Genomic DNA, 64,345 nt, shown 5'->3' on the forward strand with positions numbered 1-64,345 from the left:
AAAAGTACATGGAAGTTACCTCAAATTTCTCTTTCATCATATTAACCAGACCAGCTTCATAGTCACGGCTGGTGTATAGCCGGTTCAGATAGCCGGAATGGAGATCTTGGGCGTTCAAAGCGGCATAAGTTGTCAGGTCGGCATTCCATTTTCCCTTGCCAATGGCAGCAAATTCTTCCTTGCCAGTGTGTCTAGATAAAGCAACGGGATTGCCTGGCTCTGTGTGACCAATGCCAGTAATGACAACCTCATCATCCTTGGCATCGCCGGTTTGCGCTGGGGCCATTGGCTTATCAGTAGGCTTTGTTGGATTGGTGGATTTCTCAATCCGGATGGGGCTTGCGGGCTGGTTGACAGGACTTGAGGTATCAATAGGCCTCTCTTCAGCAATAAGATCATCATCTCGCTGCGGTGGATCATTGGGTATATTTTCAGGAATAGCCGCTTCAAGATCTGGTGTTTTGCCCGGTTCAGGGACGGCATCCTCCTTGGCCGCTTTATCTAGGCGAGCCTTCTTGCTCGGCCTAGGCTTGGCCCTGAAAGGAATAACAAAGTCAAATACAGCATATGTTCCAAGGTGATGTACCAGAAATATTATGATAAGTATAGCTTACCCAAGCACCATTTTGAGCGGTGGCAGCTGAGTAGCCTATGACTCGCCAGAGGATGAATGGGAAGTAACCTGATAATCGGAGTCAGATGGGTTAAGAGGTTGACAAAAACAGCCCGCTTTAGGACAAGCACTGACAAGCAAATTAGAGACCTCTGAACGGCGTTTCCGAACCGGACTGTTCGGTAAACCAGCGGAGGTAACTACCTGGCCGCTGTGCCGGGTTGTGTGGCGAGCTTCGTGTTGTTGGGTCTTCATAAGAAATTTGGGATCCAAGTAAGCAAGAGGATGAGAAAAATTAACCTTCCGGTTTGCCCGACGGATTTTTAGTGAAGGCAAAGGGTCTGAATCGGAAGAGAGAATAATTACCTCTGCAGCATCAGCATGGCTGGCTTCGGCATCATCCTGACAAATATCATCATCAATAAGACGCATGAAAAATAAGCCAAGTGAGTCAAGCTCTACCTCAAGGTCCGGATTATCCACATCATCATCGTCAGGGGCCGGATCAGAAGATGCAGTGGTTTTCTTCTTGTGAGCAGGCCGTTTCACGACTTTAGTCTTTGGCCGGGTTGGTCGTTCCGGTTTGTCTGGTTTTTCTGGCTTCTCCTGTGGAAGTTTCTTGCTCCAAAACGGATCATTACCCTGTTTAAACAGACATTGATATTAAACAATGACCAGATATATCAATAATAGGTTCAGTAAAAAGAAAAAATCAAATTCTTACAGCTGGCGGTTTGTTGGTGGCACAGAAGGGAAGCAGGCCGGTTCGAGCACAGACGTGTTCCGGTTCATTCAGCATTTTATTCACAGCCTTTGTGATTTCTTCGTCGGTGAGCTGGATGTTAGCATATCGCAGTGGGTCGTCAACACTGCAACTATACTCGCACATTAAACCGGAGCGCTGACTAAGGGGCAGTATGCTCCACGATATCCAACAGCGAGCAAGATCAACTCCTGTTAAACCATTGGCCATGAAGGCTCTGAGCTTGGACAGTTGTGGAGCGTATTTGCTTCTCTCCTTGGCAGTCAACCTTTGCGGAAAGGGGTGTGTATTGCTAAGCCGCTCCGGACGAAAGCCAGGCAAAGGATTTTCACCAGCAGGGGAGGTGTCTTTGCAATAGAACCATGTTTGATTCCACTCTTTGGGGTGGCTGTGCAGTTTGGCGTGAGGGTATGTGACCTCTTTCCTTTTCTGAATCGCCACACCGCCCAATTCCGTATTGGAACCGTCAGAAAACTCAGTACGGCGGTTTAGATGGAAACAATCTCTGAACAATTCCACTGTGAGCTCCTCCTGAAAGAACACCTCACAGAGCACTTGGAAGTGACACATGTTTGTAACAGAGTTGGGGCCAGTGTCTTGTGGATGGAGTTGAAAATCGGCTAAAACATCCCGGTAAAATTTAGAACCGGGCGGCTTAAAGCCCCGGACTAAGTGATCTACGAAAAAGCCGACCTCTCCTTCTTGAGGTGTGGGAGGACATTCTTTGCCAGGGGCTCTCCAATGGATGGTGTTTTTGCTGCCTAAAGCACCGATCAGGACTAAATTGTTCAGTTGAGTCTCTATGACGCGAGAAGGAACCCAGCTGCACTCATATACTTGCTTGGCCATGATGAAATCTACAAGATAGGTAATTCTGGTTCAAGAATGAATTGATTAAAGTGCACTGGTATGTATAATGTTAAACCAGAGACAGTTCTATCTAAACCGGAGTTTTATGAAGCAACAGCATCCGGCGGTTCGACAAGGGGACTAATGGTATATACCGGTTTGGAACTACAAAGTTAAACCGCCGGATCTAAGCATTGAAACAGTTGAGATTGCGGATGGATAAGTGTACAGAAACAGATTTCACAAGATTTCTCTACAACGACGGATCTGAAGCAAGTTCAGAAAACAAAGAAAATATTCAAGGTTCAAAAAACAACAGTACCGAATCAATGGGTAGATATATAGGTAGATCTATGGTCTTGAAGCATATAAGTAAAGGCGGATGCTAAGAACTACCGCTACACAGAGCAAAGGTTCACAGGTTCATCTAAGATCTATCATATGAGTACGAAGCAGACGATGAACACTGGAGAACTTGGAAACCCTAGAACGGATCTATGGGGGAAAAGGTGAAGAACTCACCGGAGCTGAGGAAGAAACAGAAGGTCACCGCGATGCTCTGGTATAATCAGGGTGATGCAGCGGCCAAGGTTGGAGCAGAGGTCGTCGATGGAGGCGGAGCTCCGAAGCTGGATGACGCGGGGAAGACGAAACAGAAGGGCACGAAGGGGAAAAGGAAATGACCCTTCGGTCCTATTTATAAGGCAAGGGACAGGTGTCAGGCGCGAAAATCAAGGGACCGTGGGTTTGGAAACGAAGTTGTCGCCTTAATTGTCGCAGACCTATTAAATAAAATAAAAAGGGGGGTATCATGGTTAAGGTTCTTTATAACAGGTGACGTCACGCCGGTTTACAACGACCAGAGAAGATGACATCACAGCGGTTCAACAAACTACAAGAAGATATTGAAGATGAAGATTTTTGCTAAGGATTGACATGAACCTATTCAAATCAATCTGGGGCCTAATGTTGGGGATATCACTACTGGGCGTAAACCGGCCTATCTGGGCCGGGTTAACTTCGTCAATAGTTAAGTAATGTTAAAGCCCAAGAAGACAGATGAGGGCTCAAGGCCCATAGTCGGTTCAAGGCCTGTAGCCATAAACCGGCGCTGGTATTTAACTTGTATTGTAAGTTAGGAATAAGTAGGGACCAAACCGGACACATCTATGAGCCGGTATTGGGACTCTGTGAACCGATGGGCGTCACCCGTGTATATAAGGGGACGACCCGGCGGCGGTTCAAGGACAACAGACAACAACTCGAGACTTAGGTGAAGCTTGTTTGCTCCCTAGTCATCGAAACCCCATCAATTCCATCACAACTAGACGTAGGCTTTTACCTTCATCGAAGGGGCCGAACTAGTATAAACTCTCTTGCGTCCCTGTGTCCGCTTTAACCCCTTCAAGCTAACTCGTCACGATGGCTCCACGACTAAGTCCTTTCTCTAGGACATCTGCCGTGACAAAACCATGACAAGCGCATAAGAATCGAAGATGATCCAAGTAGAACACTTTAAGTGGATCCATAACAATAGATTTTTAGCAAGCAAAGATGCAAACAAATAGAAGGCACATGGAAACACAAAGAAAGATACACATAGGAAGAAGGCGAACGGAAAAGGAGGGGGAATAAAACGGCAAGGGTGAAGTGAGGGAGAGGAAAACGAGAGGCAAATGGAAAATAATGTAATGCGAGGGATAAGAGTTTGCGATGGGTACTTGGTATGTCTTGACTTGTGCATAGACTCCCCGGCAACGGCGCCAGAAATCCTTCTTGCTACCTCTTGAGCACTGCGTTGGTTTTCCCTTGATGAGGAAAGGATGATGCAACAAAGTAGCGTAAGTATTTCCCTCAGTTTTTGAGAACCAAGGTATCAATCCAGTAGGAGGCCACATGCAAGTCCCTCGTACCTACACAAACAAACAAGAACCTCGCAACCAACGCGATAAAGGGGTTGTCAATCCCTTCACGGTCACTTACGAGAGTGAGATCTGATAGAGATAAAAATAAAAAGATAAATACTTTTGGTATTTTTATAATATAGATTGAAAGTAAATAGATTGGAAACTTATATGATAAAAGATAGACCCGGGGGCCATAGGTTTCACTAGTGGCTTCTCTCAAGATAGCATAATTATTACGGTGGGTGAACAAATTACTGTCGGGTAATTGATAGAAAAGCGAATAATTATGAGAATATCTAGGCATTATCATGTATATAGGCATCACGTCCGTGACAAGTAGACCAACTCCTGCCTGCATCTACTACTATTACTCCACACATCGACCGCTATCCAGCATGCATCTAGAGTATTAAGTTCATAAGAACAGAGTAACGCATTAGGTAAGATGACATGATGTAGAGAGATAAACTCAAGAAGTATGATATAAACCCCATCTTTTTATCCTCGATGGCAACAATACAATACGTGTCGTTTCCCTTTCTCTCATTGGGATTGAGCACCACAAGATTGAACCCACAGCTAAGCACTTCTCCCATAGCAAGAAAGAACAATCTAGTAGGCCAAACCAAACTGATAATTCGAAGAGACTTGCAAAGATAACCAATCATACATAAAAGATTTCAGAGAAGAATCAAATATTGTTCATAGATTGACTTGATCATAAACCCACAATTCATCAGATCTCGACAAACACACCACAAAAAGAGTTACATCGAATAGATCTCCAAGAAGATCGAGGAGAACTTTGTATTGATATCCAAAGAAAGAGAAGAAGCCATCTAGCTAATAACTGTGGACCCGAAGGTCTGAAGTAAACTACTCACACATCACCGGAGAGGCCATGGAGTTGATGTAGAGGCCCTCCGTGATCAATGCCCCCTCCAGCGGAGCTCCAGAAAAGGCCCCAAGATGGGATCTCTTGGGTATAGAAGGTTCCAGCGGTGGAAATAGGGTTTCGTGGTGCTCCTGGTTGTTTTCAGGGTATATGAGTATATATAGGAGGAAGAAATAGGTCGGTTGAGCCATGAGGGGCCCATGAGGGGGGAGGGCACGCCCAGGGGGGTAGGCGCGCTCCCTGCCTCGTGGACTCCTCGTTTGTTTCTTGACGTCCACTCCAAGTCCTCTGGATCACGTTTGTTCCAAAAATAACTCTCCCGAAGGTTTCATTCCGTTTGGATTCCGTTTGATATTCCTTTTTTGCGAAACACTGAAATAGGCAAAAAAAACAGCAATTTGCACTGGGCCTTGGGTTAGTAGGTTAGTCCCAAAAATAATATATAAGTGTGAAATAAATCCCATTAACATCCAAAACAGATAATATAATAGCATGGAACAATCAAAAATTATAGATACGTTGGAGACGTATCAACCCCCAGATCTTGGAGGAGCACCTCGCCATCGAGGCCACCGTTGACACCTCGCGCGCCGATGCCACGACGCGGTTGGCTACTTTAAACGACAGTTTGTGGCATTTTCTCGAGGCCACTGTCGGTGCCTTCGATGAAGACTACGGGGTGCTTTCTCAGTGTGCACGTGCTTACCTCATCTCGAGAGCCAGCAGGTTGGTGCCCGGAGCGGCTCAGGCAACTCACCACTACAATGAGGGCACCCATGATGCAGAGGCCTCGTCCCCTTCCATGTCCAAGGAGCCAATCGTTATCGATATCTCCGACAATGAGGAGTAGCTTGTCTTATTAGCTCACTATGAGGACCCATGTTCAGTTTGCTAGCTACTGCCTTTCCTTAACAAATTCTAGTGAATTGTGCAATCTACTTTTACCATGTAATCTTCTGCTATAGTGTATATGTTCTATATGTCATGCAATGTGGTGTTAAATTAACTGCTTGGTTCAAATCTGCAAATGTGACGTTCAATTCTTTAGGGTGCAATATTTCCAAGTTGTTAAACATGCTTAGTTTGGTTAACTGTCTGATCTTTTATTAGGAGTATGTTATATTGTTCTATTGGTGTTTAGTTAACTGCTTGGTTCATTTATTGTGGCTTGGTTCACTTGTTGTGGTGTTTAGTTAACTGCTTGGTTCAATTCTGCAATGCGATGTTCAATTGTTGTGGTTGCATTCTGTTATTGTATACCATGTGAGAAATAAATCGAATTTGGCTGTACTAAATACATGAGAAACAAATACAATTGCAATATTTCCAAGTTGTTAAGCATGCTTTGTTTGGTTAACTGTCTGATCTTCTATTAGGAGCATGTTATATTGTGCAATGTGGTGCTCAGTTAATGTTTGGTTCATTTGTTGTGGTGTTTAGTTAACTGTTTGGTTCAATTCTGCAATGCGATGTTCAATTGTTGTGGTTGCATTCTCTTATTGTATACTATGTGAGGAATAAATCGAATTTGGCTGCACTTAATACATGAGAAACATATACAAGTGCTATATTTCCTAATTCTTAATCATGCTTGGTTTGGATAAATGGGTTTTCCATGTGGCTTGAATTAATCTGATGAATCTGCAATGTGCTTATTTTTTATCAACATATTTTACTGATAGCATGTGAGCCCTTACTCAACCTGATGACTAACTACCTTATATGTGTTGCAGGGAAACAATGGGAAGCACTGAGGTTTACAAGATGGTACTAACTATTATACCTTGCCTTTTTGTATTCCTTTGCCCCATTTCCAATATAGAGAAGATGTTTATGCACATCCTTGTTTTCAGGCTTCACTGATGATTACCTCTCAAACCACCTCTGTGGTCAGGAGGCGAGGAAAGTTTTCATACAACACCCACTGTTCAATATTGAAGTGCTCCTGAAGAGGTCGAAGGATGGACGGTCAATCATCCACAGGCACTGGCCTAAAGTTGCAAAGACCTTCAACATGAATGAAGGCTCAATATTCGGCTTCCGCTTCAGCAGTTTTCCAGATGAGATGCATCTCTCTATGTACCGTCTATGATGTTAATTTCGAAAGGTTCTAGATGTTGCATGTGAAACTTGCTGCTGGTGCAGTTGTGTAATGGGGTGGCTGAGTGCTGAAGCTATATCATGTTGTAATACGATGTATTTCAATTATGAAATCATGCTTCCTTAATATGGAAATGGAATATATTATGTGCTTAATATGAATGTCAATTAGATTAGTAAATGGATTATTAATAATAGGTTATTAGCCTGCTAATTGGCCAATTAGCTTGCTAATTGGGTTTTCCTATTACAAACGGTTAATGAGAAAACACCGTGGGCGATGACCTCAGGCAATGCACATAGTTTCTAGGAATAAACCATGTTGGATCAATGAACAATCACACACGACATTCTCTTGAAAACTGTTTGCGTTACGCCACCTTGCGCAAACGTTTTCCTTGGAGTGACTGTGTGGGATGTATATACGAACATAAACGTTTAGCGGTGACTGACTGTGTGGGATGTACTTATAACCGGAAATGATTTCGCCTGTATAATTGTATTTTTAGCACTATTGTACGTATTTCTGTATTTGAGTGCTCGCCGATCGCACACGGCCTCATTTTGCCGAGTGTGTGTGCCAGTACGGCATATCCCCAACGGTTTTGGGTCGTGTGGGAAGGACCCCCCTATCGCCCACACTCACTTGGCGATGGTTCCGAATGCCGTCACGGAAAGGGGTTAAAAACTGTTTGTTAGGACCGACGTGTACCCGTGCAGTGATGTGCATTACCGAGAGGGCCCAGAGATACCTCTCCGATACACGGAGTGACAAATCCTAATCTCGATCTATGCCAACTCAACAAACACCATCGGAGACACCTGTAGAGCATCTTTATAATCACCCAGTTACGTTGTGACATTTGATAGCACACAAGGTGTTCCTCCGGTATTCGGCAGTTGCATAATCTCATAGTCATAGGAACATGTATAAGTCATGAAGAAAGCAATAGCAATAAAGTAAACGATCATAGTGCTAAGCTAACAGATGGGTCTAGTCCATCACATCATTCTCTAATGATGTGATCCCGTTCATCAGATGACAACACATGTCTATGGCTAGGAAACTTAACCATCTTTGATTAACGAGCTAGTCAAGTAGAGGCATACTAGGGACACTCTGTTTTTCTATGTATTCACACATGTACTAAGTTTCTAGTTAATACGATTCTAGCATGAATAATAAACATTTATCATGATATAAGGAAATATAAATAACAACTTTATTATTGCCTCTAGGGCATATTTCCTTCAAACCTGGATTAAACAATGGCGTGATGAGTGTAAAAACACACTTATCAACCGCCCCAAACTTAAACCTTGATCGTCCTTGAGCAACAAAGAGTGAAACCCAAACCGTAAGGAACTTGGTTGCTTAAACCAAAATAACGAGAAGGTTTTGGTTCACTTGTGATCGATACGTCTAGATAGCCCTGCGCTTCTTTACCGAAAACTTAGTATAGTTGTAGCGGTAGCTGTTGGGTTACGTAGTAATTTCAAAAAATTTCCTACGCACATGCAAGATCATGGTGATGCATAGCAACGAGGGGAGAGTGTGATCTATGTACCCTTGGTAGATCGACAATGGAAGCGTTTGGTTGATGTAGTCGTACGTCTTCACGGCCCGACCGATCAAGCACCGAAACTATGGCACCTCCGAGTTTTAGCACACGTTCAGCTCGATGACGATCCCCGGACTCCGATCCAGCAAAGTGTCGGGGAAGAGTTCCGTCAGCACGACGGCGTGGTGACGATCTTGATGTACTACTGCCGCAGGGCTTCGCCTAAGCACCGCTACAATATTATCGAGGACTATGGTGGCTGGGGGCGCCGCACACGGCTAAGAATAAGATCACGTGGATCAACTTGTGTCTCTCTGGGGTGCCCCTGCCTCCGTATATAAAGGACCAAGAGGGGGAGGCCGGCCGGCCACATAGGGCACGCCAGGAGGAGTCCTACTCCCTCCGGGAGTAGGACTTCTCCCCCAATCCTAGTTGGAATAGGACTCGCGAGGTGGGAAAAGAGAGAGAGAGAAGGAAGGGGGCGCCGGCCCCCTCTCTCCTTGTCCTATTCGGACTAGGGGGGAGGGGCGCGCGGCCTAGCCCTGGCCGCCTCTCCTCTTCTTCCACTAAGGCCCATGTACCTCCCGCGGGGTTCCTGTAACCTCCCGGTACTCCGGTAAAATCCCGATTTCACCCGGAACACTTCCGATATCCAAATATAGGCTTCCAATATATCAATATTTATGTCTCGACCATTTCGAGACTCCTCGTCATGTTCGTGATCACATCCGGGACTCCGAACAAACTTCGGTACATCAAAATGCATAAACTCATAATATAACTGTCATCGTAACCTTAAGCGTGCGGACCCTACGGGTTCGAGAACAATGTAGACATGACAGAGACATGTCTCCGGTCAATAACCAATAGCAGAACCTGGATGCTCATATTGGCTCCTACATATTCTACGAAGATCTTTATCGGTCAGACCGCATAACAACATACGTTGTTCCCTTTGTCATCGGTATGTTACTTGCCCGAGATTCGATCGTCGGTATTCCAATACCTAGTTCAATCTCGTTACCGGCAAGTCTCTTTACTCGTTCTGTAATACATCATCCCGCAACTAACTCATTAGTTGCAGTGCTTGCAAGGCTTAAGTGATGTGCATTACCGAGAGGGCCCAGAGATACCTCTCCGACAATCGGAGTGACAAATCCTAATCTCGAAATACGCCAACCCAACATGTACCTTTGGAGACACCTGTAGAGCTCCTTTATAATCACCCAGTTACGGTGTGACGTTTGGTAGCACACGAAGTGTTCCTCTGGTAAATGGGACTTGCATAATCTCATAGTCATAGGAACATGTATAAGTCATGAAGAAAGCAACAGCAACATACTAAACGATCGGGTGCTAAGCTAATGGAATGGGTCATGTCAATCAGATCATTCACTTAATGGACCCCATTGATCAAATAACAACTCCTTGTTCATGGTTAGGAAACATAACCATCTTTGATTAACGAGCTAGTCAAGTAGAGGCATACTAGTGACACTTTGTTTGTCTATGTATTCACACATGTATTATGTTTCCGGTTAATACAATTCTAGCATGAATAATAAACATTTATCATGATATAAGGAAATAAATAATAACTTTATTATTGCCTCTAGGGCATATTTCCTTCAGTCTCCCACTTGCACTAGAGTCAATAATCTAGATTACACAGTAATGATTCTAACACCCATGGAGCCTTGGTGCTGATCATGTTTTGCTCGTGGAAGAGGCTTAGTCAACGGGTCTGCAACATTCAGATCTGTATGTATCTTGCAAATCTCTATGTCTCCCACCTAGACCAGATCCCGGATGGAATTGAAGCGTCTCTTGATGTGCTTGGTTCTCTTGTGAAATCTGGATTCCTTTGCCAAGGCAATTGCACCAGTATTGTCACAAAAGTTTTTCATTGGACCCGATGCACTAGGTATGACACCTAGATCGGATATGAACTCCTTCATCCAGACTCCTTCATTTGATGCTTCTGAAGCAGCTATGTACTCCGCTTCACATGTAGATCCCGCTACAACGCTTTGTTTAGAACTGCACCAACTGACAGCTCCACCGTTTAATGTAAACACGTATCCGGTTTGCGATTTAGAATCGTCCGGATCAGTGTCAAAGCTTGCATCAACGTAACCTTTTACGATGAGCTCTTTGTCACCTCCATATATGAGAAACATATCCTTAGTCCTTTTCAGGTATTTCAGGATGTTCTTGACCGCTGTCCAGTGATCCACTCCTGGATTACTTTGGTACCTCCCTGCTAGACTTATAGCAAGGCACACACCAGGTCTGGTACACAGCATTGCATACATGATAGAGCCTATGGCTGAAGCATAGGGAACATCTTTCATATTCTCTCTATCTTCTGCAGTGGTCGGGCATTGAGTCTTACTCAACTTCACACCTTGTAACACAGGCAAGAACCCTTTCTTTGCTTGATCCATTTTGAACTTCTTCAAAACTTTGTCAAGGTATGTGGTTTGTGAAAGTCCAATTAAGCGTCTTGATCTATCTCTATAGATCTTAATGCCTAATATGTAAGCAGCTTCACCGAGGTCTTTCATTGAAAAACTCTTATTCAAGTATCCCTTTATGCTATTCAGAAATTCTACATCATTTCCAATTAGTAATATGTCATCCACATATAATATCAGAAATGCTACAGAGCTCCCACTCACTTTCTTGTAAATACAGGCTTCTCCAAAAGTCTGTATAAAACCAAATGCTTTGATCACACTATCAAAACGTTTATTCCAACTCCGAGAGGCTTGCACCAGTCCATAAATGGATCGCTGGAGCTTGCACACTTTGTTAGCTCCCTTTGGATCGACAAAACCTTCTGGTTGCATCATATACAACTCTTCTTCCAGAAATCCATTCAGGAATGTAGTTTTGACATCCATCTACCAAATTTCATAATCATAAAATGCGGCAATTGCTAACATGATTCGGACAGACTTAAGCATCGCTACGGGTGAGAAGGTCTCATCGTAGTCAATCCCTTGAACTTGCCGAAAACCTTTTGCGACAAGTCGAGCTTTGTAGACAGTAATATTACCGTCAGCGTCAGTCTTCTTCTTGAAGATCCATTTATTCTCAATTGCTCGCCGATCATCGGGCAAGTCAACCAAAGTCCATACTTTGTTCTCATACATGGATCCCATCTTAGATTTCATGGCTTCAAGCCACTTTGCGGAATCTGGGCTCACCATCGCGTCTTCATAGTTCGTAGGTTCATCATGATCTAGTAGCATGACTTCCAGAACGGGATTACCGTACCACTCTGGCGCGGATCTTACTCTGGTTGATCTACGAGGTTCAGTAGTATCTTGTTCTGAAGTTTCATGATCATCATCATTAGCTTCCTCACTAACTGGTGTAGGTGTCACAGAAATAGTTTTCTGTGATGTACTACTTTCCAATAAGGGAGCAGGTACAGTTACCTCGTCAAGTTCTACTTTCCTCCCACTCACTTCTTTCGAGAGAAACTCCTTCTCTAGAAAGTTTCCGAACTTAGCAACAAAAGTCTTGCCTTCGGATCTGTGATAGAAGGTGTATCCAATAGTCTCCTTTGGATATCCTATGAAGACACATTTCTCCGATTTGGGTTCGAGCTTATCAGGTTGAAGCTTTTTCACATAAGCATCGCAGCCCCAAACTTTCAGAAATGACAACTTTGGTTTCTTGCCAAACCATAGTTCATAAGGCGTCGTCTCAACGGATTTTGATGGTGCCCTATTTAACGTGAATGCGGCCGTCTCTAGAGCGTATCCCCAAAACGATAGCGGTAAATCAGTAAGAGACATCATAGATCGCACCATATCTAGTAAAGTACGATTACGACGTCCGGACACACCATTACGCTGTGGTGTTCCGGGTGGCGTGAGTTGCGAAACTATTCCACAATTTTTCAAATGTACACCAAACTCGTAACTCAAATATTCTCCTCCATGATCAGATCGTAGGAATTTTATTTTCTTGTTACGATGATTTTCTACTTCACTCTGAAATTCTTTGAACTTTTCAAATGTTTCAGACTTGTGTTTCATTAAGTAGATATACCCATATCTGCTTAAGTCATCTGTGAAGGTGAGAAAATAATGATATCCGCCACGAGCCTCAATATTCATCGGACCACATACATCTGTATGTATGATTTCCAACAAATCTGTTGCTCTCTCCATAGTACCGGAGAACGGTGTTTTGGTCATCTTGCCCATGAGGCACGGTTCGCAAGTACCAAGTGATTCATAATCAAGTGGTTCCAAAAGTCCATCAGTATGGAGTTTCTTCATGCGCTTTACACCGATATAACCTAAACGGCAGTGCCACAAATATGTTGCACTATCATTATCAACTCTGCATCTTTTGGCTTCAACATTATGAATATGTGTGTTACTACTATCGAGATTCAACAAGAATAGACCACTCTTCAAGGGTGCATGACCATAAAAGATATTACTCATATAAATAGAACAACCATTATTCTCTGATTTAAATGAATAACCGTCTCGCATCAAACAAGATCCAGATATAATGTTCATGCTTAACGCTGGCACCAAATAACAATTATTTAGGTCTAATATTAATCCCGAAGGTAGATGTAGAGGTAGCGTGCCGACTGCGATCACATCGACTTTGGAACCGTTTCCCACGCGCATCGTCACCTCGTCCTTAGCCAATCTTCGCTTAATCCGTAGTCCCTGTTTCGAGTTGCAAATATTAGCAACAGAACCAGTATCAAATACCCAGGTGCTACTGCGAGCATTAGTAAGGTACACATCAATAACATGTATATCACATATACCTTTGTTCACCTTGCCATCCTTCTTATCCGCCAAATACTTGGGGCAGTTCCGCTTCCAGTGACCAGTCTGCTTGCAATAGAAGCACTCAGTTTCAGGCTTAGGTCCAGGTTTGGGTTTCTTCTCTTGAGTAGCAACTTGCTTGCCGTTCTTTTTGAAGTTCCCCTTCTTCTTCCCTTTGCCCTTTTTCTTGAAACTAGTGGTCTTGTTTGACCATCAACACTTGATGCTCCTTCTTGATTTCTACCTCCGCAGCTTTCAGCATCGCGAAGAGCTCGGGAATAGTCTTATTCATCCCTTGCATATTATAGTTCATCACGAAGCTCTTGTAGCTTGGTGGCAGTGATTGGAGAATTCTGTCTATGACGCAATCATCTGGAAGATTAACTCCCAATTGAATCAAGTGATTATTATACCCAGACATTTTGAGTATATGCTCACTGACAGAACTGTTCTCCTCCATCTTGCAGCTATAGAACTTATTAGAGACTTCATATCTCTCAATCCGGGCATTTGCTTGAAATATTAACTTCAACTCCTGGAACATCTCATATGCTCCATGACGTTCAAAACGTCGTTGAAGTCCCGATTCTAAGCCGTAAAGCATGGCACACTGAACTATTGAGTAGTCATCAGCTTTGCTCTGCCAGACGTTCACAACATCTGGCGTTGCTCCTGCAGCAGGCCTGGCACCCAGCGGTGCTTCCAGGACGTAATTCTTCTGTGCAGCAATGAGGATAATCCTCAAGTTACGGACCCGGTCCGTATAATTGCTACCATCATCTTTCAACTTTGCTTTCTCAAGGAACGCATTAAAATTCAACGGAACAACAGCACGAGCCATCTATCTACAAACAAGCATAAACAAGCAAGATACTTATCAGGTACTAAGTTTCATGATAAATTTAAGTTCAGTTAATTTACTTAAAGAACTCCCACTTAGATAGACATCCCTCTAATCCTCTAAGTGATTATGTGATCCAAATCAACTAAACCATGTCCGATCATCATGTGAGATGGAGTAGTTTCATTGGTGAACATCACTATGTTGATCATATCTACTATATGATTCACGCTCGACCTTTCGGTCTCCGTGTTCCGAGGCCATATCTGTATATGCTTGGCTCGTCAAGTTTAACCTGAGTATTCCGCGTGTGCAACTGTTTTGCACCCGTTGTATTTGAACGTAGAGCCTATCACACTCGATCATCACGTGGTGTCTCAGCATGAAGAACTTTCGCAACGGTGCATACTCAGGGAGAACACTTCTTGATAATTAGTGAGAGATCATCTTATAATGCTACCGTCAATCAAAGCAAGATAAGATGCATAAAAGATAAACATCACATGTAATCAATATAAGTGATATGATATGGCCATCATCATCTTGTGCTTGTGATCTCCATCTCCGAAGCACCGTCGTGATCACCATCGTCACCGGCGCGACACCTTGATCTCCATCGTAGCATCGTTGTCGTCTCGCCAAGCTTGTGCTTCAACGACTATCGCTACCGTTTAGTGATAAAGTAAAGCATTACAGCGCGATTGCATTGCATACAATAAAGCGACAACCATATGGCTCCTGCCAGTTGCCGATAACTTGGTTACAAAACATGATCATCTCATACAATAAAATTTAGCATCATGTCTTGACCATACCACATCACAACATCCCCTGCAAAAACAAGTTAGACGTCCTCTACTTTGTTGTTGCAAGTTTTACGTGGCTGCTACGGGCTTAAGCAAGAACCAATCTTACCTACGCATCAAAACCACAATGATAGTTTGTCAAGTTGGTGCTGTTTTAACCTTCGCAAGGACCGGGCGTAGCCACACTCGATTCAACTAAAGTTGGAGAAACTGTCACCCGCAAGCCACCTATGTGCAAAGCACGTCGGGAGAACCGGTCTCGCGTAAGCGTACGCGTAATGTCGGTCCGGGCCGCTTCGTCCAACAATACCGCCGAACCAAAGTATGACATGCTGGTAAGCAGTATGACTTATATCGCCCACAACTCACTTGTGTTCTACTCGTGCATATAACATCAACATATAAAACCTAGGCTCTGATACCACTGTTGGGTTACGTAGTAATTTCAAAAAAATTCCTATGCACACGCAAGATCATGGTGATGCATAGCAACGAGGGGAGAGTGTGATCTACGTAACCTTGGTAGATCGACAACGGAAGAGTTTGGTTGATGTAGTCGTACGTCTTCACGGCCCGACCGATCAAGCACCGAAACTACGGCACCTCCGAGTTTTAGCACACGTTCAGCTCGATGACGATCCCCGGACTCCGATCCGGCAAAGTGTCGGGGAAGAGTTCCATCAGCACGACGGTGTGGTGATGATCTTGATGTACTACTGCCGCAGGGCTTTTCCTAAGCACCGCTACAATATTATCGAGGACTATGGTGGCTGGGGGCGTCGCACACAGCTAAGAATAAGATCATGTGGATCAACTTGTGTCTCTCTGGGGTGCCCCTGCCTCCGTATATAAAGGACCAAGAGGGGGAGGCTGGCCGGCCACATAGGGCGCGCCAGGAGGAGTCCTACTCCCTCCGGGAGTAGGACTTCTCCCCCAATCCTAGTTGGAATAGGACTCGCGAGGTGGGAAAAGAGAGAGAGAGAAGGAAGGGGGCGTCGGCCCCCTCTCTCCTTGTCCTATTCGGACTAGGGGAGAGGGGCGCACGGCCCAGCCCTGGCCGCCTCTCCTCTTCTTCCACTAAGGCCCATTAAGGCCCATGTACCTCCCGGGGGGTTCCGGTAACCTCCCGGTACTCCGGTAAAATCCCGATTTCACCTGGAACACTTCCGATATCCAAATATAGGCTTCCGATATATCAATATTTATGTCTCGACCATTTCGAGACTCCTCGTCATGTCCGTGATCACATCCGGGACTCTGAACAAACTTCGGTACATCAAAATGCATAAACTCATAATATAACTGTCATCGTAACCTTAAGCGTGCGGACCCTACGGGTTCGAGAACAATGTAGACATGACCGAGACATGTCTCCGGTCAATAACCAATAGCGGAACCTGGATGCTCATATTAGCTCCTACATATTCTACAAAGATCTTTATCGGTCAGACCGCATAACAACATACGTTGTTCCCTTTGTCATCGGTATGTTACTTGCCCGAGATTCGACCGTCGGTATTCCAATACCTAGTTCAATCTCATTACCGGCAAGTCTCTTTACTCGTTCTGTAATACATCATCCCTCAACTAACTCATTAGTTGCAGTGCTTGCAAGGCTTAAGTGATGTGCATTACCGAGAGGGCCCAAAGATACCTCTCCGACAATCAGAGTGACAAATCCTAATCTCGAAATACGCCAACCCAACATGTACCTTTGGAGACACCTGTAGAGCTCCTTTATAATCACCCAGTTACGTTGTGACGTTTGGTAGCACGCAAAGTGTTCCTCTGGTAAACGGGAGTTGCATAATCTCATAGTCATAGGAACATGTATAAGTCATGAAGAAAGCAATAGCAACATACTAAACGATCGGGTGCTAAGCTAATGGAATGGGTCATGTCAATCAGATCATTCACTTAATGGACCCCGTTAATCAAATAACAACTCCTTGTTCATGGTTAGGAAACATAATCATCTTTGATTAACGAGCTAGTCAAGTAGAGGCATACTAGTGACACTTTGTTTGTCTATGTATTCACACATGTATTATGTTTCCGGTTAATACAATTCTAGCATGAATAATAAACATTTATCATGATATAAGGAAATAAATAATAACTTTATTATTGCCTCTAGGGCATATTTCCTTCAGTAGCATGGTTATTATGCAAGTGTTGGCGAGGCAAAGATAATCAACACAAAGCTCTTGTTCATCTAGACAAAATAATAGAGTACATTTCATTCTATTTCCTCTAGTTAACACTTGCTTGTCACCGGGAACACACAGAAGAGTATTTTCTTTCTTGATCAATGAAAACATAAATTACGGGAGTGAAAGGTATGTAAAGACAACATGTACTAGAATAATTGATAATTCCCATGAGTGTATCCTTAGCAAGGTCTCACGCATTTATTTCAATCGTTGCTTACCGAAACTTCGTTGTCTAGTGACAGAACCAAAGAAATGATACATGCGTAGAGTTTCGCTATGACTTAAGTTTAAGTACTATGGACCAATGTGTTGTGTTTTTCAAGCTCTTGCGATCAATACTTGTTTATTGCCACTTACACACTCTGCAAGAGAAAGCCCAATAATATTCTTTGTAGTGTTACACTACGAACGTTAACAACTCATAGCCGAAATCCAAGGCGAAACTCAGGTGGATCGTTCATTGCCCAATGGAGTTCTCGGCATAACATCAAAAGAGGTGACGAAATCACATTTACGCACGTGAACACGCATATAGTGACAAGGACATGGCACCAGCGAGAAGTTGAAGCACCATGTATAGAAATGTAAACCAGATTTTTGACATAATCTCGATCACCTTTCAACTATGTTCTTCTAGAAAACTCTATCCATAAGTACTACTAAATCTATCAAAAATTAACACTAAGGGGTTGAGTATCACTAATATCATCTTCTCTACAATTTTTTCTCAACACCTAGTCTTTCTAGAGACTTTCCCATATGCATGTTTATTATTTGTTAACATCACCTTCTTTTTTAAACAAGTCACAACATAAGTCTTGGTAGAGAAAATGTTCTAAATTATTTATCTACCAGAACAAAACCTTTGTTTTAACCATCAAGACCTACTCCCACTTGAATACTTCACACATGCTACTACTACAACCATTCTAAGTCATTTAAGTGACCACTTTGGCCTTCAAAGCAAGGTTGGGCTTCTTCACTCGATGGACACAAGCGAGAGAATTGTTGGCGGTCTTGCCCAAGATTCTCAGGGAGATGAACTCATCCAACACATCATTGGACGACATGGTATGGAAGTACAGTCTTTGGTGAATCACAGAAGAAGTGCTCTTGTTGGAAGTCATGATCGCCTTAAGAAACTTGCGCTTGATCGAACTGTCATCCATGCCCCTGCTCCCATTATCCCTTGGAGAGACTGCAAGATCCGTCAACGTACTATAAAGCTCTTCTAGGGTCTCATCCTTGTTCATGACAAACTCATTGGCTTCATCTTGAATGCCATGAAACTTGGAGCATTGAATGCTTGAGTTGTCATTCAACAAAGTGTTCAGGTGGTCTCAAGCATCCTTTACGGTCACAAAGGGACAGATGTGGGGAAGATGCTCAGATGACAGAGGTTTCTGAATGATGAACAAAATAAACACATTAAGTTTCTTGCCCACTTCTTCTCTTGGAGTAAGTTTCTTGGATTGTAGGGTTTGAACCCTTATTCAATGATTCTCCCAATTTGAGTCGAAGAACTACTAATATGAGACTTCATAAGCAAAACCCAGTAAGTAAAATTAGAAGTATCTAATTGAGGAGGCATGTCGAGGTGAGTGATACGAGGCGAGGGAACCGGGCCACCATACACAATTGGTGGGGAGTAACGCGGAATGAGCACCTGACCCATTTTTCCCTTGTGAAGGTTCATGCGTCAAACCATTATCCCCCTCCTTGGAGGAGTTAGCATCCAATTCCAATGGAATAACATCCACTAATTTTCTCGGAAGCAGTGATGGTTTTAGACATGCCTAATAGGAATTTATCCAACATGTCTTGTACTTTGTCCACCATAGATGTATTAAGTGAAGTCATTGTTTCATTTAGTTCATCTCGAGTGATCGAAGTACTAGCCACGTCAGCAAGGATTTCGCCTTTCCATTCCTCTATGGCAACCATACTCTTTAGGCGATCAAGCCCTTCATAAAGAGAAGAGGATCTGATATCAATTGAAATGATCAAGATGATTGACTAGAGGGGTGGGGTGGGGTGAATATGAGACCAACATTTCTTCCAATTTTAGGGAAACAACAACAAAATAGGTTGTCTAGATAAGCGACTGGGTGAACAACCTACATGACAAGCTCAACTACAACAACAAGTTAGTAAAGATACAAATTAAAGAAAGCTTGTAATGAATAAGTAGAGATAAGAAGTAGCCACAAGTAAGACGTTGACGTAGTTCACAAAGCACCACAATGGCTCACCCTATTCTCCTCGCACCCTCGCATAATGTAAGGTGTCATGATTCCACTATGCGGTGCCTTTGAAAGGCAGCGACCAGAATCTTTACAATCAAGGTTGAGGCAGACTGCACAACTTAATTGGAGGCTCCAACACCAAATGGATTGTGGTTTCGAGATGACCTATTCCATCTAGGGTGCATAAACACCCAACAGTGACAAGATCCATAGGAGAAAGTAGAGGGGTGTCAAATTTCCTTTGTTGGAAGTCTAGAAATAGGTCGTCTCCCTCAAATCCTAGAAAATCAACAAGTTTGAGTTGCTAGAGAGCGAGATCAGGCAAGATTTCGCTTTTGGCAACAATGGAGGAGAGAAAGAGGCAAGAGGTAAGAACAAAGGAGGAAGAAGCTCCTCCTTATATAGCTCTCCCAAATCCAACCATTATGTCAAGTTTTTGAACTAAGTGCTAGTATCAACTAGATAGCTCCACCAAAGGTCCCTTCAAGTTGCAACGCGAAAGCTGAGCGGTACTATTGCTCCAAATTGCAGTAGTACTGGCTATATGAAAATAGCTAGTATTATCATAGCAGTGTCGCCTTGGTGCCAGTGTCTAGACAGTGGGAATTGCCCCCCTAGTTGGACCGACGCTATGCTCCATTGAAAGATCGTGGATGTCGCCTAGAGGGGGGTGAATAGGCGTTTTAAAATAATTACGGTTTAGGCTTGAACAAATGCGGAATAAACCTAGCGGTTAATTTGCCAAGCACAAAACCTAAAACAACTAGGCTCACCTATGTGCACCAACAACTTATGCTAAGAAAGATAAGCAACCATGTGATAGCAAGATATATGACAAGAAACAATATGGCTATCACAAAGTAAAGTGCATAAGTAAAGGGCTCGGGTAAGAGATAACCGAGGCACGAGGAGACGACGATGTATCCCGAAGTTCACACCCTTGCGGATGCTAATCTCCATTTGGAGCGGTGTGGAGGCACAATGCTCCCTAAGAAGCCACTAGGGCCACCGTAATCTCCTCACGCCCTCGCACAATGCAAGATGTCGTGATTCCACTAGGGGACCCTTGAGGGCGGTCACCGAACCCGTACAAATGGCAACCCTTGGGGGCGGTCACCGAACCCATACACTTTGGCAACCCTTGGGGGCGGTCACCGGTACCCGTCAAATTGCTCGGGGCGATCTCCACAATCTAATTGGAGACCCCGACGCTTGCCCGGAGCTTTACACCACAATGATTGAGCTCCGAACAACACCAACCATCTAGGGCGCCAAGGCACCCAAGAGGAACAAGCTCTAGGGTGCCCAAACACCCAAGAGTAATAAGCTTCTCGAACTTCACTTCCACGTATCACCGTGGAGAACTCAAACCGATGCACCAAATGCAATGGCAAGGGCACACGGAGTGCCCAAGTCCTTCTCTCTCAAATCCCGCCGGAGCAACTAATGCTAGGGAGGAAAATGAGAGGAAGAACAGGAAGGAGAACACCAAGAACTCCAAGATCTAGATCCAAGGGGTTCCCCTCACATAGAGGAGAAAGTGATTGGTGGAAATGTGGATCTAGATCTCCTCTCTCTTTTCCCTCAAAAACTAGCAAGAATTCATGGAGGGATTGAGAGTTAGCAAGCTCGAAGAAGGTCAACAATGGGGGAAGAACACGAGCTCAAAGGATAAAGTTCAATGGGGAAGAAGACCCCCTTTTATAGGAGGGGAAAATCCAACCGTTATGTGCTCAGCCCGCACACGAGCGGTACTACCGCTCCTGGTCCCGGTACAACCGGGACTCATAGTATACGTGTAGAACCCTACCAGGCAGTACAACCGGGCGACCAGGCGGTAGCACCGGTTGAGAAGAACAACCGGACCAACCGGGCCACCACCGCCCGAGTACCGCATCAAAACAGAGGCCTGACCGGTACTTGGGCGGTGCCTGGCCGGAACAACCGCCCAAGACTTTGCTGAGCAAGTTGGCGGTACCACCGCCCGGAAGCAGCGGTACAACGGCTGGGAGCTCCAAGAGGTACTACCGCTGGGGCACGCGGTACTACCGCTGGGACCAGACAAAAACCACTCTCAAGAAAACCAGAACTGCCATAACTTCTGCAAATGAGCTCCGAATTGAGCAAACTCAAGCTTGTTGGAAACAAGACGACCGAGAAGTGAAACCTTCAACCGAGAAGAACCGGCAAAACCTCCAACATCGAAAACATCATAGAAGATGCATGCGAACTCCGTTTTTGATGAACTCAAGCTTGTCATCAAGATGACCATAAGCTCTAAGACTCACAAATGGAACCAAACAAGAACCAAGAAAGATGATGCAAGGATGCAATGGTTTGAGCTCTCGACTAATGATACGATCAAGCTACTCTCTAGAGAGCCCCCCTTGATAGTACGGCAATCGATCCTACAACCCGGTCTCCCAACTACCACTATGAGACCGGTAAAATAGAAAACCTATCAAGGGCAAACCTTTGCCTTGCACATGGTCCACTTGAGCTAGATGATGACGATCTTGACTCCCTCAAGTTGGACCACCTTTCTTGATTGTGTTGACTCGATGAAGACTAGTTGATTGCTCCCCCATACTCCACTATGGGTGAGCCACTCTTCCGCACATCTTCACAAGTCCATTATCACCACAAAGGACGGCAAGCTTCAAGCATTTGATCTCTTCGTGATGCTCCACTTGAACTTGCACACCGCAACCTAACCCCACAACGAACTCTCATGAAGACCATGGGTTAGTACACAAAGCGTAATTGACAATTCTTACCATACCATGGGATCACTTGATCCCTCTCGGTACATCTTCTGCGCTTTGTGAGTTGATCAACTTGATTCACTCTTGACTTAGTCTTGATCAACCTTGAACCTTTCCAATTCTCTTCATTTGGATGATGTCTTGAAGGTAGACATGAATGATCACACAATCTTCTTCTTCAAGACATGCTTGCAATAAGCTCAACTCTCACATGACCAATCTTTGGATAATTCCTTGAATAACACCTTGGTCGACACAAACTCTCCTTGAAAGCAACACATGTACTCCAAGAAAAGCCTATGGACAAAACCTTTAAATATAACTCAAGGCAACCATTAGTCCATAGAGATTGTCATCAATTACCAAAACCAAACATGGGGGCACCGCATGTTCTTTCATCCGTAGTGCCGCTCCTACAAAGGGAGCGGTACTTCCATACCAGAGTGCGGTATTATCAACCCACTAGCCTAGTTGTAGCATAATGGACAGAGTAACACTACCTCTCTGGACGCCGATAGTGTTGGCTATTGAAAAATAGTCGATACTACCGTGGTGTTACCGCCTAACAACCGCTGCCAAAACAAGGAGGAATCACCTCTGGGCGGTAGTAGGTCCGATACTTGGAGTGGTAGTGTCGCTCCAACATGGGAGTGGTACCGCCGCTTTAGTACATAGTACTAACGCCCTAGGTGCCAACAGAGTACTACTCCCGCAAGAGGAGCGATACTACCGCAAGGCACAATAGTACTACCGGGTGTACAAAGACAACATCATGGTAGAATCCAAGACTCTCCTCGAAACTGATGGGAAGGTAATGTGGGTGCAATATATGTTGTGTGTTCGTGTTTTATTCCACCCACACCTCTAACGCGGACACCCCCTCTTAATACACATCTCCTACAACCATAGACACAAAAGCGTTGAAACCTGTGTCTTCAATATTTTCTTTCTACAGGGGTACCTAACCGTCTTGTGCCACTATTGAATATGCATGTGTACTTCAAACACACGATTAGTCCTCAAATTGTGTGGTCATCAACACCAAAACCATTTAGGGAGGGAAATGCCCTTTCAAAGGTGACACAGGAGTTGTCCGGTCACATTTACTAATTACACAAATCCAATAAACTAAAACTCATTGCACAACCATCACTACTAGGGAAAACGTTATACACAGAACTTTAGTAGTAACACTTGTTAAAAGAGCTACTGCTAGACAGCAGTAGCGCGTGCAAAATAAGCGCGCTGCAGATGGACATATATCAGTAGCGCGTCTCACCTAAAACTCGCTAATACTAAAATTCCAATCACTTAGCCGATGGGCTACACATAGTAGTTCAGTAGGGTTTAGTTTTTGAATTGAGTTTGTTTAACTAGATGTTAATTAGGGCAGTAGGGTTTAGTTTAGAGTAAAGTTTAGTTCAGTAGTTAACTAAATATAATCTATATTTGGTTTTTGAATTGAGTTTGATAGAGCATGAGATTTGTGTAGATTTTCTTGAAGTGTCAAACGCTAGGACATTCAAATTTGAAGTGGTCAGGATATATGCAAATTCCTCAATTGTGTTTGCCCATGTTTCGATTGTGCCCAAGTGGCCCTTTGTTGTTTCCAGGGAATGAAGCTGAGTGGCCTATGTTTTGCCGGAATGTTGATTCATTTCCGTTCCGGCAAATTTCAGGTTCTCGATTTGTCCACTTTTTAGCAAAGGTCATGCCAAAATTTTCCGTGAATTTCGGCATGGCTTGTGCTACAAACTAGGACATATCGAGTGCCTAGGATTTGCCGCACCAGGAAGGAGTTAACGTTCCTGCAAAACATAGGCCTTTTGTATGTCATTATTCATTTTATTAGGTCTAGAATTAATTTACTAGATTTAATCGTAGGAAACATGGCTAGCAACGATGAAGGACAGGGTTCTGGTGATTGCGACGATGTCTACCTGGCGGCAGACGAATTTTTGAGCCTTGCCGACGATCAACCGATGTTGCTGGGCCCACCGATCGCATCAGGGACTGAGACCGACACGCAGACCGGCGCCGAGACTCAGACCGGCGCTGAGACTGAGACCGGCGCTGCCTCGTGGAGTGGAGCCGGTATAGAACCGAAAGCAAAGATGCGACGGCTTCCTAACAAGCACACCCACGAGCACGCAGTTAGGTATGAACATCAACACCTCGCCCACTCCATTAGTCGCTGGTGACGTCGCCATAGATGAGGATGAGGATGAGGATGACACTCAAGAGTATGTCTATACTGGCGCCTACTTAGGGGTTGAGCGTCATGAGTCGGTGCCTGAATTGCCGCCTCTGGAGTCTGAACGTATTATGGACAACCTTCCGGTAGTAAAGAAGTCTAGGAAGAGACCGAGGAAAGGCAAAAAAATCTGCTTCTGTGATCCAGACACCTCAGTAGCCTCGGGTTCAAGACCGTGTAGATATCCCCTGTGCGGCAAAATGGCATATCCCCGGACAACCAATCCTACCTGAAGCAGCGCTGTGGGCCAGATTTGGCGATTTAAGGAGACTTCATGACGATGTGCTGCGGATAGAGAAATGCCTCATCGCCTCAAAAAATCCAGGATACCCACTCTACGTGGTTAACGTGCCGCGGGGATTGTCATACGTCGACACATTCCCCGCGGAGAAGTTCTTCCTTCGATTCGATTACATCTTCAACATGTTCCGCCTTTATACTTTGCACATGAACTACCTCATCGGGGTTGAGCAGATACCTTATATCTGTGTTGCTGACCCGTACTTCATGCACGAGACCTTCTTGGGAGCCTGCGCAAAGCATTGTGAATACGCGAGGGAATACATCGTCAATTTCTTGCTCACCAATAAGGACAAGGAGGCGATTCTCGTGCCTTATCATCCCATGTAAGTCATCCGCGCGGATATCCTTCCTTTGATTTCAATCATTCATTTGCACGGTGGAGGCTAATTAATTTGAGGTGCACTTATTTTGCGCAGCAGCGGGCGCGCCGTCCTCATCATCCTCTACCCCCGATACTCCCACGCTCTTTACTTGGACTCATCGAAGAACATTAACAAAAAGGATTACACCCACATCAAGTCTGTTCTCGACAGTGCTATGTTTTACTACGACGCGCGGGGTGGAGAGGTCAAGGACAAGAAGAAAAAGGACGACAGGCCCGCCTTCGACCATAAGACCGACTTCTGCTGCATCCAGCAACCGAGTGATTATCTTAATGATGGATTCTATGTCCTACACCAGATGCTGGAGTACAGACGGGATCACCAGAACCTTCGCATGTCACCTACATCCGGCGATGCCCATATTCTGCAATGGGCAAAGAACTTAGGATCATCGATTTTGAGCTGAGTTCTATCACATCCAGCGCGAACTTGCCCAAATCATCATGAAGGAGGTCGTCGAAAAAATAGGGATGTTCTACGAAGAGGGACAAATGTCGCAGGAAGACGTCCGAACACGCGTAGCCACTCAGCGTCTCGACCTGAAGCCTTTCACTAAGCTCGGGGACTATCTCCCTGATTTGGATGGATGGCACGACATGGAGTGATTGTCGATATATGACAATGTGTCCGTTTAGTTCATACTACCTGTATGACGAAACTTTGAATCATGCACGACGAAAATTTATTTGTGATGTAATTAAACCATCCTCCTCGACTAGCGAAGATCACTCTAGTTAGGGCATTTTGGTTATGATGAACTTTGTTATTTATGCTTATGATATGTTGCTTCTATTTTTGCCAAGTCTGTCTCTTTCTGTTGCTCAACTATATATGTTGCATATCATCGACTCATGTGACGATGCAGGTGTATAGATCATCGATGACGAAGAAGTGCTATGCCAGGAGTATACGACGAGTGGCCGGAATGTCAGGCCCAGGTGTACCGGTTTCCGGTTTCCGAGCGACAGCTAGTAGTTAGTTTAGGTTCACGCAAAGTGATAGCTCTTCTCGCGTATATCATTGTTTAGATGGATGAGATGTAGTTGCAAGTAATCAAGATTTGTATCGCTATTTTCGAGATGATGACGAGAGACCACTTTGTGTTGGATGATGATTATGATGATGACATGATTTGATGAGACTATTTGCATGTATATGCTATGATTACATTTGTATGCGTATCATATGCTAAAGATTATTGTATAAAGCCTATTCAAATACAAAACAAATATGCAGAATAAAAACTACTAAAATTAGCAGTAGCGAGTGGAGAAAAGTTAGCAGCAGCGCTACAATAGCAGTAGCGCGTCCAGGCAAAAAGTGCTAGAGCTATTAGCAGTAGCGATCTTCCACGAAGCGCGCTGCTGCTACACTTGTATAGCAGTAGTGCGGGTGCGCACGCGCTACTGCTACGAGTTAGCTGTAGCGCCGGTCCCCGCGCTACTGATATACCTAGAACCCGCGCTGCTGCTAGCCTTTTCCCTAGTAGTGCATAACCACTAGAAAAATAAAAACAAGGTGTAGGGAAGGAAACCTGTTGGTCCTTTATATATGAATCATTTGTGAACTTTTGTGGTAGATGAAACGAGCTACTTCGTCCGTCTAGGTGTATAGGGAGCGCGCGTAGTTTTGGGTCATCGATTTTACTAACTAAATACTATTGGTTATATGTCATCAAAAGTATATCATCAGATTCATATGTGGATGTAGTTTTTAAACATATCTTATCACATATAATACATATCTAATTAGCTAGCTAAATTGTTGACATAGAGCTACGCGCACTACGCGCATGCAATTAGTACTCAAAATCTCTCTACCTCATAATTCTCCCCAAAGAAGACCATATATATAGACATCCATTTTCCAGTCCATAAGAAAACTTGCTTCACTAATTGGATGAAATTTTTTGTTTTTGCCACTCTAGATTTTGCCAATTTTCCTTATGCCACTCTAGATTTTGACATTTTACTTTTGTCACTCTTAGTTTTTGACAATTATCACAATTGTCATTCCCGTGACAATTGTCATTCCCGTGACAAAGGCAAAATTTTCAGTGTGACAATTATGATACATTTCAAAAGCCAAGAGTGGCAAAAATGAAATAATTTTTTTGCCATGAAATGGCAATTGTGATAATTGTAAAAAGCTAAGAGTGGCAAAAGTGAAATGTCAAAATCTAAAATGGCATAAAAAATTGGCAAAATCTAGAGCGGTAAAAACATTTTTTTTTCTTATTTGATTGACTTCTCAATACTTGGCCTTCACGGTACTTTTTGGCTAGGATAGAAGTTTGCTTGCCAAAGGACGCTTGCATGCCAAGCTTGCTCGGTTGAGAGTTTGACCGTTGATCGAGATGTCTACTACCATGAGCCAACACGTTATCCTTCACAAGTTTCTCTAGAGACACGTGGTTTCACAGCAAAGAAAAGTCGGACACCGCTGATATCCTCCTCTCTGACTGAACGGGCCAACCAACTACAACCGGCCGTAGGCCCAGGCGGCAGAGCGAAGCGAGCCCTACAGCAAAGGCCCGGCCCAACTCGCGCGCCAGGGAAACCCTAATCCCCCCGGAGCTATAAGGCGCCGCCAGCGCCGCATTCCCCAAACCCTTGCGCCACAACCAGACGGGAGGAGGAGGAGAGCGGCGGCGAAGATGGTGTCGCTGAAGCTGCAGAAGCGCCTGGCCTCGAGCGTCCTCAAGTGCGGCAAGGGCAAGGTCTGGCTCGACCCCAATGAGGTCAACGAGATCTCCATGGCCAACTCCCGTAAGCGCCTCCCCCTCTCCCTCGCTCGTCGCGCGGCTCGATTAATCTCGCGTGTTTCGTAGATCTGTGGCCGAGGCGGCGACCCGCGAGGTTTAGGTCGTTCGAGGCGGGTAGAGCGCTGCTTGCTTGTGCTGCGCCTTCTCATAGATCGGATGAACGGCCTCGTGTTCTTCGGGTAGCTGAGTATTTAGACGAAACATCATGTGGCTGACCGCTCTATGGGTTTGATTTTGTGCTGAGCTGCCGTGATAGCTATGTGGCTGTGATGTGCCACTTTGACGGCGTTTCAGATAGCGGATGAATCGGCGATTCATGTAGGTGCTTCGTTTAGATTGAGCCTACACGCATGCTCTCAACATATGTTGCGTAGTTTACGCATCTTGCAGTGTATTTAGTTTTAAATTCACTGGCTTGTATGCGTAAATTGCTGAATTTGATAGTATGAATCCATATTGGTACCATGTATATGGGGCAGTGTATGGGGGTGTCTTCTTGTGATGAATAGGTTTCCTCTACGGGGCACTGGTAAACTGCAAAACATGTACCGCAAGAGTTCGAACCAGGTTTTAGAAATCCTGCTTGCACTTGTAAAGCCTACTAACCTATCCATAGAACAAGTTGAATCATCAGGAACATGTTCTCCATTAGCCTAACCTCCTAAAGTTATTCTACTGCTGAAGCTAAGAGAGTTGCTTGTTCTGATGTTCCTTTACCTTCACGTGCAATAACTTCTAACGATGAAGCTGGTTTCAGTGTTCATTTATCTTCATGTGCCTTAACCCAATACACCATTGTTAATTATACTGAAACAGGTTGCTCTGTTAGCCTAAACCATGATAACTCCACTTAAATGTTCTTCCGGTGACAGAGTAGCTGCTTTAGGTGTTCCTTTACCTTTGTAATTCATGTACCAGCAGTCTTGTCTATTAAGGTTTAATTGTTGCTTCATTTTGTGAATGTTAATCTTGTGGACCTAGCTCCTTATGATGTTCCTTGGTTTGTATTAATAAACACGTAGTTCACATGCACTTAATTGTCAGTGTATTGCAATCGCATACATTCTTCTGCTTTATGTTTGTTTATAATAGGCTGTTCTTGTGTTTGTTTTAACTCTTATTTGTGTGTAATTTGTACCTGTACTGTTGTTTCAATCCATTGGAGCTCTTCATTCTGCATTATGATGTTTCTATTGATTCATAACTGAGCATAACTGTGATTTATTGTTGGATTAATACTTGCAGGGCAGAACATCCGGAAGCTGGTGAAGGATGGGTTCATCATCAGGAAGCCTCAGAAGATCCACTCCAGGTCTCGTGCAAGGAGGGCACATGAGGCCAAGCAGAAGGGCCGTCACTCTGGATATGGTTAGTAGCTGCAGCTTTAACTGGCATGATAGTATTTGTTATTGTAGATATTTGTGTTGTAACCTGTGATTCTGCTCTCTGCACAGGTAAGCGTAGGGGTACCAGGGAGGCTAGGCTCCCCACCAAGATCCTGTGGATGCGGAGGATGCGTGTCCTGAGGCGCCTTCTGCGCAAGTACCGTGAGGCCAAGAAGATCGACAAGCACATGTACCATGACATGTACCTGAAGGTCAAGGGTAACATGTTCAAGAACAAGAGGGTCCTCATGGAGAGTATCCACAAGTCCAAGGCTGAGAAGGCAAGAGAGAAGACCCTCTCTGACCAGTTTGAGGCCAAGCGCGCCAAGAGCAAGGCAAGCAGGGAGAGGAAGATTGCCAGGAGGGAGGAGAGATTGGCTCAGGTAAGATGATGTTTTCATTTTGCCTGTGAATGAGGTCCTGCATTGTATTCTGTCTGAAATACAAGATGTTTAATTGTTTACACATCTCACCTGAGACATAAGCGTTTGACTTCAATCTCGTACTCCATCAAAGTGGGCCTTACTATATAGGGGTGGCATTTGCATGTTGATCTCTCTTAACAGACTGTTAAGAGCTGGATGTTGAAGTTAAATATAGTGCTATCATACATGTTTGATTTTGCTACTACTGTTGTACAGCAGTGATTTTGTTGTTAGCACAATTTGGCTGACTTGTACTATCTGGCAAACAGGGCCCGAGAGATCATGCACCAGCACCAGCGGCTGCAGCTCCTGCTCAGGCAGCAGCGTAAGTACCTCCAAAAAATTTCTCCACATAGTTGATGTGTTTTTTCTTCGGTTTATCTTACCTTCTCCGATTTGTATTGTGTTTACAGTGCACCTAAGAAGGCCAAGAAGTGAAGGTCTGATAAGAAGCTTTATCTTTCTGGTAATATCAAGGATTAGCCTAATTTTGGAACATCAGAAGTTCAGAACTGTTTTCTGTGCAATATCTTGTTTGTGTCAGCGTGTCAGATACCTTAAATATCATATCGTGTTTGTTCTGTTGGATGTTTCAATCAGAGATGCTTATGCAGAGTTTGTTAAACCATTTGGGTTCATGGTATTATATTATGCTTTTGAACCTAACATTCTGTGCGTGCAAATTTACGTGCTCTAATGATTAATTCGTTGTGTAATTCTGGACCCACCCGCTTCAAGATCTATCATCTGTAGATTTATAGTTTATTTATCGAGGAAAGCTGATCCTTGTTGCTTCAAGATCTATCATCTTTAGCCATCGGTTGAGGATCTGTCAAATTATGGGTTTAAATAAATGTAGAGCCTCCATAGTCCACTCAATGTTTGGACTGAAAGTGAGTCGTACTCCATGGTTATATGGCATGACTGCACAACATGCTAGTCTTCTCCTCTGGCTCGACCCTGAGCTCCTCGGCGACGGGCCATCCGCTACTCGTCCCTCCATTCCCTCCAGCACGATGGGGACGAGCCCAAGCACGAGCTCCCCTCATCTAGAAGTTCGTACAGGTGTCTATGTCATGGCGTTATATGAATGGTGCCTTAGAAATTAGATCAACGACGTCCACAGGGGCGGCCGTACACCACCACACGGAGAAGGTGTAGGTGGCGTGGCTGGGCTCGCACTAGAGAGCCCAGGGTTTCTGCTACTTTCGTCAAAGATATGTGGAGCTCGAAGACGAGGGCTTTCGTATAACATAGTGTGTACAAAGTTGGTTATGGTAGTAGCTCAAGTCCAATACAATCATTGGAAAGTTGCACAACACGACGATATAATTTGGCTAGATGATGTTTTTGTTTAAGTTGATCTAATTTTTGCTAGTCAATTTTTCTGTTGGCATCCTTAGTAGTTGTAATTGCACATATAGTACTTCCTCCGTTTCGAATTACTTGTCGCAGGTATGGATGTATCAGATATACTCTAGTTCTAGATACGTCCATTTCTGCGACGAGTAATTTGAAACGGAGGGAGTTCTTAATTGGATATGACCATTGGTAAGTTGCACAACACAGTCATACTAAGTTTACCAGATAACGACTCGCACTCACATTGCTTGTATGAAGTTTTTTGATGCCAATTTTGATGCTATATGGTGTAACTTTAGTACTACATTGTGCAATTTTTTTCAAAACCAATTTTATTAAGCTGCATGATTCAACTTCCTATGAGGTTGTAACTTGACAACTTTGATGTGCAACTAGTCTACTGCCTCGGCCGACTACCTAGTAGTCAATGTGCAACCCCCCCCCCCCCCCTCCCTACCCCCCCTTCCCTATCAAGGATATGTGCAACTTAGTCTATTGTTTAAGCCAACTGCCTATTAGTCAATGTGTAAGTCCCTCCCCTCCTTACTTGTGGATGTGTATTTTTAGTTGGCGGGGGTCACAAACAAAGTTGCACATAGTCTGCTAAGTAGTTGTCCAGGGCAGCATACGAAGTTGCAAATCTCACAAGGAAGGATAATTGAATGATGAAAATTTGACATTTATGAGGGTGTAATGAAACGTTGCATATTAATGAGGGTAGTGAAAATATGTATATAAACGGGGCGCTAAGGTTGCGTACCTCACTAGAAGGGTAGTTTGGGCTTGGTGCTAGCAGGGAAACTTCCACGGAGGGTACAAGAGAAAGTTGCACATCACTGTTAGATAGTTGACCGTGGCTATCTGAAGTTGCACATCTACTGTTAGGTTGTTGACCGATGCAGCAAACAGTGAGAGCACATCCACGGGAAGGGGCAAGTTGCACATCAAGTACTATGCAGTTGGTCTGGTTAACTGACAAAGTTGCACATCTCACTAAAGGTAGTTCGGGAATGGAGGTACCATCATTGAAAACTGCACGTCTATAGGGTAAGAGAAAAGTTGCACATCCACTGTCAGGTAATTGCACATCAACGGCTGGCGGTTGCACGAAACGGAGCCAAAATTGCACAAAAAAAATTCGTCAAAATATACCCATACGGGATCTAGTTTCGAAGAGCACGTCGCCAGGGTTCCAACAATGAAAACGGATCTTAATTTCGATGCGCAGTTTGAAAGTTCTGTTTTTTTAAAATTTTGAAAACCCAAATTAAATGCCTTCACACCTGTTTACCTGGGTGCTTTCCAATTATTTCTTACTTTTTCTGTTCACACATGTTCATACTTGTTCATTTTTCCTAATATGAATTAGAGGGGCCAACTATTTCCATTTATAGATTAGGGAGATAAAATATTTTCTTTTTCGGTCGGCCACTCTTGAGCGCTAGCGGGCCAACGGCCATCTGCTAGACGCGTCCTATATGAAATATATACAACAAAGACGGGAGTGTATTTGGTCATAGGCGAGTGAGAAATCTAATTGCTTTGAGTTTATTTTATATGTATCAAAATCGATACCGAAATAAAAAAGTGAAAGATGTACTCCCTCTGTCTCATAATGTAAGAACGTCTTACATTATGGGACGGAGGGAATACAATGCAATTTCTCTATTTAGTAGAAGCCAAAAAGTACATATATTAGACTTCTGAATTAAAAAGGGGGTTCTTGCCTATATCCTATCATTGGTTTGAAACGTCGAGAGATGTACTGGGGTCTGAATCCTTCTCTTTCCGCTTCCTTGGATCATGTGGGACTTCCGAATCAGGCAGAATGCTGCACGGCCAAAACGTGATTGCCCCGCGCTGTCACCAAACCTATCCGAAGGAACATGACGGCACAACGTAAACGCAAACGATGTCTTGGAGTACCGCCGGTAGACGAGACAGAGCAGTGCACTTCATGCCCATTTAAAACCCGGACCCATCTGGCCACCTCGTACGGTCTCGCTCTGCCATGTCACCGGACATGGACGGCATTGCTCCAGCCTCCGCCCCCGCCCCCGCTCCGGCCGGCCCGTCGTGGCAGCAAGTCGGCGTGACCCTCTCCGGCGCCGGCACGACGGGCCTGACGGCCGCCGGCACGGTGCTCCTCTTCCTCTACCTCGCGGGGCGCTTCGTCTGGGTGTACAACAAGGAGGTGGTCGCCGCGAACGCGCCCGGCGCACGGGTCGACTCGGCCACCCCGGTCCGCGTCGTCGTTGTCCCCCGGCCCCTCCACCGCGCAGCACCGCCGGTGTCACAGCTCCCGGCGTTCGTGCGCGGCGAGGAGGGCCATCGGGGCGCGCCGGAGGAGTGCGCGGTGTGCCTCTCGGAGTTCGGGGAGCGGGAGGCCGGGCGGCTGCTGCCGGGGTGCGGCCACGGGTTCCACGAGGCGTGCATCGTGGCGTGGCTCCGGCTCAGCTCGACGTGTCCCCTCTGCCGCGCCGCCGTGGCCTCGCCCGAGTGAGTACAACCAAGGCGAGGAGGAGCGACGGCCGTGGTCCGCATGGTCGATAACGTGCGTGTGCATGTAGAAGAATTGTAGACGTAGATAGACGTCGTTCGAAGCCAGCTCGGGCGTTTGTCTCTGTTCTGGGGCATATTCGCATATCCGGCCGCAGCGCTTTGCTCTGTCCTGCTCACCCAAGGCACATATATTTCTCTTGCTTGACATGTGTATAGTTGATCCATCAGTTGGTACTTCTTTCAGCACAGCACAGCACAGATATGACACGTACATTTGGTCGTTTTAGCAAAATGCAAGTACTCCCTCCGTTTTCGGACGGAGGGAGTATATGGTTAGTTTGTGTCTCATTGTACTCGCTACGATTGCTATGTTTTTTTTGGACAAAGTGTATCATTAACATTGAGAGGAATGATGATAAGAAAAGAACATTGAGAGGAATGTGCATGAGTAATTTTACAGTCGTTCATCTGTAGATTACCTAGCTTTAAAAGCATTGGGCATAGATCCTCTGAATGGAAACTATAACGGCTACAAGTCATATCTGGATGCAGACTTGCAGGAGCAAGATCTGCTGTAGACTCACAGTTGTGAGCTCCATTATCTGTTGATATGATAAACCTGAACTTGAAATGTAGCCAGACTGCCCGATCTGCCAATGTCCAGGGCTGTTGTGTACGTTCCCGGAAGCTGCAGCTTGAGCCAAGACTTGATTGTCAACGTAGAATGTGATTTCATTGTCTGTCAGAGATTGTACCGATCTGAGCGGCTGTTTGTAGAGCAAGAGCTTCTTCTTGTAACGGTGATTTCACTTCTATTCCTGCTGCTCATATGCGAAGTGTTTGGAGAAGACCATGTGTCTTGTCCGCACTGTTGTTGCTCATCCACTTCACTCTGCTTTTCTAAGAGTTCTCCAGGCGAACGTTTGAACTCTAGAGCCATACCCTTTTCTTTTCAAGTTGGTTCAGAAGAGTGAAGACAGCAAACCACCCTGAAAGCTGAAGCTGACCTTAGGTCGATGTTTTTTTTACAGCAGGTTAATTATGTACCACCATGGCGATGAAATAGCATAGAACAAAGGCGCAGTTGTGAACTACGAGTCGAGATGGGCGATGGGCCATGACCCGGAGCGTATACAAATTTGCAGTTGCAAAGAGAAATTAACATCAAGCCAACATATTTACATTCGCTGGCACCCTTTATTCAGTGGCACTATCAGGCTTCTATTTTACACGAACGTGGCGACCTATTTTACACTCCACTACTATCCTTAAAAGTAGTGTCAGTGACGTGCGCGCGCGCGCGCCACGGTCACGCGAGCGAGACACGAATCAGCTTAGCTTCCCCAGGGCGCGGCGTCCCCGGCGCCATCGCCGCCCTCCCCGCCTTGCCGGGCCAGCATGGCGGCGAGCGCGCGGGAGTGCGGCCACGCGGGGTTGCCGCGCGAGGCCGCCTCGCGGAACATGGCCTCGGCGCGGGCCAGCGACGCGTCCGCGGTGTCCTCCACCATGGTCCCCGGCACGTCCTGCTCGAGCCGGTCCTCGGCGCCGCCGTCCGTGGCGCGCGTCACCGGCTTCCTCGTGTCCGCGAACTCCACCTCGGCCAGCGCCGACGGCTTGTGCGTCCGGTAGTACTCCCGGTCCTCCTCCCGCACCTTCCGCGCCGCGGCCTCCTCGTCCCCGGGCGTCGCGTCGCCGAGCGGGTCGCTGCCGGCTGGCTTGGAATTGGAGGACCAGCGGCGCTTCTGCGTGAACGTGGACCCGGCCGCCGGGTCCGCCAGCTCCTGCGACCCGAGCTTCCCCGAGGGGGTGAACGGCGGGACGCGATGCTCCTTGGCATACCCCTCCGTCGGCCGCGTCGTCGCGGACGACGGCGGATGCTTGTCGTGGCCTTTGCCCTCGATGGCCTCCTCCGCGCCGGAGAACTTTGGGGGCCCCTCGGCGTAGTCGTCGCTCGGATGGTCGCCGGAGTGGACCGCGGGATCGCCCGCGCCGCTGGCTTGCGATGACAATGCGGACAGCGCGCGGCCGTGCGCGCCGGGCAGGCCGCGCCGGGTCGCTGGCGAGCCTGAGGCGAAGAGACGGAGTGCTCGTGCCGTGGCCATCGTGCTCGTGTACTGTTTTTCTTCCCCCGTTTCGTTTCTTTGGTCATGGCGCCTGTGTGGCGGCGATTCTTATAGCAGGATGCTCGCGCTGGGAGCGTCGAGAGAGTTGCCGGAGCGGGAGGACGAGGTGGGAGGGAGACGGCTCGACACGTGGCGAGTTCGGGAGGATCGAGAATGAGGTGGAAGACACGAGTCGACCAGAGACCGACCGAGGAACTCCCCTGGTTGTCTAGAATGCACTGAACGGTTTGGGCCTTGGGTCAGTTGGGCCCGTAAAGTGAGACCCTTTGGAATTTGCACAGTTTACCTTTTTGAGGGGGCGAGGATTTTGGGCTCCTGGGCTATATGGAGCCCTAAATTTTGCAAAATAGAAAACAAACCCTTAAGTTTTAAAAATTATGAAAAAAGTACACATATGCACAGAGATTTATATTCAGTTTATGTAAATTTCCATAATGAAATGCGTTTTATGCGAGATACACAACAAAAATCATGGAGTCCTATAGTAGATTTGAGCCTATAATGTGCTGGAAATTCATGATCTTTTTATAGCTCATATTAAAATATATTTTATCATGAAACTTTTTTATGGTAATACGTGTTTCATTCATATCATAAAGAACAAAATACAAGTCACGTAAGGACGGAAATGACACAACTGAAAAAAATGCTAGAACATTTCTGAGCTTGACACCAACGTTCGTCACCTGCCTCCGGCACCACCACAACAGCCACCGAAGAAAAGAATGATGAATCACCTCTTCACTCGAACTCGACGCGGCTCCATCGATGATATGCAGTTTTCTGGACCTTCAAGGTGGCTCATCAAAAGTGAAGCCATTGCTGTTGGAGACGCCGAACAAGGAAACCATACCTGCCATCCACGACCCATGAACCCAACACACGTTCTGTTTTCCAGATGTCGTCGATCTAGTATACATCCCTATCTTGGAGAAAAAGTGGTATACATCTGTATCTACATGTGTAAGAATTTTAAGCTTTTTTTTTGAAAAAATTGTTTACATATATTTTTAGACGTGATTTTTTTTACATGTGCTTTAAATTCATGATGAAAATGTAGTATACATCCATATGAACCTTTTGTGAATCATACGTGTGCTACAATTTTATGATTTTTTATGTAGCTCACATAAAAACTATTTAACTGTAGAACTTACTAAAATGTAGTATACATCCCTCTGTACATATGTATTTTTGTCATTTTTTTGAACTAACTTCTTAAAATAAATATTTTACAACTACATAAAAGTCAAATGCAATAAATATACATTTTTAGCCTTACTTTTCATATTATTATTCAAAATGTTCCTTACAACCACATTGAATTATATTGAACCAATTCCTGCAGCAATCACCGATATATCATCTCATGTAATTAAATTGGCGATCCAATTTTAGCACATACAAGTATACCTGGCCATATGTCGGGCCGGGCTGGGCCGAAAAAAGCCCGGTGCTGAAAACCTACACCTGAGCCCGGCCTAGCCCGACCGCCAGGCCTAATAAATTGGGCCCGAGCCTGAAAACTCCCGACATGGCCTGGTCGGCCCAACCCGACCACGGTTGAAATCTGTTTTTACGCAAGCCCAAACCTGACCCTATCTACCCGTCGGACTCAATTTCTAGGCCCGAGCCCGGCCCAATGGCATGCACAAGCCTGGCCTAACCTAGGATTTTTGGCCGGGTCGGGTCAAGCCATCTGGGCCGGGTTGCCCATGGCCAGGTTATGTACAAGGCTGCTACATAACTATCTTCATCATTATTTCATCAATAAATAGTTTCACTATAGTCAGAATGTCAATAGGCGCTATAAAATAAGTATTCTATCAAACGTCTTACATTTGTTTACAGAGAGAGTACTCACCATTCGTTTGCTGATAGGTCTAATATCGTTCATGTATGGCAAAAATGTAAACATAAATTCTATTTTTTTATTATAGGTTAATTTATTATAGCTATTTTTTATTCTATGTCTTACATTTGTTTATAGCTACTCCCATCAATCCAAAATAAGTTTTGCAGTTTTGAACTAAGTTTAGTTTAATCTCAATTTAAAACTGTGGTACTTTTTATGCATCGGATGAAGTAACAGGCACAAGAGCGAACAAGTATAATAAACATCTTATAATATCACAGGACAGAGGGAGTATAATACAATATCAATACAATTGTTATTATTTGATAGAAAACGAACGAATACTCACACACACACACGCAAAAAAATCAATTTAGCAGCTGAACTGCTACAAGAACACTTGTGTTTCACGATCAGAAGCCGGCGAATTTCGATTTCATGGCGCTGACTTCGTCTTCGCCCGCGAGGAAGGTCTTGGTGAGCACCTCCATGGGCATGGCCGGCTTGGTGGCGAAGAGCCCGAGGGTGGGCGTGACCAGGCCGGGCGACTGGGCGTCGAACATGGCCATGAACACGGCGTCCCCCTTGCCGACGTTGAGCTGGAAGTGCTGCAGGCCGCGGGGCACGACGTAGAGCTCGTTCTTCTTCACGACCTTGGAGTATAGCCGGTTCGCGGCCGACGTGAACCCGACCATGACCTCGCCCTTGAGCACCAGCACGAGCTCGGAGCCGCGCGGGTGCGAGTGCGGCGGGTTTAGCCCGCCCGGGGCGAGGTCGGTGCGCGTGATGGACAGCCCCAGCGTGTTGAGGCCCGGGAAGGCCGACACGGTGGCGCGCGTGGAGTTGACGCCGAAGGGGTTGGTGTCGGTGCGGGGCGCGGCCACCATGGCGTCGGAGAAGAAGTCGTCCGCCACCGTCGACGCCGCCTTGCAGGGGAACCCGTCCACCGCCGTGGCGGCCTTCAGGTCGGCCACGCAGAAGTCCTGCAGCGGCGGCGGGTCCGAGAGCACGCCCGGCGCCGCCGCGATCAACAGCAGCACCACTGAGCTAGCCGATGCCATCGATCAGCCCTACGGAAGTATCGATCGTAGGCTCGTTCGCAGCTTGCACGACAAACTGCTCGCCTGGTGTTTGCTTCCGTGGAATCGCAGTGTGTTCTTGGTGGTGCCATTGTCCCGCGGTTCGTTCACTATAAATAGAGCGCGAGCGCGAGCGCAAGCGCCATTGCATTGCACGGGTGGAGTTGACGAGGATGCCACCGATTGACGGAGGCCGTTGCCGGCGGTTTACTGGGTCGTAAAGTGCGTGCATGACAGCCGGTGAGAAGGGGCTGTCGCTGTTGAGATTACGGCACCATTTGGCCTCGGATGGGAGTCGGATTTCCGGCAGCGACGGGTTCTGGTGTTTGTGTGTACCAAATAGCTGGACGCGCGCGCACCTCACCTAGCTGAGAAAATGCCCATCCGCGCATGGGTGCGGTGCTCTTCGGTTCAAGCTGCTGCGACCTCTGCTGCTTCCATTTGTGGTGCGCTAGCTACAGGAACTGCGCTGTTCGGTAGTACTGCCCAGCCAATTCCGACTTTGAGCTCGGCTATTCTTTTTAACACAGTACACACGCAAAAGCTCATACATACGCATATATACTCACCTCTATGAATGTACGCATGCACAATCTACACCTATGAGTATCTTCGAAAGACTGAGCCGACACATCATCTTGAAATTGACATCCTCCCACTGAACGCACATTGTCGAAAGGCCTGAACAAATACAGAAATAGTGCGAGCATCAATGTCGAGTTTAGGACTTGAACTCTGATGGGTTGAAAATACCACTGTCCTCCTAACCACAACCATAGGTTGGCTAGCGGCTCGCGCTATCTATGTATGCTTCATGTCAGTACTCTTGTTCCCTGGTTCTGTTCTTCGGGACCTCTTCGATTTGCAGTTTTTTTGAAAGCAGACAAAAGCTTTGCAAAAGTGACCGGTAAACGGCCAGGGACAATAAGACTACTATCGCGGCGCCAAATATCTCAAATTCTTAGCTCGGGCCAAACCCCAAAGATTAGCCTCAATCTTTACCTTACTAGTGAACGCGGTTGGCATGGAGGAAAGTTTTCTAAATACCCTACCGTTTCTCTCATTCCAAATTTTCCATGAGAGTAGCATATGGAGAGATGCCATGCCCTTCCCCGCATTGTCCGTGGATAGCCACCATTCTATGATGAAGTTGAAGTTACTCCAGGCGTCTATGTCAACCCAAGCAAAGCCTTTACCTCATTCCAAATGTGCTTGGAATATCCACACTTTTTTAAAATGTTCACAATTTTTTTTAAAAATGGCTTTAGAAAATACTGAAATTGCAAAAAGCACACTTTTAGAAAATAATGTATTAAAAATGGTTTAAAATGTTCACAAATTTTGAAAACATATTTGTGACTTTGAGAAATGTTCTCAAAATGAAAAATGTTCGTGCATTTTAAAAATTGTTCACAAACTTGGAAGCATATTCTAGAATTTTGAACAATGTATGTGTACCTGAAAAGATTTTAGATAGAAAACAAAAGGAAATGAAAGAAAAAAACCAAAAGAAAAAAGACTGGAAAAAGCTCATAGAAGAAACAGAAAATAAAAATTATCCCAAAAACGCGTCAAGAACATGTCCCCGAGTCGAAATGGACCGGCCCATCTGTCGTTCGCGCTATGCAGATAGGCGATATCTAACGGCAAAGAGAGGCAAACAAGATTTACTCGCTATGGATGAGTTGCTACTTTTTCTTCCTTTTTTGAGAGAAGTTCATATTACAATTTTGAATTGCCGCAATGTCTAAGATACAACCCTGGATGCTGACTAGGCAATGACTAGTCGAAATAAGTTTAAAAGACAGTTGGAATCGGTTCAGGATTGATTCTTGTCCAGTTCTGGAAGTTTGAGGTTGTGAAGTATGACAATTTTGACTTGTTTTGACTAGTTAAATGCCAGGGATGCTGACTAGGCATTTGACTACTAAAAAACAAGGTTAAATATGGTTCAGGGTTGATTCTTGTCTGGTTTTTGAAAGTTTAAGTTTGTAAAGTAGACGGTTATGAAGTTTTTTGTTGGATGTTGACTAGGCATTTGACTAGTACAAGTATGCATGTGGTTTGCATGGGGTTGCAAAATAGTGCTAGTGAATGTTGACATGACACACTTGGTGAGGTGGAAGGCCGCATGTTGAGAGAATTAAATTTGGTGAGAATGAACTATTTAAGATTTTTTTTTAGAAATGAAGAAGGACCCCCGGCCTCTGCATCTGGACGATGCATGCAGCCACTTTATTAATTAGGTGGTACCCCGCGCGTTGCTGCGGGATATTCTGGATGAGAGCCCGTGCAATGATAAATGTTGACATTGTGAAAGCAAACATATACTTGCTATGCCTTAAGGCTTGCCGCAACATTTTGACAATTTTTTATCATATCGATGTAATCAATATTTTGGAAGCAATTTCATTCAAAATTTTGATATGGCCTATCTTTATTTTTGTACTATTTGCACATGTAATAGGAAAATAGTATATATTGACAACAATTATAGTAAAATCTACATAATCATCCCAATAAAGTGGATAGAAGCGCATATATACTTCACAATTCAGATTTGCTCAGTTTCATACTAATGCAATTCAGCCCATTTATAGTTGCATAAGCTGAATCCATATACATGCATATGATCATCCTGAAGTAGTACAAATAATAGTTAGAATGGATTACAATTTAAGCAACAATATATAAATTTAAATAGAAGTGTGGTTCTTTGCTGCTTGCATGCATGCTTGACGATAGCAACCCATATATAACTCTTGTATATGATACTGACAGATCCATAGGCAGAAACCCCGAGTGATGGATTGCATGAAACATTAACCTAGTGAAGTAACACTTGAAGGGCATAATCATTTTTTACTCAGAAGGAGATAGTATTCGGTTGTGTTTCTATGCTATCATGGAATGCCAAATAGTCTTCTTATAGAGTAAAAGTGGTTTGCTAATCTAAGTTGCCACAACTTGTGGAAATCCATGTTGAATTCCATGATACTCTACAATAGCATGCAAACAAATATTATAATCTTACCCCTGGCCTCTTTCTGGTCAGTTAATCTGGTAGGCAGAGGTACTGTTTCAGGTCAAATGAATTACTATTCTGTCTGCCCCATCTTCAAAAAAAACTGCATATGATAGATTAAACTCTAGCATTGAAAGAAATGAATACAACATATCTTATGGACCACATACATATCAGGAAATAATATGGGGACCAAGAGAGGTTGTGTGATTTTTTTCTTCAATGAGCCAAGCACCTGTGGATCCAGAGCGCAAGCAGGCAATTCAAAAAGCATAAGTGCATGAATCAGAAAGAATGACGATGGTTAAAAATAGGGAGCGTCCACCTACCGGAGTGGAGGGCTAGAGACGAAGAGGACGAAGGAATTGTGCGTGCTTGAGGACGTCTTTTTAAAGAGAAAGGCAGCGTCGAGCGGAAGAGAGAGCGGCGGGGTAATGGAGGGCCGAGTAATGATCCGCGTTGAATGCTGCTGTTTCATGTGTAGTGGTGGCTGCCTTTTCATGGTGGCGACTGGCGAGTAGAAGAGAAAGCGTCGGCGGCGAGTAGAAGACAGAGTGGCGGCGATGAACGGAAGAGAGAGAGAGAGATGAAGCCTCAGAGACCTAGTGCGATGTGTTAGATGGGCTAACAACATGACCAACTAAGCAAGTTACATGCCTGCCTTTTACATGGGCTAGCACGGACAACCAACAACGTACCAGAAGATGTCACACGTAGCAGGGCTATTGGGCTTGATATGGGCTAGCAACGAACCGTGCGGCCGCAACCTCTATCTAGCCTAGTTTGGGTCATCCTCAAGCTTCGGCACAGGCATGGATGAACATATATAGACGCACAACTACCACCAAATCCTGTTGTATTGAACAATTTAGGTCATGGATTGCATCAACTCTAAACATAAAATTTGTTTCTCTATTCCTCGCGAACCCATTCCACCAGAGCGCACACGATATTGTCCAGTAACGAAGGAGATCAAAAAATAAGCTAGGCCGGCCATGGGGAACGACCAGACGCACTGTCGACAGAACCACGCGAGGGAGCGTCATCCGGCCATGGGGAGTGATCAGGCGCACTATCGAGAGAACCACATGGGAGAGCGACCTCGTCCGCCTGGGGAGCCCTCGTAGTTTGTGTGCTGCCACGGGGAGCTAGGTTGAGGAAAGCAACGGGGATGAGTTCTTGCAAGCGATGCCTTTCTTTTTTGTGTGTTGCGTTGTGTATGTCCGGTTCTGTCGAGGAGAAAGAATGAATGAGAGAGAAGGAACGAAGCGTTATCGTCACTTAGCGGTGGCAAGCCTCCGTAAATTTCACCGGTTGCTGATCAGACGGCTGCGGACTTCTCGGCTCTACAGTATCAACGGCTATAGCAATTCGGGTGACGTGGCTTCCTGAGAAGCCAGGAAAATCAGCTAATGGGGTGTTCCTATTTAGATATAGAAGATTATTCACACAAGACCTTACAAAGTCATACAACAGTAAAACTGAAGCCCAACGTCTAGGCAACAAAAATGTCGCTACTCCTATCCAATTGATGAAGGGATGCTGATAGTCTGGGCCTAGTATCAAACAGACCTCGCAGTCAAACCTAACATCTAAGACCTGAGGTCCCAACCAGGACGCGTGCCGGGTATGGGGCACCTACCAGTCCGGCGCACTCCTTAACCAGGACGCCTGCCGAGTATGAGGCCGCCGCATCCACCTACCAACAATCCATCCTCAGTGATGTACTGTTGCATCTATCTTGCCCGGCCTAGCTGCCGTCGACGCCACCACGACGCCAGACAACGCCACCATCCTGCGCGAGTCCATCTCCGCGCATCGGGCACCGAGTCTCCACCGCGCCACGCCGTCGAGATCCGCCGCCATAAATGGGCAACATGAAACACCACTCTTCCTCTTGTCCCCTCCAGCCAACACTTGCTTTAAAACGATGCCTTCATGGTTGTAATATGAACTATTCTCTTCTTTTTTAGCTCGATGGTGTTATGTGTTTTTTTGTCAACTAGAGCCTGTGTGGTCCGAAGCTCCTCGCTCCGACTTCCCTGTAAATCGGTTTTCTCTTCTCTTGAGTGTTTTTTTATACTGATACAAGAAAAAAAATTCTAATGCAAGATTAAAATAATGTTCATAAATTTATAAATTATACTGGATTTAAAAAAACATCGTTGAAAAACATTGAAATTCTCCAAAATGTTCAAAAAATAAATAAAATGTTTTTTCTATTTATAAATATTCAAAAGTGTAAACATCCAAGCTTGTAAAATAGATTATTTTAATTTGTTTTGACAAGTCAAATGCCAGGGATGGTGACTAGTTATTTGACTACTCAAAACAAGTCAATACAGGGTCGAAACCGGTTTGGGGTTGATTCTTGTCCGGTTTTAAAAGTTTAAGGTTGTAAAGTAGACGGTTTTAGAGTTTGGGTTGGATGTTGACTAGGCATTTGACTAGTCAAAACAAGTAAAAAATGGTTGAAACCGCTAAGGATTGATTTTTGTCCGGTTTTGGTAGTTTGAGGTTGTGAATTAGATGGTTTCAAAGTTGGGTGATAATTCAGGGTTCTAATGTGAACCCTTCTCTCTTTCTTTACCTCGATGGTGTCATGTGTCTTGTGTTGTCAATTAGAAGCTGTGTGGGCCGGAGCTCCTTCCTCCGACTTCCCTATAAATCGGTTTCTCTTCTCTCTGAATTATTGTAAAAAGACATTTATTCATTATTTTGACACAAGTCTTGCACAAACCGATGATATAGGGATGTAGCTTAGTTAGGTCATCCCCACTGCGCTAGTGTCTAGATGGTAATCCTCGGGAGCAAAGAAGAGCCGGTCGTGTTGGAGGTCAAACGTGAAGCGCGTGTCCAACATATGCCCTGCGCCTATCACTGACCTCTCAGCGTACGACGCGACGGTGAAACACGCGTAGTGGGTATGCTGATGCGTCACTGCCATGAACAGCAGCTCCGGCTTGATAAAGAGCGCGGCCGATTTCGGGTAGAAGGCTGGTGGTAATGGGGAGTATCATATACTAATATCATGCATATGATATTAGTGTATGATATTATCTTCCTAATGCATAGTATCATATATTAGTATCATGTAGTACTCTATTTATTACCGTGCATGACATAAAGTAACATAACATTTATTATAATACGGTATCATGATATGATACTACATCCTTTCTTTCTTCATTTAATGCTATGACATCTCATTAAAATTGCCTAGTTGGCATGCATGATACTAGCTATGATACTACGGTTACAACCAGCCGAAATGGAGCGTCACGCTCGGGAAGTACGCGCGGATACTGTCCCATGCCGCGTGGAAGCAGAGCTTGAGCTTCTGCACCGGCCCGGGCGCGCGGTGCACCCCGCGGCTCTGCATGTGCGCCACGACCTCGGCCGCCACGACATGGTACGCGGCCGGGGCCAGCACGGTGTACGCCGTCCCAATGTCGATGGTGCACCCGCCGCGGAGGGTGCGCGGGTCGCGTTCGAACATCGCCGGCGTGATCGCCGTGAGCCTTCGCCCGCCCAGGCTGATGCCGACGAGGTGGACGTAGTACATGCCCCCTCCTTGGGCGAGTTCCCGGTGCAGCAGCGCCGTGCTCCGTGCGTGCGATTGGTCCGGGATGTCGGCGCCGAACCGGAGGAAGCCACGCCGGTGGAGGTGCTCGTGCTCCTTGCCGACGAGGCAGTAGGAGAAGCGCGAGGCGGTGAGGCCGCGGTCCGAGAGCTGCCGGATCAAGGAGGTCGGGTGCCTGTTGAGGCTCATTACGCCGGCCCAGACGCCGTGGTTGCCGAACTGGTGCGTGGAGTGCGCGCAGCCGAAGACAAGGCCGTCCACACTGCTGATGGGGCTGCCGGGGCCGCTGCCGTCGAAGACGAAGCTGTCGGTGCTAAGGAAGCCCTGCGCGCTTGAGCCGTGGTACTGGTACTTGACGTCGAAGATGCAACGGCCCCGGCTGCCGCGCTTGTACGGAGCCGTGCAGCGATGGTCCGTGGATGCAATGGCGTGGTAATGAGGGGAGACGGCGGTGTTGAAGATAGAGCCCTCCTGCTTCATCTCCGGCATGCATGGTCGGCACCGTATCCACGTCAGGGGGCGGACGAGGTCCAGCGTGAGCTTTTGTAGAAGTGCTTGGTTTCGCCGCTGCCGACGCCGACGTGGACGCTGTAGACAGGCCCCGTCAATGGGATCATCTTGGGGCGTATGGACGTGATGTTCACGCCGCCCTCGGCATCACCTTCCGGCAGGAGCTCCTCGAGTATGCCAGCTTCAGTGCGGTAGTGGGGCACGAGGGGCAGGCTGAATCCAGCCGCACCGCTGCTGTTGGTGGTGCCGGCGGCGAGGCTCACCGGATTTAGCACGACAAAGAATAAGAACAACATGCAAGTGTATACGCTCGACATGGCTGAAGTGTCTGGTTGGATTAGCACAATGATCCTTCGCTTGGATGCCGCATCTTATAGATAGACGTACATCAGAACATTTATCCTTCGTACTACATCAATACATGTATTACATACACATCATCTAATGTCTCTGATTGAGCAAAACAATGATCTTTGGATTGGAGTAGTAGATAGATACACATCATTTAATGTCTATGGTTTATCACAACAATGATCCATGGCTTGGAGTAGATAGATATGCATCATTTAATGTCTCTGGTTTATCAGAACAATGATCCTTGGCTTGGAGTAGTGTAGATAGATACGCATCATATAATGTCTCTGGTTTTATCTTTATCAGAACACTGATCCTTGGCTTGGAGTAGTAGATAGATACGCATCATATAATGTATGAAAACAGTGATCCTCGACTTGGAGCGGTGGATAGATACGCATCATTATCTCAGAAGATGCGGATGTGGACTATTGCTTCTGTCAGAATATGTACTCATGATTTTGCACAGCAAAGATACAAGAAAAGAGGGGGGGGGGGGGGTCCTTTCTCAGCCCGAACTCAAATGAGCTCGGGTGAACAGTAAAATCAATAAATATTTTAAAAATGTTCAAAAAATTCTGATTTTTTTTTGTGATAAACATTGACAAATATTCTAACTGCTTGCAAAATTTCATCTTCATATCACATTCGTACAAGGCGTGGCAAAAAAACAAAATCAATGCTCCAAAATGCTTTGAAAGTAGCATTTTCAGAGCATCGATTTTGTTTTTTTGTCATGCCTTCCACGAATGTGATCTGAAGATGAAATTTTGCAAGCAGTTAGAAATTTTGTCAAAGTTTATCACAAAAAAAATTCAGAATTTTTTGAACAGTTTTAAAATGTATTTTGATTTTACTGTTCACCCGAGCTCATTTGAGCTCGGGTGTAGATACTCCGCGTCGGGGGGGGAGGGGGAGGGATTTCTCCTTACTATTTTAATAGATATGCGTCGAGAGGAACGGATAGGAGGGCTCTGAGCAGAGGACAAAGGAGCTCGAAATGGCGACGTCAGTGTAGTAGACTGCTGCTCAAAGAGAGATGAAGCTACGATCATTGAAACCAAAAATTTACAACACGGATGTTGTGAGGAACTGCGAGCTTAGGCTGCTGGTCAAAGAAAATTTCAAATGATCGATCGTGCGCGACGAATCTGACAAAATTCGTCCAGAATAGCTCCAAACGGGAAGACGCGATTGAGAACTTACGACCGACGAAACTACGAACTGATCGCCTGAACAAAACTGTAGCATCGAGGTGCATCTTTTTCGTGTAGAGCTTACTACGAATCGAAGCATCGTTGTGTAGATTAGAGGGGCATGGAAGAGAGGAGATCAGGGAGGAGCTTACTGGAGGTTGAAGAAGACACCACGTAAACACCTCACATCCCTCCCGTTTCTTCTCGTGCAGGGGCCCGCTCGCTGCGCTGCCGCTCGGCCTGACTCGAGAGAAACTGCCGATTTGAGCGTTTCTAGGGAGCCAGGCCCAGAAGTGCTTTAAGAAGCATGCGATGCACGCCCAATAGTGTATGCGGGCTACCAAACAGGCTGGATACTTTCCGCGCGGGCCTGGTCGAGGCCTATGCAGGCAACCAAACACGCCTCAGAGTGTCCTAACCAAACATGGCGGCACACCCCCAAACTTAAAAGATGCTTCGCTAAATTGTGAGCCTCGAAATTCGAACTCCTATACTCGTGAACAAAATTACATCTCAAGAAAGAGCGACTATGATCTATAATTTCATGTAATATTGCTCCATAACTAGTCAAGTGCCGCTGCTTGATATCATCCACCACAACCTTGCAGTCAGAAACAACATGAATGCTTTGAAGATTGAGGTCTTCAATGAGTGCTAGTGCCTCCCGGATCGCCAAGGCTTCAAGTGTCGGAGGGTCAGCTATACCCTTGAAAACAATGGCCGATGCCCCTTGGAAGACTCCTTGATTGCGGCAGATAGCTGCTGCAACTCCTCGGCCCCTGTTACGTGTGATGGAGGCATCAACATTGATATTAAGAAACATGTCAGGCGGCCGAATCCAATGTGTAGGTCGGGCCATTGGTTGTCCTACTGTGTTGTTGCTTGGCTTGTTAAGGGCATAAAGATCTGCTAGATAAGATTGGATGAACTGGCTTGTTGATATCGGACTCTGGAAGATATCCTCGTAAATGGCCTTCCTCCTTGCTCGCCAAACAACCCAGAGAGTGACTACCAGCAGTAAAAATTCTTTCTGTGGTAGATCAGTGTGCATCACAAAGAGCCAGTTCTGTGGTTTTTAGAAGACTTGATCATACCTTGGGGTCCCGGCTAGGTTTTGGGTAGGCCTTAACAAAGCTTGGCCTGGTTTTTTAGGTACTCACCCAACCGTCATCAACTTTGGTGATAGTGTGGCACTAGTTTTAATTGTTTTTACTGCCCATGTCTTAAGAACTACACTTCATTAACTTCTTTGTTGATAGGGTGCGCAAGCGCTGGATCTGCATGAGCTCGATCTGGGTGACAGAGCGGCATTGGATGTGGAACGGCGCCGGAGCAGCGGAGCGCCTGAGAAGCGTGAAGAGTGAAGACGGCCTCGTCTCCCTCACGGTGCACCCACCGTGGTAGCACGGCCCCTACCCCAACACGCCACGGTGCCATGGCTCCGTGCGCCTGGTAATTTGGCTTCATTAGATGTAGTAGTGCTATGTGCTCTGTCGCCTGGAACAGGGGCGTGAGATCTCTCTGTCGCCTCCCCTCCCCTCCCATTCGCCCCCCACCCCCCGCGCGGGCGACCCAGGGGCTCCAACCCTAGCTGTCGGGTCACCACTCCTTCCTTCCCTCCCCTCCGGTGGTCGGCGCTGGGCATAGCCTATGCGTGCGACGGTGATGGCGGAGGCACTCCTCCCTCTCGCAGGTCATAGGGTGATGCGGGGCGCCCTAGCTCGAGGGCGTGACCCCGATCTGGACTGCTGCGGCGCCGATCTGGTTCATGACGACCCAGATTTGGACTACGGCGGTGTGGCGGCCGTCCGACATCCTAATGACGGTTGTGGTGGCAGTGTTGGTGACGGTGACGGCTGTGGCGCGGTGGCATTAGAGGCGGCGTGGGTTGTGGGCGCGGCTGTTGGGGAACGTAGTATTTCAAAAAAATCCTACGATCATGCAAGATCTATCTAGGAGATGCATAGCAACGAGAGGGGGAGAGTATGTCTACGTACCCTCATAGACCAAAAGCGGAAGAGTTATGAAACGCGGTTGATGTAGTCGAACGTCTTCGCGATCCAACCAATCAAGTACCAAACGCACGGCACCTCCGCGATCTGCACATGTTCAGCTTAGTGACGTCCCTCGTACTCTTGATCCAGTTGAGGCCGAGGGAGAGTTTCATCAGCACGACGGCGTGATGATGGTGATGATGAAGTTACCGACGCAGGGCTTCGCCTAAGCACTACAACGATATCACCGAGGCGGAATTCTGTGGAGGGGGGCACCGCACACGGCTAAACAATCAAATTGTGTCTATGGGGTGCCCCCTCCCTCGTATATAAAGGAGGGGAGGAGGGGAGGGCCGACCCTCTCTATGGCGCGCCCAAGGGGGAGTCCTACTCCCAGTAGGAGTAGGTTTCCCCCCCTTCCCTAGTTGGAGTAGGAGAAGAAGGAAGAGGGAGAGAGAGGGAAGGAAAGGGGGGCCGGCCCCCACCCAATTTGGATTGGGCTTGGGGAGGGCGCCCTCCACCTGGCCTCCTCCTCCTCTCTCCCACTAAGGCCCAATAAGGCCCATTGACTCCCCGGGGGGTTCCGGTAACCCCCCGGTACTCTGGTAAATGCCCGAACTCACCCGGAACCATTTCGATGTCCAAACATAGCCTTCCAATTTATCGGTCTTTATGTCTCGACCATTTTGAAACTCCTTGTCATGTCCGTGATCACATCCCGGACTCCGAACTACCTTCGATACATCAAAACACATAACTTATAATATAAATCATCATCGAACGTTAAGCGTGCAGACCCTACAGGTTCGAGAACTATGTAGACATGACAGAGACACATCACCGTTCAATAACCAATAGCGGAACCTGGATGCTCATATTGGCTCCTACATATTCTATGAAGATCTTTATCGGTCAAACCGCACACCAACATACATTGTTCCCTTTTGCTCAATCAGAGACAGTAGATGATGTGTATGTAATACATGTATTGATGTAGTAAGAAGGAAAAATGTTCTTTGGATTGAGCAAAACAATGATCTTTGGATTGGAGTAGTAGATAGATACACATCATTTAATGTCTATGGTTTATCAGAACAATGATCCATGGCTTGGAGTAGATAGATATGCATCATTTAATGTCTCTGGTTTATTAGAACAATGATCCTTGGCTTGGAGTAGTAGATAGATACGCATCATATAATGTCTCTGGTTTTATCAGAACATTGATCCTTGGCTTGGAGTAGTAGATAGATACGCATCATATAATGTATGAAAACGATGATCCTCGACTTGGAGCAGTGGATAGATACGCATCATTATCTCAGAAGATGCGGATGTGGACTATTGCTTCTGTCAGATATGTACTCATGATTTTGCACAACGAAGATACAAGAAAAGAGGGGGGGGGGGGTTCTCCTTACTATTTATAGATTTATCCCTACTCCTTACATTAACATCAATCAATGGGCATCTCCATAGCCCGTTGATTAGCCATGTTGATGTGAGACTTTCTCCTTTTTTGTCTTCTCCACATAGCCCCCATCATTATATTCTATTCCACCCATAGTGCTCTATCCATGGCTCACGCTCATGTATTGCGTGAAGGTTGAAAACGTTTGAGATTACTAAAGTATGAAACAATTGCTTGGCTTGTCATCGGGGTTGTGCATGATGAGAACATTCTTGTGTGACGAAAATGAAGCATGACTAAACTATATGATTTTGTAGGGATGAACTTTCTTTGGCCATGTTATTTTGAGAAGACATAATTGCTTAGTTAGTATGCTTGAAGTATTATTGCTTTTATGTCAATATTAAACTTTTATCTTGAATCTTTCGGATCTGAATATTCATACCACAATTAAGAGGGTTACATTAAAAAAATTATACCAAGTAGCATTCCGCATCAAAAATTCTGTTTTTATCATTTACCTACTCGAGGACGAGCAGGAATTAAGTTTGGGGATGCTTGATACGTCTCCAACGTATCTATAATTTTTGATTGCTTCATGCTATATTATATTCTGTTTTGGATGCTTAATGGGCTTTGTTATACACTTTTATATTATTTTTTGGACTAACCTATTAACCGGAGGCCTAGCCCAGAATTGCTGTTTTTTTGCCTATCTCAGAGTTTTGCAGAAAAAGAATATCAAATGGAGTCCAAAGGGAATGAAACCTTCGGGAACGTGATTTTCGGAACAAACGTGATCCAGAGGACTTGGACCCTACATCAAGACATCAACCAGGAAGGCACGAGGTAGGGGGCGCGCCTACCCCCCAGGCGCACCCTCCACTCTCGTGGGGCCCACGTTGCTCCACCAACGTACTTCTTCCTCCTCTATATACCTACGTACCCCCAAACTACTAGATACGGAGCCAAAAACCTAATTCCACCGCCGCAACCTTCTGTACCCATGAGATCCCATCTTGGGGCATTTTCCGGAGCTCAGCCGGAGGGGGCATCGATCACGGAGGGCTTCTACATCAACACCATAGCCTCTCCGATGATATGTGAGTAGTTTACCTCATCGGGTCCATAGTTATTAGCTAGATGGCTTCTTCTCTCTTTTTGGATCTCAATACAAAGTTCTCCATGATTCTCATGGAGATCTATTCGATGTAATCTTCTTTTGCGGTGTGTTTGTTGAGACCGATGAATTGTGGGTTTATGATCAAGTTTATCTATGAACAATATTTGAATCTTCTCTGAATTCTTTTATGTATGATTGGTTATCTTTGCAAGTCTCTTCGAATTATCAGTTTGGTTTGGCCTACTAGATTGATCTTTCTTGCAATGGGAGAAGTGCTTAGCTTTGGGTTCAATCTTGCGGTGTCCTTTCCCAGTGACAGTAGGGGCAGCAAGGCACGTATTGTATTGTTGCCATCGAGGATAACAAGATGGGGTTTATATCATATTGCATGAGTTTATCCCTCTACATCATGTCATCTTACTTAAAACGTTACTCTGTTCTTTTGAACTTAATACTCTAGATGCATGCTGGATAGCGGTCGATGTGTGGAGTAATAGTAGTAGATGCAGGCAGGAGTCGGTCTACTTGTCTCGGACGTGATGCCTATATACATGATCATACCTAGATATTCTCATAACTAAGCTCAATTCTGTTAATTGCTCAACAGTAATTTGTTTACCCACCATAATACTTATGCTCTCGAGAGAAGCCACTAGTGAAACCTATGGCCCCCGGGTCTATTTTCCATCATATTAATCTCCTATCAACAAGCTATTTCTGGCACTGTTTATTTTGCTTTCTTTACTTTGCATCTTTATCATAAAAATACCAAAAATATTATCTTATCATATCTATCAGATCTCACTTTCGTAAGTGACCGTGAAGGGATTGACAACTCCTTTATTGCGTTCGTTGCGAGGATTTTATTTGTTTGTGTAGGTGCGAGGGACTCGTGCGTGGCCTCCTACTGGATTGATACCTTGGTTCTCAAAAACTGAGGGAAATACTTACGCTGCTTTACTGCATCACCCTTTCCTCTTCAAGGAAAACCAACGCAGTGCTCAAGAGGTAGCAAAGCCCCCCGTGATAGAATCTCCCTCCGGCAGATCGCCGGAAAAGGCCCCAGATGGGATCTCACGGGTACAGAAGGTTGCGGCGGTGGAAAAGTGGTTTCGTGGCTCCCCTTGATGTTTTTAGGGTACAAGAGTATATAGGCGAAAGAAGTACGTCGGTGGAGATACGTGGGGCCAACGAGGGTGGGGGCGCGCCTACCCCTGGGCGCGCCCTCCTATCTCGTGGAAGCTTCACGGAGTTCCAGACTTCCACTCCAAGTCTCCTGGTTTGCGTTTGTTTCAAGAAAGATCCTCGCGAAGGTTTCGTTCTGTTTGATATTCCTTTTCTATGAAACACTGAAATAGGAAAAAACAGAAACTGGCACTGGGCCTCCGGTTAATAGGTTAGTCCCAAAAACAATATAAAAAAGCATATTAGAGCCCATTAAACATCCAAAACAGATAATATAATAGCATGGAACAATAAAAAATTATAGATACGTTGGAGACGCATCAGCAGCGCGTGCGGGCTACATATAATTTGTAGACCAATATCGAGTGAATGAATCAATCAATAAGTTGAGCAAGAGCAAGTAAAACTTATTTTCTCCAGGGTGGTGTCCGCCATGGAGGTCGTCGATAGGGACCGGAGTGTACTTGGGTACAAACGGCTCCAGGATGAACAACTCAGTTGAGCGGGTACATCGTTGCTGGCTGCAGACGTCCGACAATGCCTTTGTGGTGGCTTGCGATGTACGACAGTGGCGGCGGAGGTGGAGGGGTGTAGATGCAAAGTAAGGAGGAGAAGGGGCGGAGTGGAAGAAAATGCGACCGAGAGGGGGGATTGGGAGGGCGGGGGGCGCCGGAGTCCTACATATCGGGTGTCCGAACTCCCGCAAACCTCCCCTGACTTTGTCTCGAATTTGCGAAAGAAAACACGTCCGGACCGCCCCGCGAATTAATACATGACCGCTTTGGATGGCTTCCTCAGCCCGGAGGGATGCGAGTGGTTTGCGGGTCCACCTTAAAGATGCTCTGAGTACCCAACACAATGATAACAATTGATAAAATAGCAGGAAGCACTGTTGTATTGGAAGCAATACTCCAAACGCTACTGCTTGCAAGCACTGCTCCAAGAAAACAAGGACACTACTGGTGTATTGGAAGAAAACTAGCACTACTACTGCAAGAAAACAACTTGCAAGAAACCTATAGATGCAAACACTACTCCAATCACTACAAGCAAGCAAGCTACTGGATCAAGAAGCTACTCCAGGAATTACACAAAATTGCTCCAACACAAACACTGCTAGTTGGTTGCAAGCAAGCAACGAGACACTGCAAGAAAACAAGAGCAGATACTGAACAATTTACTCCTACACAAACTCCAGGAACTACACGTAAAATTGCAGGAAGTACCAGGCGCAGTGCAAATTTAGGAGCAGAAGCTACTAGATCGATAGAAAAAGTACTCTAGCTGCTGGATCAAATTTAGGAGTAGGAGTACAAGCAAAATTACTACAACTAGAGAAGCAAAGAGAGGACGGCGACAGAGGATTTTTTTTTAGAAAAGGAGGTTAAACCCCCGGCCTCTGTATCAATCGATGCATGCAGCTATCTTTATTAATTATTTCACAAAGGTTTGATAAGAATATACATCAATTCACCCAAAGCCACCCACTCACACCTACAAACTTGATAATGTGGAGTGCTCTCACTCCCATATCTAAAACCGGTGTCGTCGCTGATCCATCCACATAACGTATCGGGAGAAACAGTCGGTGTAGCCTACCTAAAGCGCACACCACATGCATACGTTTTAGAAGCCGCCATCATCATCCGACCACTGACCCATCTTCAGGAGAGAGATCCACATCATCCTTGCCAATCCAGACATCCGTCGACGCCACCACGGCGCCACCGCCCTACGCTCGTCCGTCCAGATGTGAAGACTCTGGAAGATCCGTCGTGCGTAGCACCTGCCAACCATGCATGACTCAGCATGGCACCTGTCAGCTAGGCATGACTTGACAGCTCCACCGACATGCAAGACGAAACCACTCCTCCTCTTGCCTCTGTCTTAGCGGTGCTCCATAAACGATGCTTCCAAGAAAGAAACGACACCGTAGTACCGTCATCGTCCGATCTAGAAGACCAGATCCTAGGGTTTCCCCCGAAGCAACACGAGTGGGTCGACAACAGTTACACGACGATGCCTTCATCAAGGTAACGACGCAAAACACCGACATCGCTCGCCAACGGCTCGGTTTTCACCGACAACTAAGTCTCCCCGACTCCTAGCCGGGACTAGATGACGAATCTCGAGATCCGACCACCCAGCCGCAGGCCGGCCACCTCTGACGGAAGAGATGACCACCACCGCCGGCTGCACTGGTCAGAACAGATCTAACAGGAGGTGCCGCCGATGCGACCACAAGACCCTCCACACCACCGCCGCCGATCCAAAGGCAGATGGGGCGCCGCCGCCGCTCGAACATGCGAGGTCGCCCGAACAGACCAGACCGCCACTGAAGGAAATATGCCCTAGAGGCAATAATAAAGTTGTTATTTATATTTCCTTATATCATGATAAATGTTTATTATTCATGCTAGAATTGTATTAACCGGGAACTTGGTACATGTGTGAATACATAGACAAACAGAGTGTCTGTCGGGGATATACCCCGCGGTATGACCCAGCCGGAGTTGTAAACCGGCTGGGACTTGGTAAACCGGCGAACAGTTAAGACAGATGGCTATGACAGACGGTAAACCGGCAGGTGGTAAACCGGCAGGAGTTAAGTCAGACCATGTTAAACCGGCGGACCATGTTAAACCGGCGGACAATGTTAAACCGGCAGACAATGTTAAACCGGCAGACAATGTTAAACCGGCAAACAGTGATAACTGGGTTGTCAGGGGTTATGAAGCCCAAGATGTTAAGAAGCCCATGAAGATAAGTTAGAATAGTTAAGTCTTAAGTCCGAGTTGGACTCTACATGTAACCCGCCTCTTCAACATATATAAGGAGGGGTAGGGCTCCCCAAAGAGCGACAAGCTACAAGCAAGAGAAACAATCTTAGGGCTAGACACAAAGAGGAGAGTCGGTTTACGGCGACTCCCTCATGATGATAATGAGACCTAGCCTCAAACAACATGTAGGGTTGTTATCGGATGATGTTTCTCGGGGCCCGAAGCTGTCTAAATCCCTGTCTTGTGTTGCGTCTCTCGATTCCGCTCAACCCCTCTCAAGCTACCACATAGATGCGTTGGCCTCACGACTAAGTCCTCACCTTAGGACATCTGCTGTGACAATTCCACGACAGTTGGCGCCCACCGTGGGGCTCACGCACGGTGGTGTTGAGTTCTTGAAGGGATCTTGTCGTGGAATTGTCACGGCAGATGTCCTAGTGTAAGGACTTAGTCGCGAGGCCAACGCATCTATGTGGTAGCTTGAAGGGGTTGAGCGGAATCGAGAGACGCAACACACAAGACGAGGATTTAGACAGCTTCGGGCCCCGGGAAACATCATCCGGTAATAACCCTACATGCTGTTTGTGGCTAGGTCTCATTATGATTATGAGGAAGTCATCGGTAAGCCGGTGCTTTGTGTCTAGCCCTAGAGATTATTTTCTGTCGCCCTTCCCCCTTTGGGGAGCCCTGCCCCTCCTTATATAAGTTAGAGGGGCGGGTTACATGTGGAGTCCTAGTAGGACTAGAATTAGTCTATCTTCTCTTACAAGTTGATTACAAGTCCGGGTCTTGCTTCCTCGTAAAGGAGATATTCCTCACGCCTTTCCTCTTAAGCCGGCCTACCATAACGTAGCTGGCCTTCTGGGCCTTGAGCCTCTTGGGCCCCCGGGTCTTGTCGCTCCTTTGATCCGCTTGCCAGGTCACCCATAAGTCGCCAGGCTCGGGCGGGTCACTTAGTGAGTCGTCCAGTCAGGGCGGGTCATTAGTGAGTCGCCAAGTCCGGCCGGGTTATACATCTGGCCGGGTCATACCGCGGGGTATATCCCCGACATTAGCCCCCAAGTTTAATTTGGATTTATCCATGTTAAACTGATCTGCAATATAAACACAAGAACAAATTGACAGGTTGCACTCCGGGTTAAATATTCTTGTAAGCCGGCACTTGATCATCCTTAAGTCCTTGTCATCTCCTCCTTCTAGAAAATCCGGGTCAATGGACCAACTTCGTAGTCAATTTGCTTGTAGAAGAAATATTGTAAATAAAGCATCCATTTGAGTCGGCCTTCAATGCTCTGACTTGATAAAAATATTGGTCTTCAAATATTCAACTTATATTCAGCCGACTTGAGATATAAAACTTGCCGGTTTATGATTACCAAAATTGCCGGGTTATAAATAGATGATGCCGAGTCATAATTGTCGCCGACGCCGGTTTATGATTTTTGCAGACACCGGGTCAATCTGATTTACTCAAACTGAAAATTTGAAGATATTTCTCCCTTATATCCATAATACCTGTAGTCCCCAAGGGCCGGTTTAATCAGCATGAATAAGCCGGGACTTATCACCATGGCTTTAAATGAAATCCATTTGTGTAGCCCCCATGAGTCGGCTATAGTCATAGTAGTGTAGCCGGGTCATCCTAGAATTGTCTTAAGCAAAGAGCAATATGCATTAGCCCCCAAGTGTCGGGTCATTATGTAATAATGAGCAGGGACTTTGTAAATATGATGATGTAAATTTGAGCAGTAACATGTAGCCCCCAAGGGCCGGTTTAGTAAGATAATACTAAGCCGGGACTTTTCATTGAAAATAATATCATATGATGTAACCCCCATCCTGGGGCTTGAACCCACGTCCATAAGGTTAAGAGCTTTATGCTTTACCAACTGAGCAGTGGATCCTTCAATATATAATGGAATAAGGCTTGTGTATCTTGAATTTTAACAGGAGCAATTGGTAGCCCCCAAGGGCCGGCTCATTACAATGGGATGAGTCGGGTCTTCAATAAGGCCAATAAAAATGACTTTGCATTAGCCCCCAAGTGTCATGGTGCATGCTTGCAGCGACATGAGACTTGCATATTTGATGTAACCTCAACTTGAATAATGTAGCCCCCAAGTGCCGGGTCGTAAGCCTGCAGCGACTCGGGACTATTTCCTCCATTGTAAAATAAATCATGCCCATTGATAAAGATAATAGCTGTGGCGCTAAAGCGACTTTGAAAACCTCAATCATAATACTGGTTATTGATAATCATAATAGAAATCCAGCCATGTTGGCTATTCAAAATTTGAATAATATAATCCGGTATGAAAACCTCAATCATTCAATATCATCATTGAAAATCCAGCCATGTTGGCTATTTAAAGAATTCAAATACCTTATCTGTTGACAAGTAAATCCGGAGTTTAAATACCCGGCGGCTCTTGGCCGATGGCAATTCAATACGCCTTCATTGTAAACCGGAATTTTCATGACCCGACGGCTTATAGCCTTTTGAGAAAAATCCAGAACGGATAATCATTTTGAAGCATCAACTTTGGTAATGAGCTTGAACTTAATCGTTTACATGTCATATTTCTGCAAATCCTGCAGAGAGTTTAAACAACATATGCCATGGCAACTTAGCGTCAAAACCAGGGCGGGTCATAATATCTCACATATAACTACTGTGATATTGAATTTGTACTGCCGGCTTACATAACCTGTACAGTAAGGGTGATAACCCAATCCTTAGAAGCCAATGCTTCCACATAGATGATGATTGTCATAAACTGGCGACTTATAGTCAAAAGTCAAGCCGGGTTAAGCATAAAACACTTATATATATTTGAGATATAATCCCCAAAAGGTCTCAAGTTAAGTAATTGTGGCTGCAATAAACTTTACCAGAGACAGAATAAAACTTTTTGAGGCTTCTGATTCGGATACGATCAGTAAACCGTTCCAAAAGGGTTCAGCTAAGATTCGAATACGATCATATAGCCCCCAGTGGCTTTGGCGATGCCGATCAAGAGGGTATCGACAGCTATGTTCTCTTTGGTTCGAATACGACCTATGTTTGAACAGGAAGCCCCCAAATGACTTTGAGAGTTGTTTAACGACGCTGATTCGAATACGATCCACGTCGATTCCCAAAGGGGTTGAGCTATGATTCGGATACGATCAAGAAGCCCCCAAGTAGGTTCGGCAGTTTGCCAATCAAAAGGGTATCGACAGCTATGTTCTCTTTGGTTCGAATACGACCTATGTTTGAACAGGAAGCCCCCAAGTGACCATATAAATTTTGGATTGCGCCGATCAAGAGGGTATTGATAGCTATGCTCGATGAGCAGGAAGCCCCCAAGTGATCATAATAAGATAAGCCGTAAGGTAGGATATCCAAGTTTGAACCGCGCATCATGGCAGCAAGTTCTTTTGGCAACCTTTAATTTTTCTGAGAACTCGAACTTGCGAGAGATTTAAATCTTTTTGAACCGGAACTTTAAACCGGATTTAAAAGCTTCAAAACTTTGTGAGAGACAAATTTACCTTGAGCCGGATTTTGAACCGGATTTGATAGCTTCAAAGCTTTGCGGGAGAGAGATGTCTCTTGAGCTATATTTTAAACCAGAATCTTCATTTTGAGCCGGAAATTTTTCTGACGGCCTTTAAATATTCGTCAATAAAGAGTAGCCTCCGGGGCCGGGTTATCTTCCCTTCAATGACCCGGAGTTCTTGAATTCATTGAAACCGGCTATTTTTGCCGAGCCATATCATTGTAGCCCTCGAGTCTCAAGATGACTCGAAGAGTTGGCTTGAGATTCTCCATATTTGACCATAGCAGAAGGTGTATATCATTAGCGTTGATAACGCGATGTGAATCCACAGAAGGTTGAGGTGACTGCGGCGGGTTATAAATGATCCCGTATGAGCCGCGTCAGCAACTCGGCCAATGGTTCCTTCCAACTGGTTGTTTTGAAGCTTAACCAAACTGTAGTGGCGGCGATTTGTGCGCCTGCCCATTGAGCCATCCAGTGCAGACGGCGGCTGATAATACATGATAATTTGCCTCCAATTTGTTGGAAGAAAACCGGCTTCCCAAGCAGTGACTTGCTCATACTCAATAAACAGCTCATGCCGACAGGTGCGGCCCGGTGTGTTGATGTAGATCAGGCCGCGAGAGACGGACGGTAAAGACGACCGTAACATCAGAGGCGGCATAGACAGATGAACCGGCCGTGGCGTTCTAAGCCGGTGCAGATGGGCAAATTGTCCTCCTTGTTGTAAGCCGGCGTGGTGGCGAGAGATGGCCACGGCGTTGTAAGCCGGCGCGGGAGTCCGTTGAGTAACGGCGACCACTTGTGCAAAAAGATGTTGGCGTGCCTCCATCTCCGCGGTATAATATCACTTTTTGTCATAAATAATTGCCCTGCATAAACAATATTGCAGACCAAGTCAAAGATAAACTTGTTTTGTAACAAAAACATGTGCCAATAAAATATATTTAAAATAGATATCACCTGATGTGTCAGGCCAGAAATAATCCGCCATGAAGTTGATGATCACTAGGTTAAGTTGAAATCACTCACAGGTGAGTCGGCCGCGGGAGTAGGCAGGTGAATCAGCCGCAGCATTTTTAAGCCGGTGCGGACAGGCGAGTCGTCCTCCTTGTCGTAAGCCGGCGTGGTCGCAAGAGACGGCCACGGCGTTGTAAGCCGGCGCGGTCGCGAGAGACAGCCACAGCGTTGTAAGCCGGCGCGGTCGGGCGAATCAATCACAGATGCGGTAAGCCGCGCGGACGGCCAGTCAATCACGGGTGCGATCATATCGAGTTGATGTAGATCAAACTTGCGTTTGTTGGATGAATGAGTATCATAGTACTTGCAGTACTGCGTCAGGCCTCCGCGTGACGGTAATACGGCAGCTAGCTAGCCTTTGGCTTTTGTTTCTGTTAACCTTCTGAACTTGCTTTGCTCAATCAGCATCAGACGTCCACTCTACGATTGATGTTTTGGCGACTTGAGCTTTCATTTACAGCCTAAGGACCTGGCCACTTGACTTTTTGTCCAGACAATCTCCTCTTATCTCTTTTCTTTTCTCTAACAGGGAGACGCACGAAAGGAGGGTCAAGGCCGTAAGGCGTCTTGCGGAAGCCGGCGAGGCAGCAGGACCTGCGGTTGAAGCGGCTTGATGGCTCGTCAGAAGCAGGAGTTTTCGCAACCGCTCGGCGAAGGCGGCGATCTGGCGCGGTCGACTCGTATGGCCGCTTGGCCGGCCCATAGGCAAAGGCTGGATTATCGTAGTCCAGGGCCGAATCCGCGTCCACGTAGCAAGGTAGCTGGCTTTCCTTTTCCTGTATACGTCTGAGTCCGTGTCAGACTAGCAGCAGCCAGATTTTTAATCTTTGAATGATTCCAGAGCCCTTCTTGTATTTTATCCTGATGAGTAGCTTTCACGTGAGGAGGTTAAAATCCATTAGACCTTGGTCCATGTGCCCATTACTAATACTAGTATTATTTTACTAATTTGATCCACGTGAGGAGACCACATGGGTTGACTGATTCTGAACTTGGATGTATCTGCCCGCGTCATGCGCGTCCTCTGAGCTGCGATGAGTGGTGTACTGATTCGACCTGTAGTTCTAATCCTTCACGTGTACAGGTAGCACTCGGAACTTGATCTAAACACGGACGAACGACGACACCGTCCAATCCTGTCGGTCTCGGCGGCTTAAACCTTGTGCCGATTTGATCTCGTGCACGTCTTCGACTTGTTGCAGCGGCGGCGGCGCTGTACTCAATACCACCTTAATTTCTCTTGATCCTTGTACTACCAGATCCAAAGCTGATCACAATTCCAATTATAAACAATAAACTTGCCGGCTTCTCGTATAGACTAGGGAGCCGATCGCTTGCATGCATGTGCGTGCGCCTAGTTTGGTCGGCCCGAGGAAACCGAGGACTGCGACGATTTGACCACAGAGCAGGATTGCTTCATGTCAACCTTGATGGCTACGCGCGTCGCATAAACCAAGAAGAAAAACTCCAGCGGAAAGTTAGATCGCGGTCTCGGCGATTTTTCGGACAGCAACAGCAGAGCGGACCGCAACCCTAGCTTCCTCTCGATCACAATTTGTACCTCGAGTTACCTTGCGCAATTGTTTCGCGTCGGCTCTTCTTCATCCATCAATTCGCGAGCTTCTCGATCATGTGAAAGATCCTCCAAGAACTCAACACCACCGTGCGCAGGCCTCACGGTGGGCGCCAACTGTCGTGGAATTGTCACGGTAGATGTCCTAGTGTAAGGACTTAGTCGCGAGGCTAACGCATCTATGTGGTAGCTTGAAGGGGTTGAGCGGAATCGAGAGACGCAACACACAAGACGAGGATTTAGACAGCTTCGGACCCCGGGAAACATCATCCAATAATAACCCTACATGCTTTTTGTGGCTAGGTCTCATTATGATTATGAGGAAGTCATCGGTAAGCCGGCGCTTTGTGTCTAGCCCTAGAGATTATTTTCTGTCGCCCTTCCCCCTTTGGGGAGCCCTGCCCCTCCTTATATAAGTTAGAGGGGCGGGTTACATGTGAAGTCCTAATAGAACTAGGATTAGTCTATCTTCTTTTACAAGTTGATTACAAGTCCGGCTCTTGCTTCCTCGTAAAGGAGATATTCCTCACGCCTTTTTTCTTAAGCCGGCCTATCATAACGTAGCCGGCCTTTTGGGCCTTGAGCCTCTTGGGCCCCCGGGTCTTGTCGCTCCTTTGATCCGCTTGCCAGGTCACCCATAAGTCGCCAGGCTCGGGCGGGTCACTTAGTGAGTCGTCCAGTCAGGGCAGGTCATTAGTGAGTCGCCAAGTCCGGCCGGGCTATACATCTGGCCAGGTCATACCGCGGGGTATATCCCCGACAGATCTGTCTCTAAGGGATCGAGAAGTTCGCAGTTCATTGGATGAAGATCCAAAAAATTAGGGTTACTCCTGTACGCCATTGCGAGTCGCCGGGATCATGGTTTTTATCTGCATCAACTCCCGAAAGGATTAAATCATTGCAGCTGCTACACTCGCGGAAATTACGGTCAAATACTAGTAGTTGCACGGTTTATAAGATCTGATTGATTTTGGAATAGTACTATGTACTACTTTTAGATCAAGAAATTCAGATGAAGAAGAACCGGCATGGAACAGTCAAACTTGGGTTCGCATAAACCTTGAAGCGGAGCCGGTAATGTTCATCGTGTTAAGATCACAGTCATGATTAAGCTTCAGAGCGGTCAGTTTTTTCCTTCTCGGATTACGAGACGTATACGCCGGGACCACAATTCGGCGCTGTGGGCAAGTCGCCGCAATTTTTGTTCTCTTCTGATTAACTTGAAGCATGGGAAACCACATCTGTTTGTACAAGCCAACAGCAGCAGTCATATTACTTCAATTAGTACTCTGCCACGTGATGGCCAAGTTGATCCACAACTCCAAGTATTTTATTGGCCCAAAAATTGCTATCTGGGGAGGCGTTTGGACCAGATCTGCCTTTGCAAGTTCATACACACACAAAAAAAAAAAGAGAAAAAGGGGGGCTACGACCCAGAGAAGGACTTGGACGTTGACCCGGCTTCCTCTTCTACCGCTGTGATCCGTGCCTCGCCTGGCCAGTCCGCCTTCGACTCACGAGGCCTCAAGCTGTCGTCGTTGCAGCCATGGCCACGCTCAGCCACTTCTACAGCCGGGGGGCCTACAATCCACCCCTACGCTGGTTCTGCCCTGCCTCAGCCGCTCTCAAGGTCCCGAGCCGCTGCCGTTGAGTCACCTTCACCATCAACTCGCCGCCATGGTTGTCCCTGTCAGTTTTGATGTACTGGGAGGAATAAAATTGAAGAACGACAGTGCTATAACTCGGAGGACTCGATGATGGCTGGACAGTGCCTTTGGTCTGTTGCTGGAGCCGGTCCTTTGCCGCGGTTGACCTGCGCCCTGGCCTCTGAGCCGTCGCGCCTCGCGCTGCTGTGAACCGCCTTCGCCGCGGTCAACTTTGTAAACCAGATGTACACGGCCGCACTTTGCCGCTTCACTTCGGACCAAGTGGTCTCAAGTCTCCGTTTCGGTCTCTGATCCGAGTCACAGCAGGCCGCTTCGCTCCGCTCGCTACTGGAGAATTTCAAACCGCGCTAAACCGCCCTGGATTCACCTTGCCATCTCCCGCGTAGAGCTACTGTAGCCGCCTCTGTCCAGTGTTTGACTGCGAGCCGCCCGCCGCCGAGGAGTCTCTAAACCGTTTTCTTCCGCGAGCGAATCGCCACGCTATGATGAAAAGAAGAGGGTATCAGTGAATCGCCGCTGTCTCTGAATCGCCGCACTCTGGATTAATAACACATCCATCTCTGAATCGCTGCTGCG

The 64,345-nt window shown here is 46.0% G+C and overlaps 4 protein-coding genes and 1 pseudogene across 4 annotated transcripts; 2 read left to right on the forward strand and 3 right to left on the reverse strand.

Annotated features, from left to right (window-relative positions):
* Positions 1-27,889: 27,889 nt before the first annotated feature.
* Positions 27,890-30,553, forward strand: LOC147983827 (large ribosomal subunit protein eL19x-like). Its single transcript, XM_087543154.1, has 5 exons — positions 27,890-28,079; positions 29,321-29,443; positions 29,530-29,843; positions 30,155-30,210; positions 30,299-30,553. The coding sequence occupies exons 1-5, from the start codon at positions 27,968-27,970 to the stop codon at positions 30,321-30,323; spliced, it is 630 nt and encodes a 209-aa protein (XP_087399280.1). The 5' UTR covers positions 27,890-27,967; the 3' UTR covers positions 30,324-30,553.
* Positions 30,554-32,946: 2,393 nt separating this feature from the next.
* Positions 32,947-34,181, forward strand: LOC147983828 (RING-H2 finger protein ATL39-like). Its single transcript, XM_087539602.1, has one exon. It carries the CDS (start codon positions 33,259-33,261, stop codon positions 33,748-33,750), a length of 492 nt encoding a protein of 163 aa, XP_087395728.1. The 5' UTR covers positions 32,947-33,258; the 3' UTR covers positions 33,751-34,181.
* Positions 34,182-34,907: 726 nt separating this feature from the next.
* On the reverse strand, positions 34,908-35,929 carry LOC147983829 (GATA transcription factor-like protein). The gene has a single exon (XM_087543155.1). The coding sequence runs from the start codon at positions 35,849-35,851 to the stop codon at positions 35,084-35,086; it is 768 nt and encodes a 255-aa protein (XP_087399281.1). The 5' UTR covers positions 35,852-35,929; the 3' UTR covers positions 34,908-35,083.
* Positions 35,930-38,019: 2,090 nt separating this feature from the next.
* On the reverse strand, positions 38,020-38,880 carry LOC125548507 (germin-like protein 1-2). The gene has a single exon (XM_048712092.2). It carries the CDS (start codon positions 38,786-38,788, stop codon positions 38,141-38,143), a length of 648 nt encoding a protein of 215 aa, XP_048568049.2. The 5' UTR covers positions 38,789-38,880; the 3' UTR covers positions 38,020-38,140.
* Positions 38,881-44,958: 6,078 nt separating this feature from the next.
* On the reverse strand, positions 44,959-46,401 carry LOC147983830 (aspartic proteinase nepenthesin-2-like; annotated as a pseudogene).
* Positions 46,402-64,345: the final 17,944 nt, after the last annotated feature.

This window comes from Triticum urartu, chromosome 2A (genome assembly GCF_056163025.1).
Source record: "Triticum urartu cultivar PI428250 chromosome 2A, HENAU_Tu73, whole genome shotgun sequence".
NCBI classification, from domain to species: domain Eukaryota; kingdom Viridiplantae; phylum Streptophyta; class Magnoliopsida; order Poales; family Poaceae; genus Triticum; species Triticum urartu.

Bases quoted from the DNA above. Each gene is read 5' to 3' on its own strand.
- LOC147983827 (XM_087543154.1), top strand. From the start codon at position 27,968: ATGGTGTCGCTGAAGCTGCAGAAGCGCCTGGCCTCGAGCGTCCTCAAG. The intron at 29,444-29,529 runs GTTAGTAGCTGC...CTCTCTGCACAG, and splicing joins GGGCCGTCACTCTGGATATG to GTAAGCGTAGGGGTACCAGG. The intron at 30,211-30,298 runs GTAAGTACCTCC...TTGTGTTTACAG, and splicing joins GCTCCTGCTCAGGCAGCAGC to TGCACCTAAGAAGGCCAAGA.
- LOC125548507 (XM_048712092.2), bottom strand. From the start codon at position 38,788: ATGGCATCGGCTAGCTCAGTGGTGCTGCTGTTGATCGCGGCGGCGCCG.
- LOC147983828 (XM_087539602.1), top strand. From the start codon at position 33,259: ATGTCACCGGACATGGACGGCATTGCTCCAGCCTCCGCCCCCGCCCCC.
- LOC147983829 (XM_087543155.1), bottom strand. From the start codon at position 35,851: ATGGCCACGGCACGAGCACTCCGTCTCTTCGCCTCAGGCTCGCCAGCG.